Here is a 65,909-nt window from a genome sequence, read left to right as displayed (position 1 = left end):
AATGGGGTCACTTGTGGGGTTCCTATACTGCCCTGGCATTTTAGGGGCCCTAAACCGTGAGGAGTAGTCTAGAAAACAAATGCCTCAAAATGACCTGTGAATAGGACGTTGGGCCCCTTAGCGCACCTAGGCTGCAAAAAAGTGTCACACATGTGGTACCGCCGTACTCAGGAAAAGTAGTATAATGTGTTTTGGGGTGTATTTTTACACATACCCATGCTGGGTGGGAGAAATTTTTATGTAAATGGAAAATTGTGTGTAAAAAAATCAAACAATTGTCATTTACAGAGATATTTCTCCCACTTAGCATGGGTATGTGTAAAAATACACCCCAAAACGCATTATACTACTTCTCCTGAGTACGGCGGTACCACATGTGTGGCACTGTTTTACACCCTAAGTACGCTAAGGGGCCCAAAGTCCAATGAGTACCTTTAGGATTTCACAGGTCATTTTGCGACATTTGGTTTCAAGACTACTCCTCACGGTTTAGGGCCCCTAAAATGCCAGGGCAGCATAGGAACCCCACAAATGACCCCATTCTAGAAAGAAGACACCCAAAGGTATTCCGTACGGAGTATGGTGAGTTCATAGAAGATTTTATTTTTTGTCACAAGTTAGCGGAAAATGACACTTTGTGAAAAAAAACAATTAAAATCAATTTCCGCTAACTTGTGACAAAAAAAATAAAAACTTCTATGAACTCACCATACTCCTAACGGAATACCTTGGGGTGTCTTCTTTCTAAAATGGGGTCATTAGTGGGGTTCCTATACTGCCCTGGCATTTTAGGGGCCCTAAACCGTGAGGAGTAGTCTTGAAACAAAAATGACCTGTGAAATCCTAAAGGTACTCATTGGATTTTGGGCCCCTTAGTGCAGTTAGGGTGCAAAAAAGTGCCACACGTGGTATCGCCGTACTCGGGAGAAGTAGTATAATGTGTTTTGGGGTGTATTTTTACACATACCCATGCTGGGTGGGAGAAATACCTCTGTAAATGACAATCTTTTGATTTTTTTACACACAATTGTCCATTTACAGAGGTATGTCTCCCACCCAGCATGGGTATGTGTAAAAGTACACCCCAAAACACATTGTACTACTTCTCCCGAGTACGGCGATACCACATGTGTGGCACTTTTTTGCACCCTAACTGCGCTAAAGGGTCCAAAGTCCAATGAGTACCTTTAGGATTTCACAGGTCATTTTGAGAAATTTCGTTTCAAGACTACTCCTCACGGTTTAGGGCCCCTAAAATGCCAGGGCAGTATAGGAACCCCACAAATGACCCCATTTTAGAAAGAAGACACCCCAAGGTATTCCGTTAGTAGTATAGCGAGTTCATAGAAGATTTTATTTTTTGTCACAAGTTAGCGGAAATTGATTTTAATTCTGTTTTTTCACACAAGTGTCATTTTCCGCTAACTTGTGACAAAAAATAAAATCTTCTATGAACTCACCATACTCCTAACGGAATACCTTGGGGTGTCTTCTTTCTAAAATGGGGTCATTTGTGGGGTTCCTATACTGCCCTGGCATTTTAGGGGCCCTAAACCGTGAGGAGTAGTCTTGAAACGAAATTTCTCAAAATGACCTGTGAAATCCTAAAGGTACTCATTGGACTTTGGGCCCTTTAGTGCAGTTAGGGTGCAAAAAAGTGCCACACATGTGGTATCGCCGTACTCAGGAGAAGTAGTATAATGTGTTTTCGGGTGTATTTTTACACATACCCATGCTGAGTGGGAGAAAGATCTCTGTAAATGTTGTAAAAAAATTGTGTGTAAAAAAAATTAAAAAATTGTCATTTACAGAGATATTTCTCCCACCCAGCATGGGTATGTGTAAAAATACACCCCAAAACACATTATACTACTTCTCCTGAGTATGGCAATACCACATGTGTGGCACTTTTTTGCAGCCTAACTGCGCTAAGGGGTCCAAAGTCCAATGAGCACCTTTAGGCTTTACAGGGGTGCTTACAATTTAGCACCTCCCAAAATGTCAGGACAGTAAACACACCCCACAAATGACCCATTTTGGAAAGTAGACCCTTCAAGGTATTCAGAGAGGGGCATGGTGAGTCCGTGACAGATTTTTTTTTTTTTTTGTCGCAAGTTAGAAGAAATGGAAACTTTTTTTTTGTCACAAAGTGTAATTTTCCGCTTACTTGTGACAAAAAATAATATCTTCTATGAACTCATTATGCCTCTCAGTGAATACTTTGGGATGTCTTCTTTCCAAAATGGGGTCATTTGGGGGGTATTTATACTATCCTGGAATTCTAGCCCCTCATGAAACATGACAGGGGGTCAGAAAAGTCATAGATGCTTGAAAATGGGAAAATTCACTTTTTGCACCATAGTTTGTAAACGCTATAACTTTTACCCAAAGCAATAAATATACACTGAATGGGTTTTTTTTAATCAAAAACATGTTTGTCCACATTTTTCGCGCTGCATGTATACAGAAATTTTACTTTATTTGAAAAATGTCAGCACAGAAAGTTAAAAAAATCATTTTTTTGCCAAAATTCATGTCTTTTTTGATGAATATAATAAAAAGTAAAAATCGCAGGAGCAATCAAATAGAACCAAAAGAAAGCTTTATTAGTGACAAGAAAAGGAGCCAAAATTCATTTAGGTGGTAGGTTGTATGAGCGAGCAATAAACCGTGAAAGCTGCAGTGGTCTGAATGGAAAAAAAGTGGCCGGTCCTTAAGGGGTAGAAAGCCCTAGGTCCTCAAGTGGTTAAATAGGTTAGGCTGCTAATTTCACTATCTGCTATTACACTGCCACTATTACACTACTGTCTCCTGACTCCTCCCCCCCCCCCCAATTTAGTGCTTCTTGTAACAGTATCACCTATTATAGTGTGCTCTATTATACTTCCCCCACGATGGGGTAAAATGCCAAGGAACCCCTGCAGAGTCCTCAAGGAACCCTGGGGTTCTAGGGAACCCTGGTTGAGAAAGCCTGGTCTATTGTAACCCCGGCTGCACTCAAATCTCCTGCGCTGTTATTACAGCGCTAGTCGTGGGCTGCAAGTAACTGCATTCTAAAAAGATGCTTTGGGGCTATTTAAAACGGTGTGCTGTAAGTTTGGGATCGCAGCTTTTGCCCCTCCATCTCCCCCCCCCCTCCCCCCCCCCCAGTGCAACACTAGTGCTGCAGTACATTCACACACAAAATTTATGACATCTAGTAAAGATCAAATGGCCACTAGATTTCACCATCAAATTCCTCTCTGATCAGAGAGGGATCTATTACTGCCACAAACTGAAAGTGCCAGAATATTTTAATAGATTTAACCTTGAACTCTATTCAAAAGTTTATGGAGCAGCTGTGCAGGGCTGACTGCCAGGCTCCCAGATCGCCTCCCCTAGGCCTGGGCAGAGTGTTGGTGGCAGAGTTCACACTAACCTGTCTGCCAGCATGCTAATTCTGTAACCTCTCGCCAACCCTGCCATTGCACTGAACCTGTCACTAAACCGTTTGTATGTTGCATGACTGTGTACATTCCGTTGGGTCTTGAGTGTACTGGTGCACCAGCCGGGATGGAGAGAGGACACAGGAGGAACACTGCAGATGATAGGTGATATGCTGCCAATACTCTGCACGGGGACAGAGCTGGGACAAGGTTCTCCAGCACCCAAGGCTGAGCTACCAAAGTGCGCTCCTCCATCCATCCCACCCCAGTCGTCACACACTTGCTATTAGACTAAGGCGTCCCAGGGCCCCCAGTTATCTGGCTTGCAGTCACTGCCACCTATCCCATTTTCTTATTTCTCTCTGCTTCAAACACAATAGGGGAATGATAGCTGAGTGAGTTGTGTGCCCCCTCCTACACTGCGCCCTGAGGCTGGAGCCTCTCTTGCCTCTGCCATGCCAGGGGAAGCACACTTTAGTTTGTGTGTAGAGGGTTGGTTCTGTCAGTTGTCCAAAAATCTACTGTCCTGCACTCTACTGCCCCCTTTTGAGCGAGATTTTTTTGTCTGGAGTGAGCTATAGCTTTGATCAATTTCGGACACAAAATTGTTCAAAATTTACTATCGAGTGGTTATGTTTTCTCTGGCAGATTTGATCATGATTGAATATGCCAGGGAAAATCACAAAGTATTTGCACACCTTAACTTTCATTGCTACAACCAAGTCACTTTGGCAGTAGGGATGGAAATGCTTATTAGAACTTATGGAGAAGCGTGTGATCATTTTGATCAGCTAATAGATTTGTTTTGTAAGGCTCTGATTTGCTGGTCGTGATCAGATGTTAAACCAGGAAGTCATCCCAGCAAATCAGTACCTTACAAATCTATCAGCTGATCAAACTGGTCACAGTTCTCCTAAGCACTGCAAGGAGTTATCACTTGCGTTAAGGGGACAGGAACAGCTAGCATCAATGTTGTCAAATGTAAAGTCATGCATTTTGGACGTACTAATGGTCTGGCACCATACAAAATAAATGGGATACAGTTGGGGACATCAAACTTGGAGAAGGACTTAGGAGTACTCATTGACAACAAGTTAAATAATCGTACTCAATGCCAAGCCGCTGTAGCTAAAGCTAACAAAATTTTGGGATGCATTAAAAGGGAAATAAAAACTCGAGATGCTAGCATAATATTGCCCCTGTTTAACTCTCTAGTATGGCCACATCTGGAATATGGAATTCAGTTCTGGGCACCACATTACAAAAAAGATATTGCAGTTTTAGAGCAGGTGCAGAGACGAGCAACAAAATTGATATGTGGGATGGAAGGTCTCACTTACCAAGAAAGGTTAGATAAACTGGGTTTATTTAGTCTAGAGAAAAGACGCCTTAGAGGGGATCTAATTAACATGTATAAATACATCAGAGGGCAATATAATAGCTTGGCGGATGAGCTTTTTGTCCCTAGGCCTTCTCTAAGGACTAGAGGACATGATCTGCGCATGGAGGAAAAACGTTTTATCCATTTATTTAGGAAAGGGTTCTTTACAGTATGAGTGATTAAGATGTGAAATGCATTGCCACAGGAAGTCGTTATGGCAAACTCTATACCTGCATTTAAAGGGGGCTTAGATGCTTTCCTTGCGTTGAAAGACATCCATGGCTACAATTACTAGGTAATGCCTAATGATGTTGATCCAGGGATTTTATCTGATTGCCATCTGGAGTCGGGAAGGAATTTTTCCCTTTAGGGGCTAATTGGACCATGCCTTGTAAGGGTTTTTTCGCCTTCCTCTGGATCAACAGGGATATGTGAGGGAGCAGGCTGGTGTTGTACTTCATACTGGTTGAACTCGATGGACGTATGTCTTTTTTCAACCAAAATAACTATGCTGCTGCATAAACACAACTGTTTGCAGACTTCTAGCTTCACATGTAGCAATCGGGTAATATGTGCTGCCTGGTTTAGCAAGGCAGACAACAAAGGTACCTGTTACTTAAATGCCAACCATAATATGTTAAGACTTTGCTGAAGTGTGAGCATACACTCCAGAGCTCTCATCTCTGATCTCTCCGTGCCCATCGCCTTGTGCTGTGCGCAACTGCGCATACACACGCTGCTTCCTGTGCTATAGAGCGGCACAGATTGCCTTTGTGACGTCACGGCCCGCCGTGCAGCCATGGTGACAGAACAGTTGTATGGCGCTGTCACTGTGACTGATCCGAGTGAGAAGCCGAGGAGGACGAGCAGGTATACAGCATGGCCTCGGAGCGGCTCCAGCTGGAGGTAGTTGGTCTCCTAAGCGAACCCCCTTTTCATATCGCCAAATGCGCTGCTGAGGTAAAACAACGAAACTGTCTATCAGGAACTAGTTCAACGTGAATATTTTATAAAGCGTACGTCTGGATGTGAGACCTTAGTTATTAGTGTGCTCAGATCTGAGTGTTAAAAGTATGTAAGGAGTCCCATACATATTGTATTATAGAATTTAATGCATATGCATTGCTGTTTGCGTTTGTTAAGTGAGATCATCTATAGTTACAAGTTACAAAATGTTTCTGTATAGGGCTTCTAAATCTAATAGTTTAAAAGTGTCCTTTACAATATTCCCCTAATTAATCATCAGGAGTTCTGGACCATTGGGTACCCCAGCAAATGCACCTGAGTGCTGCATATATATGAGTGTGTATTCTCCTTTATAAATACTGTTCTCCAGTACAAAAAAAAAATACATAAGAAGAGGTAGCTTCTTGATCCTATAGAGCCATCCTCCGGTCCCTGAAGAATTCCAACAAGGGCTTGTTGAGATGAATATCAGGGGCGTTGCTAGGATCCTAAAGAGATCCAGGGCACTTTTGGGCACTCTAGCCAGAGAATGGATGTGGCCATGCAGCAAAATGTGGGTGTGACCAAGGGTGGAGCCAAATATACATACCACAGTTCCCTGCATGCCCCCATAAAGGCATCACAGAACCCAGCATGGCACCATAGCATCCAGTATGCCCACATAGAGGCACCACAGCACCCAGCATATCCCAGATTAATGCACCACAGCTCCCGGCATGCCAGCCATTGAGGCACCACAGCTGACTGCTATAGGAACATCCGGGGCAGCGGTGCGGCTCGGTGGCTGCACCGCCAAAAACAGGTGGTACTCCCTTTCTGGCTGACAACCAAACAGGAAGGGACGTTTGCTTGCGCTCACTTCCTGTTTCAAAAATACAGAAGTGCACAGAAGCGTTTTGTAAAAAATACACTTCTGCACAGCCGCCACCATCATGTTTAACATCCCTGCGTTGCCATAGACTTACATGACTTAAGGTCCACCACAGCTTGACGCATAACTGCGTGGTAATGTTGGTCTATCCGAGAATTGGGGATGCGGCGAAAATGTCACTTCCATTGCATCTCGCCGTACCGCAGCAGTATGGAAATCACTAACAGACTTTCATTGCCCTGCGGTGGGTTGCGGTAAAATTACCGCACCGCCCCAGTGTGAAAGGGCACATAGGCTTGCAGAGGTGGTTCCACAAACCGCATTTTGAGAGCAATCGCATCATTGGCTGCAGAGTCAAATCACAATCGCTTGGGGAATCACTGTCATTCGGAAATCACGGGAGCTTTGCAATCCGTCGCAATGCATCACAAATGAGTCCCAGGCCTTATGCCTTTTATCCTTCTCTCATCTTTTGAGGTTCGCGCTGTTCATGCTTAAGCCTGCCATACACTGGCAAACTCTCCTGAGGTGCCTACAAACTGCCACACACTTCACATTAATTTATAACAGCATGAAAATCTATTAGGTGGGGTCATACATAAGCCTGCAGAAAACCTACAGTGTTTTTCCATGGACGGATCTGCATTCGTGGACCTCAGCCAGTTGAAAGCAGCTGACTGTTGACAATGGGGAATCGCACGCGATGTGCGAAAAAGGCAGCAGTGCCGCCTTATTTTGTTGCTGCGGGAAACTGCTTATTGCTTCCACTGCACCACGATAGTGTATTGAGAAGCTTTATGTGTGAAAACACATGCGATTTTAAGGCAGTGACCCCTGCCTTACAAATCACTACCAACTGCCTAGGTGTCCCTCCTGCTAATACTTCTCCCTCAGGGCCCCTGCAGAGTATAAGTGCAGTGGAGCACACACACTCACTCACCTGTTCAGCCATTTGGCTCCCTTCTGTGTGCTTCCATCATGTCATAATGCCCATACCACATGACCTGGTGGTACATATATACTCTATATATGCTGGGTCACGGATTACAGGCACTGGGAGATGACAGAAGCACACAGGAGGGGCCATGCCGGCCGGATAGGTGAGTGTAGTCTACATGGCTGTGCTTATACTCTGCGGGGGCCCAAGGTAGCAGTACCCCCCCCCCCCCCCCGTGCTTTCGACCCCCCAAAAAAGTCTTGTCCGATCTGTAATGTCAAAATGGATTGAAATTATGATAAGGCGGCATGTTGGGGCATTAATCCTTTGCAGATTCTATCACAGTGATTGGATCTGTAGGGAATATGGGCATCTTTAGTCTCCTTACCACTTTCAGATTGCAGTTAGCTCACAATCACCCCCATCATCTTGGCCCAGCCTCTTCTTTTATAGACCACTTCTCTATATGGCTCCTCCAGTTGTTTCCCACTGACAGCTCTCTTCTACCATTACTGGTAATTTCAGTATCCTCATAAACACTAAAAGCCCTACTACCACTAAACATTGTTCCCTCCTTTGACCTCTCTCAATGGTCCTTTACCTCCACCAACAAAGACATATTGGACCTCATATTTACTATGATCTGTTGATCTGTCTGAAAACTTTCCATTTGCTGAATTAACTTTTTAAACAACTGGGGCTCAATCCCTAGGGCAATAAGTCTGACTATGAGCTCATAAAGATGCATCCCTTGGCTTCAGCTGAGCAGTGTATACTGTTACTATGGGTTGGGGAGGAGGGATAATGGCACAGTGGATGATGGAGCAGCTTGTACTGGGTGGGGTATGAAGAGAACGATGCACTCGACTGTTGCCATTGATTTAAGATTGGATGTGCTTGGTTTTTAAGTGAGCTTGGGGAAAACCTGTACACAAGCTAGATTCTCAGCCAAGTTTTTCTAGGTCAACAAGGCTTTAGATCTCTTATCCAAGCATTCTTTCACTGTCTTTTACTCCAGTACTAACTAACCTTCCCATTCAAGCTGTCATAGTCTGGAAGAAGTAATATGATTTTTTGGACTTCATTATCACTGATACACTGATAACACTCAGGTTTATAGCCCTGTATACTCCTCAGATTACAGTCAGCTGAGGTGGGCGATAACCACCGCCTCCGTTGATAATCCAGTATGTGTACAGCAGCCCCTGACCGCCACCCAGCTGGCAATCCGCCAGGCAGATCTACTCGGCCTAGTGATGGCTGACACTCCCACTAGAAAACTCTTGTACCTATTTCTAGGTAGAATAATAATAGATTAAAATAGGTCCCCCTCCATCCCAAAATATTATTACCTGATTTATCCTGCTGTTATTGCCAGGAAAGAGGAAACCTCCGGGCAGTTGGTAACTCGCTGCCAGGCAAGTTACACTGCTCTAATTTGCTGCTTTTTTGTCATTTTCAGTCATATCATGTGACTCGAGCAGTGATCTTGACAGCTGAACAGCACAGAAGTCCCCCACCCCCCTCTTCCTTCATGGACACAGTTAATTATGTGTGGATGTGAGGTTCATCCATAATAAACTCTGTTTAGGGGTGAGGACTGCTTAGTGAAGCATTTTATGAGAGAAAGATGGGGGTTGGGGGAAGCCCCAAAACAACCACTGTTAGAAGGGGCAAGCTTATGGGCCACAGTTTGAAAACCACGGATATAGTTTGTGACTACAGAACAATTACCAGTCCACAAGAGGCATCAGCTTTCATATTTTGTATTAATAAGACTGGTGAGAACATGGGATGGATCAAAGACTTATTGCTGGGAAATGATTCAACATTTTCTATAGTAAGACTTTATAAAAAGTTAAAATGTAGTTTGATGTTACTAACATGATCTAGTGATTCAAGTGAAGTGTAACTTTAAAGGGGAACTCCTGCCACTGCTATTTGGCATGGTGGGTGGAGGTGATTGCAGGTACTTGTTTTACACTTCCTTGTCCAGTGGCTACCACTGAAACAACTTGCTTTAAAGGGCAACTGAAGCAAGAAAGATATGGAGGCTTCCATATTTATTTCCTTTTAAACAATATCAGTTGCCTGGCAGCCCTGCTGATCTATTTGGCTGCAATAGTATCTGAATCACACCAGAAACAAGCATGCAGCTAATTTTGTCAGATCTGACAATGGGCTTGATTTACTAAGACAAATAGCATGCCTTATCAAAGTTAACACGCCTTATCAAAGTTAACACACCTTATCAGAGTAGCATAGCAAACGTATGCCTGCTAATTGGCAACGACGAGAGCTCCACTCGTCCTGCGCTGAGCCCCTGCGGGTTCATAGCACTCGCTATGCTACTCTGATAAGGCGATTTTACTTTGATAAGGCGTGCTATTTGTCTTAGTGAATCAAGCCCAATAATGTCAGAAACACCTGATCTGCTGCATGCTTGTTCAGGGTCTATGGCTAAAAGTATTAGGCAGAGGATCAGCAGGGCTGCCAGGCATCTATTTCTGAAAAAGAAATAAATATGGTAGCCTCCATGTTCTTCTGACTTCATCAGAGGCTGCATTTACTTGTGCTGAACTTTCTGTTTATGGCATCATTTGACTAAGAACTCCCACAGGAGTTAGTTGTCTAAATGTATCTGCCAGAAGCAATGGAGAATTGTGTCCGTATATTAAATTACGTGTGGTCCGGTACTAGTCATGGAGAGTATCCGAAGACATAACAACAAAAGTTGTTTAGGTGATACCTTTAAAGGACACATCCAAGCTTAATAAAAACAATAAATCCACTTATTTGGGGCTTCCTACAGCCCCTGCCTGCCAATCTGTGCCCACGCTGCAGTTTCGATCCACGCTGGGGGTCCTGGGTTCCCTCAGCGCAGGATTCCTACTGCGCCTGTGCGAGCGGCTCTCAGAGTCGCGCTGATGTCATTTGGACTGTACAGCGCAGGCGCAGAACTTCTGCTCCTGCGCTGTACAGTCCAGATGATGTCAGCGTGACCAGTGAACTGCACGCTGGAGCGCTTCGCCACCGGAGGGGACCGGGAGCCACCAGAGTAAGTGGATTTTTTATTTTTATTATTCTTGGACCACTCCTTTAATGACTAACTGTACAAGATTTCTTTGCAAGCTTTCAAAACTTTGTTTCTTCTTCAGGCATAATACAGAACTGGATCACATCCAGTTCTGAAACATGCCTGAAGAAGAAACTTCAAGTTACAAAAGCTTGCAAAGGAATTTTGTACAGTTAGTCATTAAAGGTATCACCTAAACAACGTTTGTTGTTATGTCTTAGTATATTCAATAACAACACCCCATTCTTCATTTTCCCCTTTCTGAACAGTGGTGGGAGCCGGGAGGAGAATATATTTTTTATTAATTCCTCTTTTATTTAAATAAGATAATTCAAAAACATTGGTCAAAAATGTTTTTGTAAGTTGATATTATTAAAAATGTACTCACCAGTTCAAATTACTATGCACACAAAAAAAATAGATACATGAGATGAAATAATGTTGTTCATTATCCCTAGCAATGTGTGGACCTGGATGAAAGTATGTGTGTGATTGCAGTCAATCATGAAGTGACATTAGTGCTACATGATCACACGACTAATCTGCTCTACACATCTGCTGCTAGGTGTTGAAAAATTCATTTGATGCTGAATTTGAAGATCCAGTCATAAAACCGCTGCTGGAGTGTGATTGGCAAGAATATCTAATCAAGAAAAAAAAGGTAGTGCTTCCTTAAATCTTTTGAATACTTTACCTCTGAATACAATTGTGTATACATGAATATGATTGATTTATGTTAATTGATAAGTTGAGATTTTTCAAATCAGAGAAAATGTGTTTACACAAGCTTCATTGTTTACATTTTTCATTCTTTATTCACTGGCAGTGTTGCTTTCCTTCGGCCACTAACACCATTAGGTGACAGCTAAGGCACACACTAATTGTTCTTCCAGTTCTCTCATATTCAAACCTGTGACTTTATCAAATAAAAAACTTTGATACCTACCTCAGTAGAGGGAAGCCTCAGAGGCTCCTCCAATCCTTTTTGAGCCCACTGCTAGTTGCCAAGCCCCTCTTCTTCTTCACTGCTGTGCTCTCCCATCAATGAACAAGCGCAGTCTCACTTTGCAGGTGCACTGACAGCCCGTGCTTGCCCAGTAGCATGGAGTCAGTTACCCATGGAGGAAAATGTTGTCTACGAGCAGCTCTTTGCTACTGCGCAGATGCAGGCCATCATGCACCTGAACAGTACAGACGCGCTCATTCATGGACGGGAGCGCAGCTGTGCGAACCTATTCGACAAGCCCTTGTCAAATAGGTTCAGAGGGTCCCAGCACTGGAGCTGCAAGCTGGAGGGGGACAGGAAGGCCTCAAGACTATCCAGAGGCTTCACTCTTCTAAGGTGAGAATCTAACGTTTTGTCAATGTTTGCCTTCAGGTACAGTTTAAAGGGAAGCTAATTATACATACCTATGTAAAGATAAGGCTCTGGATACCATAAAGCCTTTTTTGTTCCTCTGTCCGTCCCTTCGTTCCCACGCTATCTTCAGTGAAAGCCAAGTGGATCCGAGATTAACTTTTACTCATTGCATAATTGTATTCCTTTCATATAGTTTATAGGGCATTCCTCAAGCCAAATACATTTTTGTTTTTGTTTTAATACTCTAATTCCCTATAAACTAAACAAGCCTCACCCACAGGTTTTCAGAGAGCCTTGGCAGTAGCAAGGGCTCATGGGAGCTCGGTCTGGGCAGGAGGAGGGGGAGGTATTACTAGCCAGAGATTTCAGAGGCAGAGGGGAGGAGAGAGGAGGAGGGGGGGGGGATTAGGTTTTTTTTTCACAGAAGATGCAGATAAGCTTGCCTGTTTGTAATGTTTACAAACAACATGGCTGCCGTCATTGTATCACAGGAAGAAATAATCATATTCTATTGAAGCTGTTTGCAGCTAGATTTGCTGTGTAAACTATCTAAACTTTAGATAAGATATATAGACAAGTTACTTGTTATAGTTAGTTTTTCATCTCGGATACGCTTTAACCAAGCTAGGTCAAATAGCTCTTTCCTTCAGAACTACTCGAGTAGTTCCAAAGATGAGTCTGAGCTCGCACATGCACAGTACAGATGCCCTCCTTTTCTGAACTGTTCATTGCTGCCCACTCTCCCTGCTGCCGCAAAACTACCCGGCGGCATTAAATACTATTCCCCTCCCGAGTTGTCGCAACTCAGAGGGAGATGTAATTTCGGGATCAGGCAACCACCAGAGCACCGAATTACTGTTATGCGCCCTGCGCAGCACAACATTTCTGCTATGGGGCGCCTGGTTTTGGTGCCTGGTGCTCAGCCACCTGCTTCGATCCAGAGCCTTCCCTTTACATAGGTATGTATAAAAACTGACTTTTATTTTTCACTTCAGATTTGTTTTAAGGTTTCCAGCAACTTAATCTACCATAACCTCCAGTGCAATAGCAATAGGAATTGCAAAGGCTGGGACCACACCAGGACCCCTGGACCTAAGAGGTCCACATGGGGCCCTCCTCCACTCACTGTATTAGTGCTTTATTAAGGCTGTAGTGGTGATGATCACCTCCAAATATGCTTTGAATAGTGGTCAAACCATTCCTTTCTCTCTGCCTACACCTCTCTCACACAGTGACTGTCCTTGGAAAGCCGGTTTTGATGGTTTGTGCAATGTGAGTATTATACATACAGTGCTGGAAGGGAAAAAGGGGGCTTGAGTAAAATTTATATTGGGACCCAAAGCTCTGTACATATGCTACTGATGACCTCTGTTCTCATATGACCGTATTTGCATCCAGTTGTAGATCTTGGATCCAGAAGAGCCTGGTTATGAGCAAAGACTTAGGCTGGTTTCAGACTGGCAACTGGTGTTATGGGAGCGCTGCTATGCGACGATCGCATCGTACCACAACGCTAAAAATAGCCTTTGGAGACTACCACGGTAATCTCCCTCCTGGCTGCAGGCTCACTTCCTGTGACCGAAATTAGAATTATGCGGAAAAATACGTGGAAAAAAATATCTGCATTGCCACAGGCTTACACGACTTCCGGTCGCTGCACATGTTGCCTCACAATGCACTGCTGCTTTTGCATTAAATTGGGCACTTCGGGCAGATCACACCGTGCCAGGTATGAAATGCCCCATAGACTTTCATTGGTGTAGCGTTACTCTGCGGCAAAACAGGGTAATGCAACGCACCAGTATGAAGGGGGCTGCAGGGCCTGTTTCCACTACACGCAGATTAGATGCAGAATGGATGCAGAAAAACCTGTTTCCACTAAACGCGATTTTTTTGATGCAGATTTTCCCATAGGCATTCATTGGAGTCCGTTTTTCTGCATCCATTCTGCATCCAATCTGCATGTAGTGGAAATAGGCCCTAAGAGATTGCTGGAACAGGTTATCAGGAGCGGGTTGAGGTGGGGAGGTGATGTCAGTACTTCTAATTTTTTTCATTGAGTTTCACTATAAGATACACAAAACACTAGAACACTGCTCTCTGAATTAAACACAAGACTTAATACTGAGGTGTACAGGTTAGGATTCCTGAAAACCCAGTATATGCTTCCAGTATAGGTAGGCAGGTATTAGTGTAGCCACATATAGGTGCCCCTAGTATAGGTAGCCAGGTATAGGAGCCCCCAGTATAGGTAGCCAGGTATAGGTGCCCCCACTATAGGTATCCAGGTATAAGTGCCCCAGTATAGGTAGTCAGGTATAGGTGCACCAAGTACAGGTAGCCAGGTATAGGTGCACCAAGTATAGGTAGCCAGGTATAGGTGCCCCCACTATAGGTATCCAGGTATAGGTGCACCAAGTACAGGTAGCCAGGTATAGGTGCCCCCACTATAGGTATCCAGGTATAGGTGCACCAAGTACAGTTAGTCAGGTATAGGTGCACTAAGTACAGGTAGCCAGGTATAGGTGCACCAAGTATAGGTAGCCAGGTATAGGTGCACCAAGTACGGGTAGCCAGGTATAGGTGCCCTAGTATAGGTTGCCAGGTATAAGTTTCCCCAGTATAGGTATCCAAGTATAAGTGCCCCAGTATAGATAGCTTGGTATAGTTGCCCCCAGTAACCAGGTATAGGTAGCCAGGTAGGGGTGCCCCCAGTATCCAGGTATAGGTGCCCCAGTATAAGTAGCCTCTTATAAGTGCCCCCAGTATAGATAGCCAGAAAGAGGTGCCCCCCTATAGGTAGCCAGGTATAAGTGCCCCCAGAGCATTGTACTCGTTAATACCACATGCGCTTGTCCTGACAGTGGTTAAGTATCATGTTTCTAGATACTCACGGCTTCCTTCCACAACTCAAGTCTTTGTTTGGATGTATATGGAGTTCCTTCTGAAACACAACTACTTCCTGTTTGATGGGGGTTTCTTTCTTCAGAGGTGCAGAGCTTCGATGGGGGTGAAATGTACTCCCTCACTCGCCAACCTCTACATGGGTTGGTGGGAGTGGGTCTGCATCTTTGGAGATGGGAACTCCTTTTATAAATATTTGGCCTGGTACGGCAGATGTATTGAGGTTATACTTGTGGTTTGCTCAGGTACATCTGAATTACTGCAGGATTTCCTAACATACGTGAACGACAGCAGGGCCCCCAACCGCCCCGTTTTCGTCGGGACGGTCCCGATTTTGGGGGGCCGTCCCGCGCTGCTCCCCCCCCCCCCTTAGTCCCGGCCGCTGGGGAGAGAGGGGGGGAAAAACTATCGAGGCACCAGCCCGGGATGCGTATGCGGCATCGATGGCCGCCGCCATTAGACTTCTCCCTCCCTCCCTCCTAATATGCCCCCCCAGTGTCCCCTTCCCCCCCCCCCCGCAGAGTAAACAAATGTGCAGCGGAGCGGGCTGTAACTCTTACCAGTGCCTCTACGCACCGCCCGGGATCACATCTTGTCTTCTCGGCTTCCGGCTTCCTGTGACGTCACAGGAAGCCGGAAGCCGAGAAGACAAGATAAGATCCCGGACGGTGCGGAGAGGCACTGGTAAGAGTTACAGCCCGCTCCGCTGCACATTTGTTTACTCTGCGGGGGGGAAGGGGACACTGGGGGGCATATTAGGAGGGAGGGAGAAGTCTAATGGCGGTGGCCATTGATGCCGCATACGCATCCCGGGTTGGTGCCTCGATCGTTTTTTTCCCCCTCACTGCCCACCCACTCTCACCCTCCTCCCCACCCACTGGCACCCTAAAGGGAGGAATTAATATAGTTATTAATTAAAAATATTTGAAAAACTTTTTGGTGGGCGTGTCTAGGGGGTTGGGGGTGTGGCCATGGGTGTGGCCTAAGTGTCCCATTTTCTAAAAGTTAAACGTTGGGAGGTATGCGACAATACTATAAATTTGTCCTTTACCCATGACATTTAATGTGAGATACATTTCTTAGATCTCACCTTGATAGGACATGTGGAATACTTGCGAGTGCATACAAAAACTTACCACAAACCGTGCTCTGGTAATTCAGTATTGGAGGCCATTAGCTGCCATCCATGTCACGCTGTGAAGCAGTGGCGTACGTAGGGAACTTGACACCTGGTGCTTATTTACAGATAAACATTCTCCACCCCCCCCCAAAAAAAACCAACAACCCACATTTTTTTGGATGGGAGGGTTGACGGGTTGGGGAGACGAGCGTGTAGCTGCAAGGAGTCGTCAGGATGTGGACGGAGCTAACCATTATGAAACTTTGTACTCTATACAGTGCTGAAGATGTCAGTGCTATATAAATACACAATATTAATATGGTAGGGTATTAGACTATGACTATGGTACGATTAGATTGTGAGCTCCTCTGAGGACAGTCAGAAAAGGGGGGCATACAAAAGAGGAGGAGGCATAGGAGGGGGAATAAAGAGGTAGAGGCACAAGACAGAGAGCCTGGTGGGAAAGGAGAAATGACAGGAAGGACTCTTCTCAGGACTGCAGACATCACCAGTGCTGTTTGACAAGGACATTCTGCTAATGAAGCCACTGAAATCTGAAAAGAGGAAAGTGTCATGGGGAAGACAACATGGTGGAAGGGGGAGTCGGGAAAAGAAATGAGATTACCTGCATTCAAACTAATCTAAATTGGCTGGAGCTTGTTTCTCTGATCACTATACAAGTCGGCTATAACCACCTGTATCACTGGCTTCTGCAACAGCAGACTGCCCTGCATTATTAATTAATTACTCTGATCAGGATAAATAATCAAGAGTCCAGGGCACTCTGGTATTACAGCAGCTAGTGCACATGGCTACTAATGACAGGGAACATCTGAAGCACTAAACACATCCTGCTACCTCTCCCTGCTAATGTCCCAGCTGCAGTACAGCAATCCGTTCTCTCTACTCACCCTGCTGTGTGTAGAGAGCCAGGAAACACATTGCCCACGGGACAGGAAGGGAGAGTGATGCTACATCTAATGCAGGAAGAAGTACAGTCCCATGCACTGCCTGCTGCTTTTTTTTTGCAAATGTTGCTCGAACTATGAAAAAAGGTCCCAGGTGGAAGAACACAGTGGCTGAGCACCACAGTGGCACCCCTAGCTATGGCTACACCCAGGGCTGTGAGCACCTGTGGGTTTGTGTGTGGTAGGTACGCCACTGCTGTGCAGGCCATCCTGGTAGGTAAATTTGTTAGGGTGTGGAGGAATTGTTCTACTGAAGAGTCCCTGAAGCAGGAATTTGTACTTTTAGAGGCCAGATTTGTGGAGAGGAGTTACCCTGCTTGGGCCCTGAAGCGCAATAAACATATAGCCCTGTCTAGGGATAGGTCTCTAATGTTAAAGAGACTCTGAAGTGAGAATAAATCTCGCTTCAGAGCTCATAGTTAGCAGGGGCATGTGTGCCCCTGCTAAAACGCTGCTATCCTGCGGCTAAACGGGGGTCCCTTCACCCCCAAACCCACCCCCGCAAACCTTGGTCGTAGAGTTGGTCGTAAACTTGTCTTCCTGGAGGCAGGGCTAACGGCTGCAGCCCTGCCTCTCAGCGCGTCTATCAGATGCGCATCGCCGCCTCTCCCCTGCCCCTCTCAGTGAAGGAAGACTGAGAGGGGCGGAGGAGAGGCGGAGATACGCGTCTGACAGACGCGTGTGGGGCAGGGCTGCGACGGTTAGCCCTGACCCAATGCGGAAGCGCTCCCCCGCTGTACGGAGGGGATTTGGGGGTGAAGGGACCCCCGTTAAGCCGCGGGATAGCAGCGTTTTAGCAGAGGCACACATGCCCCTGCTAACTATGAGGTCTGAAGCGAGATTTATTCTCGCTTCAGACTCTCTTTAAGGAATCAGTGCACATGTAGAAATTCCTCAAACGGCACAGGTAACTTACATCAGATTTTCATGCACAGTCTAGTCATCTAAAAATTCCAGGCCTGTACCAATAGAAGAGGTAAAACATTTCCTTTTGTTTACTAGGAAGTAGTGTTCTATGCAATCTCCTAAATGTATCCTGTACCATATAGAAATAGCATTGCAGCTACTGCTGATTTCTAATAACCCATGCAATAAGTTAGCGATGGCTGTACCAACAGGGCCGGGCCGAGGCATAGGCTAGAGAGGCTCCAGCCTCAGGGCGCAGTGTAGGAGGGGGCGCACAATTCATTCAGCTGTCATTCCTAATTGTGTATGAAGCAGAAAGAAATAAGAAAAGGGGATACATAGCAGTGACTGCAAGCCAGATAACTAGATATTAAGGTGTTGGGGAGGTTGTGGGCCCTGTGGCGCCTCTTAGTCTAATAGCAATCAGTGTGTGACAGCTGGGGTGGTCGGGATGGAGGGGCGCACTTTGGTGTCTCAGCCTTGGGTGCTGGAGGACCTTGTCCCGGCTCTGTGTACCAATGTTCTATTGTGGTATGTCTGCTTAAAATGTGAATTTTAATTATTCCTCTCTTTCCAATTTGTTGCAGGAAATTAAAGGAGAAACATGGGAGTTTTCCTCTCTGGTCATGTGCTTTGTCAGTGGACAATTTGTGGGTGATGAAAAAGGCTTGAAGTCATGGGCTAATGATATGTGGGGTTTCAGGGATTATAGACCTCTGCCCTTATACAAGGCACTGGCTGAAGATTTTTATACCAAGTACATCAGAGGTACTAAAGTAAGTGAAAGGCAAACAATCACAAGGTTACACTGTACCTGATCTTGGGAACCCTATTTCAAGTAAAAAAAATATGGGTGAGCTCCCGTCACAAATATGTTACACAACTCACACATTTTATTTTCATAGCTAAAGTTCCTTCCAGGAGAAATTCATTTCTTTCACTATTAGTCCTCCCATTAAGTCAACAATACTTCCTGACCCTACTGTGCTCTTCTAATGTAAACAAACATCTATCATGGGAGCAGCAGAGGCGAGGATAACCTTTTGATGTCTCGCACAGCTGTCAGCTATCACACAGTAATGTCAGCTGCACAGATGATTTCCTGAATTTCTGAAAAGCAAAATGGCACAAAACAGAGACAGCAGATTTTGCAGCTTTGGTTAGCAATGATAAATGACATTGTGCGCTAGTAAACAACTTAGGCTACTTACACACCAAGACGTTGCGTTTTAGGGTATGTTATGGTCGCATAACGTGCCCCTAACGCAACGTATGGTGGTGTTGAAGTTGGACGTCAGATTGAGCTGCGTTATGCAGCTCTCAAAGCAGCCGCTCCAGGTTAGTGATAGGAAGTCCAGATCTTTTTAAGGATTCAGATCATTTGAATCGGATCATTGAAAAGATCCGGATTTTCGAACTAAATTATTTGAATCATTTTCATTTTACTAGGGAAGCAGACTGGGTGAAATGACTAGCAGGACAGGACTTTCCTTGCACTGTACATTCTGTATGTTCCTGTTTCTTCCAGACAGACATCCACTGTGAACCAATCTTTCATGGTGATGATCCGGATGATTCGACTCACAAAAAAGATCTGTTCAAATGAATGATTCGTTCATGATCCGGACAACACTACAGTCCTACCACGAGTCTCTGCAGTGCAGTGAATATTAATTAGATATGTGGCTGGCTGCGGAGGAGGAGGGGAGACCTCCTCCTCCAACATTACTGAGCATGTGCAAGCAGTCTAACGCTGCTTAGCCCAGTATAACGTACAGCATGCAGCACTTTGTTTAAACGTGCTGCGTTACAATGTAACGCAACGTGGGCACTGTGAACAGCACAATTGATTTTACAGTGCTGTGAGTTAGGCTGCGTTACTGGCTGCTGTAACGTGGGACTTTAACGTCCCACTGTGAAACCAGCCTTATGGTACCCATACACGGTACAATAAAAACGTTCAATTTTTAAATGTTTTCATCCAAAACGATCGAATCAAAATGGAACTTGAAAATAATCTTTTTATTCGATCAAGAAAAATGAACGATTATCCCGTTTTTTTTCTATAAAAATCTGATCAGACATGTCGGAAAAATCTTTATATTAGATCTTATGGAATAATCGAACTAAATGATCTAATCGAAAAAAATTGAAAAATGTTGCTATTTATGGGCACCTTTAGGCAGATTTATTAAATTTATCCAAACCAGTCCATGGCGAATTGTTGCAAAACTGGTGCAAAGATGAAGAAATTGCTCAGAGCAGACCATCAGATTCCTTAATCTAAACATCTGTTTTTGCACCATATTCAAGGTTGAATGTATACTTCTTACAATCCCTTGGCCAGCTTTCTTCCTGCTCCCTGTATGTGTAACAGCGCCCCTCAAATTCCAGCGGCAGCCCCCTCTTCTATGTTTATCATCTATGTACAGCAGTCTCTGTCTGTCATGTACAGCTCCTTTAAGCAGCTTCTTTCCTCATCCATATACTGCTCCCCATTTGCAGCCTCTCTTCTCTATTTGCAAGCTTCTGTTCTATACTCAGCAACCCCTTTTCCATGTGCAGCCGCCTAAGGCCTGGGCCTTTGTGGCCTTTTTAGAAATCCGGCCCTGACCATATTTGCCATAGTCTTCCTGTCACTGGGTAGAATAAATCTGCACTACTGCTATTTAGATACGCAGAACATGCCAGGAATAGCCTTGTGTGGAGGTATTGCTCAGGTTCACATTAATATAATGATGTGGCAAGAACAGCAAACATACTTATTATGAAGCAACAAGTCACAGAAACCAGCTTTCACTTTTCTACAGTGGCAGTGATTTCACTGTAGCTATGGAAGCTTATATAATGCCTAGTTTACTTGACTGAAATTACTACATAAAAACTCTTTAAATACACTTATAAAGCTTACATATTTATTTATATATGTTACGGCCAGAACCCAAAGTTTGGCCACTTCGCTTTGTGACTGGCCACTTCGGGTTCTGGCCGGTCAATGTGCGAAGTGACCGCTGCGCCGGGGCTAATGTCCGAAATGAGACGAAACCTGGCGGCTCCGATCATATTCCCCCGGCGCTGTTTCCGCCCCCCGCCTCCCTGCTATCGGCTTTCAGTCAGCCAAAGACACACGAGTCCCCCCCCCCTCCCCCGAGTCGTTTGTGGCTGCAGGATAGCAGAGCGGGGAGCGCTGCAGACATTGCTTCTGTCAGCACCCGCTCTGCAGGGACGAACGTATTGAAGGAGAAAATGTGTGCAGTGCTTCACTGCTGCCTGTTTTTATCTGCATGGGGAAAACACGTTCAAGTGTGCACTAACCAATTGAATAACATTGGTTCTCAGTTTACCTGTGCAGAAGGTGGTGAGGGGGGGAGAGTCCAAGGTTTTGCAGGGGGGCCCAGTGATTTCTAGTTATGCCTCTGAGAGGATGACTAAGGCCCTGTTTCCACTTTTAACTGAATGGTTCCTGGTGTGTCTCTTCGTAAACCTCTTCATGGACATCGTGTGTTTGTATACAAGAAACTGCTCATGTTTTCCACAACTGCAGCAACCTGCTGTCAGTTTTTTTGTGCACAAAAAATCTGATTGAATAGAAATGGCCCACTGATTTTACACGGGCTGTCAGTTTTAAAGCGTTTTTCACATATGGTAAAACAATGACTAGATAGAAATTAACTTACACACAAGTACACACACACCTACGTCAGCTCAATCCCAGTGTCCTAGCCGACCCCCACCATGCCCTCTTCTCTCTCCCCACCCAAACCTGTCCTAATCTTGCTGCAGCTCAGTATAGTCAAACCCTTTCATCAGCCCTAGAGGAAGCTGCTTCCCCCAAATTCTTATACTCGCAACATCAAGAGGGTAACACAGGGGTCCCCAACCTTTTCCGGCCCGGGGACCGCTATCCGACCAAACTTTTTTCAGGGGGGGGGGGGGGGGGGATGGACAGTGTCGTGTGCATAAGGGTAATCGGGTGCGGCTGCATAGCTAGCATAGTTGCCCCAGTATAGGGAGTTTAGTTTAGTTGCCCCAGTATAGCTAGTATAGTTACCCCAGTATCGCTAGTATAGTGCACCAGTATAGCTAGTATAGTGCCCCAGTATAGCTAGTATGAAAGTGCCCCAGTATAGTTACCCCAGTATAGCTAGTATAGTGCCCCAGTATGGGTAGTATAGTGCCCAAGTATAGCTAGTATAGTGCCCCAGTATAGCTAGTATCAAAGTTCCCCAGTATAGCTAGTATCAAAGTGCCCCAGTATATTTGCCCCAGTATAGCTAGTATAGTTACCCCAGTATCGCTAGTATTGTGCCCCAGTATAGCTAGTGCCCCAGTATGGGTAGTATAGTGCCCCAGTATAGCTAGTATAGTGCCCCAGTATAGCTAGTATCAAAGTGCCCCAGTATAGTTGCCCCAGTATAGCTAGTATAGTGCCCCAGTATAGGTAGTAAAGTGCCCAAGTATAGCTAGTATAGTGCCCCAGTATAGCTAGCATCAAAGTGCCCCAGTATAGCTAGTATCAAAGTGCCCCAGTATAGTTTCCCTAGTATAGCTAGTATAGTGCCCCAGTATAGCTACTATAGTGCCCCAGTATAGTTGCCCCAGTATAGCTAGTATATTACCCCAGTATGGGTAGTGTAGTGCCCTAGTATGAGTATAATAGTGCCCAAGTATAGCTGCCCCAGCATACGCTCCCCCTCCACGGTCGCCGCTGCTGTTACCTTAGCTGGCGGCCGCTTTCTCTCTTATATTCTCCTCTCCTGCGTGTTATTTTGCTTCACAGCAGCGCGCCGCACGGCTGCTGTGATGAGGCAGGAAGCAGGAGAGCTGTTCCCTTGGTAACAGCGATACACATCGCCGCTACAGGAAGCCGCTCTCCTTCCTCTGCCTCATCACAGCAGCCATGCGGCATGCTGCTGTGAAGCAAAATAACACGCAGGAGAGGAGAATATAATGGAGGAAGCAGCCGCCAGCTAAGGTAACAGCAGCGGCGGCTGCTGGGGGGAGGTGGGGCAAGAGGCTAGACCCGCGGACCACCAACAAACGTCCCACTGACTGGCAGTGGGCCGCGGACCGGGGGTTGAGGAATTTTTTTTCTTATTCTGCCTGTTAAAATGCATTTACAGTAAAGTGGCTCTTACCAAAATGTACCCCACCAAAGAAAGCCTAATTGGTGGCAGAAAAAACAAAATATAGATTAGTTCTTTGTGATAAGTAGTGATAAAGTTATAGGCTAATGAATGGGAGGTGAACATTGCTCGGATGCATAAAGTGAAAACGACTGAAGGCTGAAGTAGTTAACCAGGATTTCCTACAGTACAAGTCTAACCTGCTGCATTTCCACACTGCCCTTGCTGATGCAAAGCAGGAATAAGCTCATTGGAACACAATCTTCTAACCCCTGGGGTCTCTTTGCCACTTTAAACTCCCTGCAGACTTCCCATACCACTACCTCCCACGTTGACCTGTCCCTTCTGACTTACTCTGTCCTAATTTCCTGGCTTTGGCCCCAGTCCTCACTGCCCTGTTTAACCTCTCCCTATCCACAGGCACCTTCCCCTCAGACTTCAAGCAGTCCACGGCCCCTCGCTACCCTCCAACTACAGCCCTATCTCCCTCCTTCACCTTTGCCTCAAAACTCCTTGAGCGTCTGGTTCACAAACGCCTGACCCAGAACCTCAATGCCAACTCCCTACTGGACCCGCTGCAATCTGGATTTCGGCTTGCCCACTCAACTGAAACAGCTCTCACCAAAATGGTTAATGACCTCACCTTAGCTGAAGATGAAGGCGAATACTCCATTCTCCTACTACTTGACCTTTTAGCAGCTTTTGACACAGTAGACCATCCCCTACTCCTCCAGTCCATGAGCATTCATGACCTCGCCCAGGCTCTCATCCTACCTCTCCAACCGCTCCTTCACGACCTCCTTCAATGAGTCCTCATCCACCCCCAACCACCTCTCGGTGGGAATCCCCCAAGGCTCATTTCTTGGCCCCCTACTGTTCTCCCTATACACATCCTCCATTGGCAAGGTTATCTCCTCCATGGGTTTTAACTAGGGCTGTGGAGTTGGTACAAAAATCCACCGACTCCAACTCCTCAGTTTAGGATTCCACCGACTCCTCTAATTTGCATATTACAATCTTGTTGATTGAAAGTATGTAACATGAAATTCGTCTCTTAACTGCCAACGCTTAGAAATTTTAAAAGACAACTGAAGTGAGGAGGACATGTAGACTGCCATATTTATTCCCTTTAGTCATAGACTAAAACTAGTCCTTGGTAAGTGTACTTTAAAAAGGTACAGACCCGAACAAAGAACATCTATCAGGCCCTAGACAATGTAACTGTGGGTACATGTAAGAATGATGTGCAGGTACTCTGCAGGGGAATGAGGAGATTCTTCCTCTATTACACATTCTTCATGCACAATCTGAACATGGATCAGGCCCTAGGCAATGTGACTGTGGGTACATGTAAGAGTGATGTGCAAGTACTCTGCAGGAGAATGAGGGGATTCTTCCTCCATTGCACATTCTTCATGTACAATCTGAACCAGGTTTATGGGTGATAGACAACACCTCTGTGTTCAATGTGCACAACATTCTCAGTGGATTCCCTGCAGCTCTGTGGGGAGTACATATGTAGAGTATAGTACTACTGTGTAACAAAGTAAACCTGAGACAGATGAAAGTAGTTTTATATATACCTGGGGCTTCCTCCAGCCCCCTTCAGGCTAATCAGTCCCTCGCTGTCCTCCTCCACCATCTGGATCTTCTGCTATGAGTCCAGGTACTTGAGCCAGTCTGGCGTAGTGCGCATTTACACACTCCACCGCCGGGAGCATACTTCACCTGCGCAACACTGTTGCGCAGGTGCAGAATGCTCCTGGCTGTAGGAGCAGCATGTGGCCAGACTGCGCTGACTGGCTGAATTATTGGGACTCATAGCAGAACATCCAGGTGGTGGAGGAGGAAAGCGAGGGACTGATTGGCCTGAAGAGGGCTGGAGGAAGCACCAGGTATGTATAAAACTTTTCATCCATCTCAGGTACCCTTTAATTCGTAGTCACCAAACCAAATTTTAACAACATATCAAATTATTTGATTTCATGAGCAAAGGGAGTGCATAAATTTGCATAAATCAGCATCAACGCAGAATTATTTTCATCTCGCTGACCATCTCTATTAGTGACACGGCTACACATCAGACTTTATTCTCACAGCATAGATGTTATTTAGTATATATAAGAGATTCCTGTGTACACATCATATATAGTGTACAGTCTCAATCAGATATGTATATCTGACTTTAAAAATACGGGGACTGCTTTATTGAAGCAGCTCAAGTAATTAATTTTGATTGGTTTATTTCATTTTTGTGGACTGAGCACAGCTATTACTGTATATATAAATTATTTATGATGACTATTATCTGAGAAATAGAAAATTTTATCATATTTTCTATTTTAATTACAGTTTAAATTCATTCGGAGTCAGTGCATTTTTTCCCGACTCCGACTCCAGGCACCCAAAATTGCTCCGACTCCACGACTCCGACTCCACAGCACTGGACTTTTATCTATCATCTGTATGCAGATGACCCCCAGATCTACCTCTACACCCCTGACCTATCCACCACTACCATGGACAAGGTCTCCTCCTGCCTATCAGCCATCTCCTCCTGGATGTCCGCTAGGTACCTGAAACTAAACCTGGACAAAACGGAATTTATGATCTTCCCACCCTGGCCATCCCTGACCCTCCCAGATGTGCATGTCACTGTTAACCGTTCGTGTCCTTACCTCTCCCTGTAGATTGTAAGCCTTGGGCAGGGTCCTCCTCCTTTTGTGTCCTACCTGATCATGCACCTTCATTACTGTGAACCCATGCTATGCATCTGAGTGAACCTAACTTGCCTAATCTCCATGCTCCATCCAGTGACTGACTAAGCATTACCTGGTACTCATACTGTGCTGTGTGATCTGGTTTTCTTGTATTCCTGTATTGTCATATTGCTGTTTGTCACCCCTAAATATGGTCTGTAACCTAAATTAATGTTCAGCGCTGAGTAATATGTTGGCGCTTTATAAATACAATAAATAAATAAATAACCACACTACCATTTGCAATACCTCTCAAGCCTGCTGTCTGGGTGTTAGCCTGGACTCCGCACTCTCCTTCACCCCCACATCCAAAACCTCACAAAGTTCTGCAACTTCCACCTCCACAACATCTGCAAGATCCGCCCTTTCCTGACCTCTGTCACCACCAAACTCCTCATCCATGCCCTCATAATTTTCCGCCTTGACTACTGCAATGCCCTTCTGTCTGGTCTCCCTATGACCTGAATTGCCTCGCTGCAGTCCGTCATTAATGCGGAAGCTAGAATTATCCACTCCTCCCATTGCTCCACCATGGCGGCTCCCCTCTGTAAATCCCTCCACTGGCTTCCCATCCAGCCCAGAATCAAATTCAAGATACTGTGTCTGGCCTACAAATCTGTCCACAAAACCTGCTCAACCTACATTTCCGATCTTACTTAGGGGGTACACACCTAGCCACTCACTCCTCTCCTACAATGAACTTCGACTTGATCGCCCCCCTCATCACACAGTCCCATGCATGCCTCCAGGACTTCTCAAGAGCTGCTTTAAAGAGACTCCGTAACAAAAATTACATCCTGTTTTTTATCATCCTACAAGTTCCAAAAGATATTCTAATGTGTTCTGGCTTACTGCAGCACGTTCTACTATCACCATCTCTGTAATAAATCAACTTATCTCTCTCTTGTCAGACTTGTCAGCCTGTGTCTGGAAGGCTGCCAAGTTCTTCAGTGTTGTGGTTCTGTGATGCATCTCCCCCCTCCTGGCCCCTCTATGCACACTGCCTGTGTATAATGATCTCTTGAGATACAAAAGGAAGGATGTATACAGCCTGCTTGTGTATGAATGTATTTTCTATGTATGGACATACTGTACATCAACCTACTTCCTGTTTTGGTGGCCATTTTGTTTGTTTATAAACAAACTTTTTAAAACTGTTTTTAACCACTTTTAATGCGGCGAGGAGCGGCGAAATTGTGACAGAGGGTAATAGGAGATGTCCCCTAACGCACTGGTATGTTTACTTTTCTGCGATTTTAACAATACAGATTCTCTTTAACACTATGGAACTCCTACCTCCCCCCATTAGGGTTGCCCCTTCCTTCAACATCTTCAAGAAGGCTCTCAAAATGCACCTTTTCACTCTGGCCTACCCTCCCTCACCGGTGCTCTAAACCTGCAGCGGAACTCTGGTCCTCTACCTTTCATGTCCTACCTCTCAATCTAGATTGTAAGCCTTTGGCAGGGTCCTCCTCCTTGTGTCTCCTACCTGTTAACGCACCTCCATTACCGTACACCCATCCTATGGATCTGAGTGAACTCGACTGGCCTAATCTCCCCATCCATTGACTGACTAAGCATTACCTAGTACTTATACTGTACTGCATGATCTGGTTTGCATGTATTCCTGTATTGTCTTATCGCTGTATGTCACCTCTAAATATTGTCTGTAACTTCAACAAAATGTCCAGCCCTGCGTAATATGTTGGCACTTTATAAATAAAATAAATAAAGTACACCGACTTTATGCTCCCTACTTAATGTCTAAAACTATCGTCCCTCCCAATACCTAACACTAGCACCCCCCCCCCCCACCACCACCACCACCACGGCACCCAAATAGACTACAAGCTGAAGTACTAGTCCTTCTGCTAGTAATAGCCTGCTAATGTAACGTAAAAGCTCTAGCTGAAATACTAAATGATCAGTAGCTGAACTAATAGCCAGTCAATTAGTGGTAGCTGAACTACTGCTATCAGGCACCCAACTCACCACCTCAGCGCTGTGGAACTGCAATTAAACATTGCAGGCTATTACACAGCTGCCGAACCCGGCATCCAATTCATCTGTCCTGCTTTCACAGGGCCTCACATTAGGACCGCAGGCAGCACCAACTACTAAGTAGCTCTATCTTTTTAGATAGGGAATGCCATGCTTCCTTGTGATAATAACACCACTTTGGATTGCTCCCACAATTCTGGAGCAAGATAACGGAAAATTGTATACTTACCTACCGGTAATTTTCCTTTCCTGGTGCATCTCCATGGCAACATACTAATGGGTTAATTCCTGTTCCAATTAACCCTGACAGGATGATTAATATAAAAGTTTTCAGCTGACTGCTCGCAGTATTCTTTTGTATATTACCTCTCCTCATGGGAGGGTTCGTATGTTGCCATGGAGATGCACCAGGAAAGGAAAATTACCGGTAGGTAAGTATACAATTTTCCGTTTTCCCTGGTGCCTCCATGGCAACATACTAATGGGATGTATATAGCCAAGAAGAAGACAAAACATCACACAAGGGTGGGTAATGCTGAAAACTTTATAAGTAAATTTATCAAACAATAGTTTTCTCTTTTTTTTTTATATATATATATATATATATATATATATTTTTTTTTTTTTTTTTTTTTTTCAAGTAGCAGATAGTACAACTGTTCCAAATTCTGCTGTAGTCAAGGCCTTTGGATCAACCTGATAGTGGTTTACAAAAGTGTGCACTGTTGCCCAACTTGCAGCTTTGCAAATGGTCTCTGCTGACACTCTGGCATGTGCAGCCCAAGAGGCTGCTATACCTCTGGTTGAATGTGCTGACACTTGTTTAGGCGGTTCTAGGCCGTTTGCTATGTAAGCTCTATTTATGACTTTAGTAATCCAGGTTGCTCTTGTCCGTTTTGATGCTTGTTGTCCCTTCTTGTATCCAGAAGGGATAATGAACAATTGTTCTGTTTTCCTGAACTCTTTGGTCTTTGTCAAATAGTTTTGAAGGACATCAGAAATATCCAGTGGATGCTTCTTTTTAACTGTTGATTCTGTATTTTGTGTCTCCTCGTGTTCATCTAGAAACAACACTGGTAGTGAAATTTCTCGATTAATATGGAATTCTGATACCACTTTAGGCCGGAACTGTGGACATGGCCTAAGAACTACTCTGTCACTGAAAAATTACGTATACGGTTCAATAATACTGAAAGATTGTATTTCGGAGACCCTGCTTGAGGAGGCTATCGCCACTAAAAATGCTGCTTTCTGGGTCAGATTCTGTAGAGAACAATGTTCTGTGGGAATAAAAGGTTCTTGTTCCAGATACCTTAAAACTAAGGGTAGATCCCACTTTGGGTATATATTTTTTCTAGGTGGTCTCAATTTTAATACTGCTCGGATGAACTGTTGAATTAACACGTTCTTTGACCATTGGACTCCTGAAAAAGCCGACAAGGCTGACACCTGGACTTTAATGGAACTGAGACTTAGGCCGAGATTCACTCCCTTTTGTAGAAAGGTAAGTATGTGAGCCACTGTTGGTGCTTGTGGATCTATTTGATTCTGCACCGAATAATCCACAAACTTTTTCCATATACTACAATATACTTTTTAGTGGATACCTTTCTTGCGCTCTGTAAGGTCATAACAACGTCTTCTGGACAACCTAGACTTCTCAACTTCCTCCTCTCAGTTTCCATGCCGTCAGTTGTAATCTCTGAGGACAAGGATGCAGAATATTGTTCTGGGATAGCAAGTCCTGGAGTGGAGGTAGATGAACTGGCTCCTCTGTGGCCATCTGTAGAATGAGTGGAAACCAGGGTCTCCTGGGCCAATATGGTAGAATTACAATTGCTGTTATCCTCTGTGATATCAACCGCTGCAGAAACTTGGGTATTAATGGTGTCGGTGGGTAAGCATACACAAACTCCGGCCATGGTTGGCTCATCGCATCTATTCCCCTCGACATCTGATATGGGTATCTGGAGTAAAAGTTTGGCAACTTGTTGTTGTATTTTGTTGCAAACAAGTCGATCATCGGACTCCCCCAACGAGTAACTAACTGATTGAAAATCTCCTGATTCAGGGACCATTCCAGGTTGTTCGGTGAAGCTCTCGACAGGAAGTCTGCCAGTATATTCTCCTTCCCTGGAATGTAGAAGGCTTTCAGATTGTTCAAATTGTTCTGTGACCATGCCATTATCTCCTCCATGATGTTCATCAGAACTCGGCTCCGGGTACCCCCTTGTCTTTGTAGGTATGCCACTACTGTCTTGTTGTCTGAATGGATACATAAGGATGTTTGTGCAATTTGTCTTTCGAAAGCTTTCAAGGCTAACAGGACAGCTGTAAGCTCTAACTCGTTTGAAACCACCGGTGTCTGCCAAGACCACTGATTCTGCACTGCTCGATCTCCACAGACTGCACCCCAACCTCTTAGGCTTGCATCGGTTGTCAAAATCGTCCATGATTCTGGCTTCAGGGAAGTGCAATTCTGAAGATTCTGAATATTCTTCCACCACAGCAATGATGTTTTCATTTCTTGTGTTATCCATATCATCTGCTGGTAATCTCTCTTCTCCCACTGGTGGAGAAAACCTAGCTGAAAAGGTCTTATGTGCCACCTGCTCCACTTGACCATCGGTATTGTGGATGTAAGAAGTCCCAACACTTTTAGACACTGTCTTGCTGACACCTTGGATGTGACCTCTATTTCCTCTATAACTTCTGTTAGATGAAGTATCTTGTCCTGTGGGAGAGAAACAGTGTTGTCCTCTGTATTGAATAGGGCTCCTAAGTAAAGGAGATGTCTTGTTGGAGTAAGATGACTTTTTTGTATATTTATTAACCATCCGAACTCGTTCAGAGTGGTTAGAACCATGTCTCGATTTTGTACTAACTCTTCTTCTGTCTGAGCCAACAACAGTAGGTCGTCTAGATAATTGAAAAGTCTTATTCTCTTTATCCTGAGGAACGCCACCAGTGCTTGAAGGATTTTTGAGAACGTACGAGGTGAGGTTGAGAGGCCGAATGGAAGTGATGTGAACTGGAGGTGAACACTTTGTATTGTAAACCTGAGGAACTGTTGAAAGTTGTGATGGATGGGTATATGAAAATAGGCATCCTTGAGGTCGATAGATATCATATAATCCCCTGGTTGGACCGCTCCTATAATTGTGTGGATTGACTCCATCTTGAATTTTTCTACAACAATGAATCTGTTTAAGTGTCTTAGATCGATAATTGGCCTCCATCCGCCTGACTTCTTTGGCACTAGAAACACGGGTGAGTATATTCCCCTGTATTTTTCTTGATCGGGTACCCTTTGCACTACTTCTTGTGCTAATAAATCTTTTCTGAATTGTAGAAGAACTTGTCTTTTCTCCTGTGACATAGGCATTCTTGTTGCTCTGAATCTTAACTTTGGGGTCTTTTTGAAGGACCAGGTGTGACCTCTGGCTATCGTAGTGGTCACCCAAGGGTCTGCTATGTTTGCTTCCCACACCCCTCGAAACGTTCTTAGACGTGAACCTACTGAATGAGTGTGGGAAGTCGGACTGTCAAAAGGACTTAGTTGTCGTCTGGGAAGTAGACGCTGAAGCCTTATTAGATCTTTGACTGGTATTTCCTTTTATGTTCCATGTTCTGCGAAATTCACGTCCAGGTCTATATGTTTTCGCATCTCTGAATCTTGTCTGAACTTGATTTCTTTGGAAGAAACGTTGTCTCTTTACTCTTCTTTCCTGGGGTATAAAGGTAGATCTACCTCCCGTGACTCTTTTTATTGCTTCATCCAGTTTAGACCCAAATAGATTTGTGCCATCGAATGGGATCTTCACCCAGACCTGTTTCGACATTGGATCCGCCATCCAAGGTTTTAGCCAGAAGGCCCTCCTTGCAGTTATTGATGAGAGCATAGTTCTGGAAGACGCTCTTATGGTATCTATGGATGCTTCACTCACAAAATCTGCTGCGATTTTAATATCTTGAACTGCGGCTAGAATATCCTGCTTCTTTGCTCCTGCGTTGACTAAGTCTTCAACATTTTTGGACCACGCTTTAATGGCTTTTGCCACTGAAGTTAAAGCGATCGCCGGTTTTGCTGATGAAACTGAAGAAAAATAAATCTTCTTAAGATCACTGTCGACCCGGCGATCAAGTCCTTCCTTAAATGTTACAGAATCTTCCATGGGAAGTGTGAGGTGTTTTACAAGGTTGGAAATAGAAGCATCAACTAGTGGTGAGGAGGATAGAAACGGTGCTTTCTCATCTGCAATAGGATATAATTTTGACCATCTGTTGTGAAGGGAAGGCTTTTTATCCAATCTTTCCCAATCGTCAGTAAAGAGTTCTTTTATTTCCTCCATCAAAGGAAAGGAAGTAGTTTTCTTCTTCAAATGCGGATAGTATTTACTTGGATTTTTTAATTCTGTCTCTGTATCTTCCCATCCTATTGCGGCTTTCACTGCCTGAATTAATGGCTGTATTAAGGTAAAATCAAAGTTTGATGATACTTCCTCTGGGTCCATATTATCTGCCCCATCCTCATGAGACTCCTGTATTTCCAGAACAGAGGAAGACGTATCTTCCGCCCTTGGCGTTGCCACTCTATCTTGTGTCATCGTACTTGCGGATGTAGCCGCCATCTGCTCCAATACAGTCTGTTTTATAATCGCTACCATACTTTCTGGGCTAAATGGTTGATTTGAGGGGTTTTGCTGATAAGCTGTAGATCGTTGTGGTGATCTTATCCTTTGTGCTGATCTAGACCTAGATCTTTCTCTATCATCTCTTCTAGATTTTGATCTCGCTTGTCGATAGTCAAATCGATCTCTGTGGTCCCTTGAAGGTGACCTTCTATAATATCCTGAGGATTTGCGAGGAGGCGAGTTTGATGGAGGTCTTGTCTGTCTGTCCCTTGATCTTGATCTCGGTCTTGGAGATCTGTGGGAAGCAGACAAATATACATAATCACTATTAGTGATTTTAATGTATAAGGGGAATCCCTTTAACCCCCTCCTTTTTTTTTTTATTTTTTTTTTTTTTAGAATATTACCCTTTAGACTTCTTTTTTTCCTTTGCTTTCCCCATCTCCAAGATTGATATGGGCACAGTACACACTCTAAAATAGTAATACAAGTATATATACATCAGTACTAAGTAGGAGAAAAAAACTAGCACAGTAGTGAAATACGCAGCAAGACTTATAGAACAAAACACCTACTTCTAACAGTATCTTGTGTGGACTCCCCACATAGGCTGCAGCGCTAGAGATGCTCATCAGACGCCGTCCGACCTGCAACTAGAGCAATCTCAGCCTTTCGCGCCGGCCTTTTAAATGGCAACCAATCAGATGCTTGCCACACCTGTGACCTAATCCAAAATGGCCGCCGCAACCTCCTGCCCTTACCCGCTTAGCCAATCGGCAAGCGGATAGCGTAGTGACGCACTTCCGGGTCAGACGCGTAGGCGGAAGTACCCGGCCGGACCATCTCTAAAACAAACTTTCCACACGAACCAAGCAAAGGTAATATTTATACATTGGTACTGTGCCCCTCAATCTTTGTCACCAATCGCCGCCAGGCTGCAGCGCATAGATGACAGGAAGGGGGAACGAACAAAATGTCTTCGTAATGTACTGCAGATATATATATTAGTACAGGGATATTAGTATGCGATGCCATTTAGACTATGCATGTGCGTAGTTATAGGTATTCCTAGCGGCTCATTTAGATGCCTGAATACGTATCAGGGGAAGGGTAACCCCTACTATAACCATAATCTGCGTACCTTTCTTTTTCCGATGATCAGATGATAGGTATACTTGCCTGTATTTGACATCTGAAGATCCAATCTATCTGTAACCTGTCAGGGAGAGGACAGAAAAAAGAATACTGCGAGCAGTCAGCTAAAAACTTTTATATTAATCATCCTGTCAGGGTTAATTGGAACAGGAATTAACCCATTAGTATGTTGCCATGGAGAGGCACCAGGGAAATTGCATTAATAAGACAACCAATGAACTATATTACAAGGAAGAACCAAAGCAAATTGTTATTTCACACAAAGAGTATAGCAACTGGAAATTAGCACAGAGAGTTTTAGCCTTGGTATGCAGGACACCACCGTGTTAATTGACTGATCATTTGATGTTAAATTAGTACCTACTCCATTTTCTTCCCTAGTTCATCGCTAGAGCTGGCCAATCGCTAGAGATGCTGCTAATTCTGACTTGCACCTCCTGACAACTTTTATTGGCCCAATTCCAAGCTGCATACAGTTTGCATTGGTAAATTTACAGTTATTAGTATCCTATTGACCATCTCTATTCATCACTAGCTGATAGCAATCATAAATTCAGTTAGATCTAATGGCCCATGCTCACGGGCTACAATTGTCGCCGCAACACGCGCCGCGCGCGTGTTGCGGCGACATGTCGCCCATGAGTATGCGCCGTTGCACGGGCGCGCACCCCGAACTGTCGCTCGTCGCTGATGTCGCCAGGCGATTGAACTGCTCAATCGCCTGGCGACAGTTGCCGCCGCAACTCCGCCGCAACTGTCGTTAGTCCGCGTGAGTATGCGGACTAGCGACAGCAACCTCCATTGAGGAATACGGAGCTTCCGGCGGGGGGAGGAGGAACGTCGGCGACAGCTTCCGTCGCGCCGCTGGTCCCTCTTCCGCGTGTGTACGTGGAGGGACCTGGCGAGGAGCTGTCGCCGGCCTGTCGCCCACACGCTCACGTGTGCTGGCGACAGGCCCAAAAAGTTGCCCGTGAGTATGGGCCATAACAGTAGAATCTCATTATAGTAAACTCTGATATAGTAAACCTCTGGCTATAGGAAACTCAGTCCCCAAGTTCCAACCATGCGCCTGTATGAATACAATATACAATGTATGACGAATCATGATATAGTAAATTTCTGATATAGTAAACTATTTGGCCAGGTCCCCTGGAGTTTACGATAAGGGAATTTTACTGTATTCATTATGTTTGTTATTACCCAAAAACATATTTATTCTGTGCATTAGAATGTTATTTACTGTAATCTGCTGATTTCATTTTTGTAGAACGCCTTTGTATACCTGGACATCGCTATTCAGGAAAAGCCAATTGGCAGATTACTGTTTGAGGTAAGTTTTCCGGTGTAAGGATCTGCACATGCAGATTCTTATCAAGACAATGCAAGAGCAAGAAATCACATATATGAAAATACTGAGGTCTGCACAGGTTGGATTTGAAGGCAAAAACGTGTTTTATTTACAAAGGTGCAGCAATTCAAGTATACAGTACATCCACCATACACATACATCATACAATCCAAGAAACAATGAATCACAATTCCAGAACCTCTCTAACTATACAATTATATACAACAAATATGCAATAACACAGATCACACAATTTATACAATGGCACAAACAAGAACACAGATCTCACAATATATACAGGAGTGAATAATCAAATCGTCATACAAGAGAATAGTGAGACAGGCAGTAATCAAAGCAGGCAATCAGAATACACGGTAATACAGATGGCAGGCAAAGAATATTCGGACTAGCAATGGTCAATACCGAGAGCTCAGAGTTCAGGACAAAGATCAAGGAGTACAGGGAAATTGGCCAGAATCACAACACTGCAAGGAAACAGAATGATCTAGCAATGTGCTTCTAGCAAGTCCACCCTTAAAGAGAAACTCCAACCAAGAATTTAACTTTATCCCAATCAGTAGCAGGTACCCCATTTTACATGAGAAATCTATTTCTTTTTACAAACAAACCATCAGGGGGCGATGTATGGCTGATATTGTGGTGAAACCCCTCCCACAATAAACTCTGAGTACGTACTCCTGGCAGTTTCCTGTCTGTGAACCTTGCTGCATTGTGGGAAATAGCTGTTTCCAGCTGTTTCCAACTGCCAAAAAAGCATGCAGCAGCTACATCTCCTGCCAACAGTAAAAATGTCACAATGTAATATATGTCAGAATGTAAATCAGGGATTTACAAGATTTTACATTGGGCAAACACTGACTAAATCATTTATACATAATTATTGTAAAAATGAAGCACTTTTTTTTTATTACATTATTTTCACTGGCGTTCCTCTTTAAGTATGCCGCACATTGATCAGGTGACTGGCCAGAATTTCCTCTCAGTTCCATCTGCTGGGGAACTGCACAGCTTCCAGCAAGATGAGAGCCATCTGCTGGTAGACAGCGGAAGTCCACACCAAAGTTCCCCAGTGCTGCCACCAGCAGGATAACAAGGCACAGATCCAGACATCCGGTTAGTAGGTTAATAGGCAATATTTATTTATTTTGCGTTTTCACATAGTCCTTAAACCACCTATTTCAGGGTGAAGTAGGTTATATTGTAGTATTGTTCCAACCACACAGCTACCTAAAGGAAACCCATATGCACTCATGTTATAGCTCCGGCCCGTGGGCCAAATCTGGCCCTCAGAGCCATTAAATTTGGCCCTCAAGTGGTTTCCCCACTTTGCATTATGTTTGGCCCACTCTAGACCAGCAGGGAAGCAATATTAGAGGTGAAGCCCTAGAACACCAGGGAAGCCATATGGGGGAGGTGGGGGGGGGGGGGGGAGTGCTAAACACTATGGAACAGTATAGGGGAGGGTGGGGGCCTCAAGACACCAGGGAACTGTGTAGGGGAGGGAATGCCACTAGACACCAAGGAACTGGATAGGGGTTGGAGGGGGACCATTAGACACCTGGAAACTTTGTAAGGGAGGAAGGTGGCCAGCAGACATTGAGATTGGCCCGCGACTAGGTAACAGTGTACAATTTCGGCCTACTTTGTATTTGAGTTTGACACCCTTGATCTAGATTAATGAACTGCAGAAATTGATGATGAATGATGGATATTCTAGCAGTAGAGGCTGAGTTTAGAGTACTTTGCGCTTCAATTGCGCTTGCGGCAATTCCGCCGGATGTAGATAATGGTGGATCACAAACTTGATGAACAGATCTTTTCCCCGATCAACGGGGGTACTCACGCTCCTGCAGCTATCCAGGTGTACAGCGGTTGGTGTCGTCCTGTGCGGGGCTCCGAATGTCCTTGTCCGCAATCCAGGTGCGTATCTTCCACTGGTTGCAGCGCTCCAGTTCCAGTGTAAGTGCTCCCTGACAGCGTGAGAGCTGTGCAGTGTGACAAGAGTCCTTCCGGGTCTGCCTAGACACCGGTGGTATGCTTCCGGGTATGGATGGTGACGTCACCCTTCTAGCGTGTTCGCAAGCGTTGGGTCTTCTGGTCTGCAGTACCTGATGGCCCTGCTCACACGCTATATCCCTCCAGCTGACGCGTTTCTGCGGTCCCGGCCGCCTTTATCAAAGCTTAATGGAAGTATACCAGTGTCTCAGCAAATCCTGGATATATTGTCTTTTCTGGTCACATGTCTTTCCCATAATGCACTCCAGTCTTAAAGAGACAGTAGTCCTTTCTCTTCCTTAATCCCTTTGTATTAGTTCCATAGTTCTTTGTTTATGGAGGTAACTTAAACACCACTCAAAACGTGGTTTTGACACCATGCATAGGGGCATGAGGCCAGGTTATCACACATGTTGTAAGTTCAATTCCCCCCCCGCTTGTACTTTGTCCCATCTTCGGTTTATATATTACACATGCTTCCTACCCTCCTCACTAACACTTGGAGCTGGTAGGGACACATGCATAAATCAGCATGTGTAATATATAAACCGAAGATGGGACAAAGTACAAGCGGGGGGGGGGGGGGGGGAATTGAACTTACAACATGTGTGATAACCTGGCCTCATGCCCCTATGCATGGTGTCAAAACCACGTTTTGAGTGGTGTTTAAGTTACCTCCATAAACAAAGAACTATGGAACTAATACAAAGGGATTGAGGAAGAGAAAGGACTACTGTCTCTTTAAGACTGGAGTGCATTATGGGAAAGACATGTGACCAGACCAGACATGTGACCAGAAAAGACAATATATCCAGGATTTGCTGAGACACTGGTATACTTCCATTAAGCTTTGATAAAGGCGGCCGGGACCGCAGAAACGCGTCAGCTGGAGGGATATAGCGTGTGAGCAGGGCCATCAGGTACTGCAGACCAGAAGACCCAACACTTGCGAACACGCTAGAAGGGTGACGTCACCATCCATATCCGGAAGCATACCACCGGTGTCTAGGCAGACCCGGAAGGACTCTTGTCACATTGCACAGCTCTCACGCTGTCAGGGAGCACTTACACTGGAACTGGAGCGCTGCAACCAGTGGAAGATACGCACCTGGATTGCGGACAAGGACATTCGGAGCCCCGCACAGGACGACACCAACCGCTGTACACCTGGATAGCTGCAGGAGCGTGAGTACCCCCGTTGATCGGGGAAAAGATCAGTTCATCAAGTTTGTGATCCACCATTATCTACATCCGGCGGAATTGCCGCAAGCGCAATTGAAGCACAACCACGAGAAGTACTCTAAACTCAGTCTCTACTGCTAGAATATCAATCATTCATCATCAAACTGCCCCCCCCCCCCCCCCCCCGCTGCTTTCGGACATTTTGGTCCCAGAATTTCCTGACCAATTTTTTTTTTCTTAGCACATTTTTGTGCATAAACAGCATCGGGTGGCTCAGGAGTGAATGGGGTTGATTGTTGAATGTAGACTGAATATTGCATTCTTTGTCACAGAATTTATGGTGAATACTCCCAATGCGGTGTGAACTTTTACAACTTTTATAACAACCGAGTTAGCTGTATGCAATATATGCATTTGAATTACGTACTATGCGATTTTAAATATTTTGAACTTTTGAATAGTGATCTTTTTTTGATTGAATATTAATCCTAAACATACGCAGGGTATGTGTATGCATTATATGCACTCTAGCTATATGCGGTGCAACCTTTTATCGATTTTAAATTCTGTATTTTTAGAATTTGACCTTGTGCCTTGAAATCTATCCTGAATATACACAAGCCATAACAATCTATTAAAGCTTATATTATCCAACTACTACTCTCAGAGTTGTTCATACCTATATAGACTCCATTTATAACACAACTGTATGCAATATATGGATTTGAATTACATGCTATGTAATTTTATATATTTTTTGTACCTTTGAATAGGGATTTTTTTGATTGAATATTAATCCTAAACACACACACAGGGTACGTGTATGCAATATATGCACTCTAGCTATATGCTGTGAGACTTTTTACAGATTTTAAATTCTCTATTTTTAACATTTGACCTTGTGCTTTGAAATCTATCCTGAATATATACAGACCATAACAATCTATTAAAGCTTATATTATCCAACTACTACTCTCAGCGCTGTTCATACCTATATAGACTACATTTATAACACAACCAGAGGTGGTTGGGAACCCCTGGCCAGTGAACAGCAGCGGGTGAAAAGAACCACACTATCCCCATCTGTACTCCCATACCACCTAAGCGCCTCTCCACCTTTTTAAAAATGTATTAGGAGAAGGGTGGGCCATACACACTAATCCGCCAAATCCAGGCAAGCGTTTAGGAGCAGCAGTTCTAATTGCCTGATCCAGGGGAGATGCACAAGTAGTTGCTTGTGGATCCGAGAGGGATCTGCATGGCAGAGTGCCATTAGGTCCATGCCACTGTGTCACAGTAGTGAGGCCATGGGGTGTCAAAGACTGGCAGACTTAGATTGCTAGCTAGTGACCCTGGAGATAACCCAAGGTGAGGGTGGGCACACATGCAGAGTGAACTGTTTCTCTTGTTACCCTGTTCTCCATTCAACAATAATTTATTAGATAACTACAGTAAAATACAATACATAATTGCCATAATACACAGTCAGAATACCAATACTAGCAATGTACAGAGGGAATAAAGTTTATCCAAAAAGGCCCCAGGGTAACAAAGGCAGGAACTCTGTATGCAAAGGCACAGCAATACTCATGGAAAAAAACAAACATCAAAGAGGCATTATATATGTCTAGTGGGTAAGGCGCCACATAGGCCAAGGGGACCAGACCTTGATAAAGTGGTCTTCAGGACTGGTGAGAGAAAAGGTGTTTTTTTTTTCCAACTGGTAGATTTCTTGCATTTTACTAATAGGAGCCCCAACACTAAAAGAGGAGGACTTCCACTCTTTGGCTATAATGGCTTTCGCCACATTGCAAGATTGTATAAGTAGCCAGGTTTGGAACTTATCCAGAGATGAGGCTTTTTTTTTTGTGGAACAGGGCCACCCAAGGATCAGGGGACAAGTGGACTTCAAGAATTTCAGAGGGCAGTTGGAAGCACTCCTCCCAAAAGCACTGGACTACCAAACAGCGCCCCCCTCAGTGGCCTGATCAGCTATCCGACAGCAACCCCTAAGGCAGGCATCCATGGGAAAGATACCCCTTCCATAAAGAAGAGAGGGGGTTCTAAACCAATAATAAAATAGCATAGTAGCAGACACTGTATAAAAATCCAGTACAGATTTGCTGGATAATGAATATTCTCCAGTGTTTTCCACTTCTCTCCTGTTTAATATATCTACCAAATTGTACACTGCAATAAGGACACAGCTTTCAATATAAACCAGTCTTTCCCATTCCTGTCCTCAAAAGCCCACCAATAGTACTCGTTTTGGAGGAAACTGCAAATGTTCACAAGTGGGGCCATTAGTACTTCAGCAGAGCTTAATTAATGTGAATTTACACAAAATGCACTGTTAGTGGGCCTTGAGGACTGGACTTGTAAACACTGTTATAAACTAACTATAGCATTGTTGTGCATTTTTTTAGGTAAATTATGCTTTCATTGTATTGTATGTTATTTACAGTATATATTTTTTCATGTCATCATTATTACAGCTGTTCTCTGATATGTGTCCTAAAACATGTAAAAACTTCCAGGATTTGTGCTCAGGGGAATCGGGGAACTCTCCAAGCGGTATCAAGTTGCATTATAAGGGTTCTCCATTCCACAGAATTGTAAAGAATGGTTGGATACAGGGTGGAGGTAATATGTGGTAATTATTTATCTGGAATTTTTACACATAATTGCATTTGAGATTTTAAAAGGAGCTTTTAAACACCTTTTAGTATTTGGTTTAGTATTTGAATGTTTGCGCAGGCTTAAAGTGTCATGTGTTTGAACTGTTTGATTTTAGTGTTTGCATATTTACAAAGGTATGCACATTTCTGTTTCAGTATTACGCTATGTATTTTTACCACACAAAACATAAGCTGGCATGCAGCAGCCTGTTGATTCAAGTGTAATAATAAAAACATCATTTTATAAAGAGTTTACAATGTATTTATTAGCTCAGAACAGATAATATTAGGTTGTCTGTAAACTGGGCACTCCTAGCTGACTGGCTGCATGACTTCACACATGACAGTACACAGAATAGGAGCTTTGTTTCCATGGAATACATCCTGACCTTATAATTTTCACTTCCCAGTCTCCAAATTTCCATAAATAATACAGGTAGATATTTTTTTCAGACATCTTAATAACACTTCCTGTAATTTTAATATTAAAGGACACTTGGAATGAGAAGTATATGCAGACTGCCATATTTATTTCATTGTAAACCATGCACATTACCTGGCTGTCCTGCTGATCCTCTGTCTTTTAGCCACAGACCCTGAACAAGCATACATACAGTATCAGATGTTTCTGACTGAAGTGTGACTGGATTAGCTACATGCTTGTTTTTCAGGTGTGTGATTCAGATACTACTTGTAGCCAAATAGATCACCAGGACTGCCAAGCAACTGGTATTGTTTAAAAGGAAAGAAATATGGCAGCGTCCACATCCATCTCAGTTCAGGTGGCTTTGATAGAAAAGAGTTGAACTTGCTTGCCGAATATTTTGTGCAACCTATTCAAGGAATGTAATATTAGATTGCCCTTGGATGTACACCATTAGGGCAGTACAGGAAATTCTACAGTATATTTCATCCAATGCAGAATTAACTGGGTTTTCTAAAGATGTAAAATTTTGTAATTGTTTTGTTTGTTTTAAAACAGATATAGTCTCAGGAAAAGGAAACGGAGGTGAATCTATCTTTGGCGGAACGTTTGAAGGTAAATATGTAAAGTTCATTAATGTGCATATCATTGATTATTGTAGCCATAGGACATGAACTACTATGACGTATTTTCTTTCTTTTTTTTCTACTCCTATGGGTATATGCAGTAGCAAAAACTCTACTTCACTAACCTTTATTTAGTATATTTTGATATGCACAAGGCAAGGGTTGTAAACCTTTGCCATCTACTAAGCAGATAGTGTTTAAAGATGAAGGCCAGGAATTACTCATGATCTCCAGTATTCTCCACTGTTTTCCAACTGCAGTGGAAACAAACAGGTGGTGTACTTTGCGACACATCACATTTAAATACCAAACTTATTAAATTGACTTATGTTACAGATGAAAATTTTGCTGTGCCTCACAATAAGCGTGGAATACTTGGAATGGCCAACAAGGGACACCATACAAATGGCTCCCAGTTCTACATCACTCTCCAAGCTACGCCATATATGGATAGAAAACAAGTGGCATTTGGGTGAGTAGAACCTGCTTCAGGTTGAAATAAATATATTTAGTCCACTTTACCAACTTTCCACAAAGTATGTTCAGGTCTGTATATGCATTTATCTAAAACAACATGGGGAAATTTGGACGCAGGGTGAAGCTGAAAGACCATGCTCTAGCTATTCTCCTTTTGTTTTGTTTTTTTAAACTATTCCTCTATTGACTAGCTCATTTTTTTGTCCCCCATGTAATTCAGGCTCCAGCCATTGCTGTCTCCCAAATTACACCATTATTCTCGTAATTTGTACTCTAGCTATTGCCGGTGCCCAAATTACTCAGTGAGCGCTGACATAGCTGTAATTCACATTACAGGCACTCGGTGCCCAAATTACTCAGTGAGCGCTGATATAGCTGTAATTCACATTACTGGCTATGCCGGTGCCCAAATTACTAAGGGCCGTTCACACTTATAATCTCAGAACGCCGGTTTGTGGGAGTGATTTTCCCGTGATTAGCGCGGAAAAATCACTGGACACTGCGGCGGTTTCGGAGCGATCGCGATTAGCGTGCTTTGCACGCTAATCACGATCGCTGATCGCGGAACGCTTGTCGACGGCAAACCGCTGCATGCAGCGCGGTTGCGGTTATCGCTAACCGCAACTGCGGCAGTGAGAACACTGCCACTCGCTACATTGTGTAGCGGTTTTTGCAGAACCGCCAGCGGTTTGCCGTGAGCGGAAATCGCGCGATTCCCGCTCAGGTAAGAACGGGCCCTCAGTAAGCGCTGATATAGCTGTAATTCACACTACTGGCTATGTCGGTGCCCAAATTACTCAGTGAGCGCTGATATAGGTGTAATTCACATTACTGGCTATGCCGGTGCCCAAATTACTCAGTGAGCACTGCTATAGCTGTAATTCACATTACAGGCTATGCCGGTGCCCAAATTACTCAGTGAGCACTGATATAGCTGTAATTCACATTACAGGCTATGCCGGTGCCCAAATTACTTAGTGAGCACTGATATAGCTGTAATTCACATTACAGGCTATGCCGGTGCCCAAATTACTCAGTGAGAGCTGATATAGCTGTAATTTACATTATGGGCTATAGCGATGCCCACATTTCAGGCACCATGCGGCACCCAACTTACCTGCCTCACTGTATATAGTACAAAGTTTAGCATACCTATGTACGTGATACTTACTGAAGGTTTGCTGAAATGTTTGAATCAGTATTTTTGGCTGACCACTTGCTGCAAGACAGACCTTGTGTTTGCTCAATTAAAAATCTAAATCAAATTGGTATGGCCTAGTCTTCAGATGGTAGGCCATAGTGCTTGCTAGTCTACTATGTGCAGCCGACAGTGTATAGCTTTACATTTAGTTTCCAGCATCAACGGTTAAGTATGCATATGAGAATTTCATCTTACATCTTACTAGACAGACATACTGAGAGCAGTACAGGTACCTCAGAATATTGGTGCATAAATAAAGGACTCTCACTGTGTTGGTAGCACCGAAATATAGGAAGTTCTTATGGTGCACATACACGATACAAAAAAAACGTTCGATTTTCCTGTTTATTCGATCTAAATGATCGAATTGAATGAAAGTTGAAAATATTTTTTTTCGATCAAGAAGTTCGAACGATTATCCCGTTTTTTTTTTAGAAAAATCTGATCGGACATGATGGAAAAATCTTTATATTCGATCTAACGGAATAATCGAACTAAATTATCTAATCGAAAAAAAAATGCAAAATTGTACCATGTATGGCCACCTTTATATGGAGATTTGAACGTTCCATTTTCTGTCCCTCGCTATTTGATTGCAAGGCAAAATATGCAGTAGCCCTGCAATGTGATTATCGCTTTACATTAGGGGTACTTTAATGGGTTACTTTGCGTTAAATGGTTACTTTAGTAGTGCTAAGGTAACTGATATTTGCTTCAAGATAATAATGCTGTGTTCTGTTTGCTTTTTCTATTCTAGACAATTGGTTGAAGGCAGCGATGTCCTTCAGAAAATGGAAGACATCCCAACATACAATGATAGGCCTAAGCTAAATTGCACAATTGTGGACAGTGGCATTTTTACTCTCTGAAAACCCAATTTATTCTCCCATTGGAAAATTAAACTGCATCACACTATAAGAAAGCCTGCACAACGTCAACAAGATCTCTATCTGCGTCACGCAAACTAAAACTATCAAATAATATTGCTGACATTATTTAACTTCAATTTTGTGATAGATCATTAGTTAATAAGATAACCAGTAAAGAAGAGACACTTAGAGGAATTACACAGTAAAGAGCAATAAAGTAAAAGCTATGTTCACATCATCCAGGGGCATTACTAAAATCCCAGAAGATGCGGGGGCATTTGTGGTCACTAATCAGGTGTCATTCCCACCATCACACGTACACAGACTCTCTGGGGAGGGGAAGGAGGAGGCCAAGCAGAATGTGCTGGAAATAAATGAGCATCAGCCATGAATTACACAGAAAGAGAGACTGGAATGCTGAAATACACTACAAATGGCCCTTGAAAACTGGATTACACCACAGGGGCACTAGGAAGTTATAATATACTGTGCTATAGTGCGCAGGACTGCATCCCAATATTTTACAGTTTGGTCATACTTTTTCATTCAATTGTGTTTTTTTATTCTTCTGTTTCAGTATTTCTATTGTTTTATAATGGTACAAACAAAGTTCAAATGCACTGCAAATAAATTGGGGTCTAAGCCCAAAGTACTCTTCTGACAGTAAATCTTCGAATGCTTCATCCTACAATATAAACATGATACATAAATACTGTACCTGGATGCAGTTCAGAGTTAACATTTAGGGCCCTTCCACACTAGGCATGATTTTGGCCGTTTTAACGCAACGTCAATCATGCACGATTTCCAAGATAAAATGAAAATCTATAGACCTTTCACATCAAGCAATGCATTAGTGATGTAACGCCTCCAGGTAAATTTTATCGCAAGACACGCAAGGTATTTACCATTGGGTTAATTAGCACCAGCACTGCTGATTCGTGCTGAAACGCAACTTCCCGCTGCGCATGCATCGTAACGTGTGTACAAATTTTGGTTCATGCATGCGTTCAGCTGGTGTGAAAGAGCCCAAACAGAAAAAAAGGAGAAAGGGAAAGGGGGGCAAGTGAAGTTTGATAGAGAGAGATTGTACAAAAGGAAAGTGAGTGTGGCACTCCTATAAAGGACAAGATGGATCCGTGGATAGGGGGAGAGTGAGACCAAGATCCCGCTGCATCACCTATTACACTGTTTCAACAGTCAGCCACTGACGTGTGCCTCGCTTTAGTGACAGGAAGGAAGCAAATCGTAACTGGTAACAGATAAGAAGCAGATTCGGGCACCATCCGTCATTCAGCTTGTTTATTTTCAAGACAACTTGTTCAGTTAATACATCAAATAGTTATCACCTGGTGTCCCGTGGCGGGGCTGTGCGGGATACGGTGGAGGTGGGTGCTCAGGGCTGTAGAAAGGTCGGCGACGGCCGTTTCGCGTCCACCAGGACGCTTGGTCACGCTGCGTTCCACAAAAATGGCAGCCGCCGCAAGGCCGGCATATGACGGGGATTAGCCCCGCCCCTTCCGGCTACGCAACGGCGCCAGTGCTTGGAGTTGATTGGTTGGCCATCGGGGGAGTCGGATCTCTGCGCGCATGCGAGGCTTGGTGACGCGCAATAGGTGCGACACACACGTCGCACAGCAGGCCAACAATAAATATTTACAATCTAGGTCCGCTGGTAAGGCGTAGCTAAAAAAACTCCACGCCATCCTATTATGCGCGCATGCGGAAGTTTTATAACCTCACGTATGCCCATACAGTACATATCACCTTGCCTCAATAATGCGTACCTAAGATCCGTGCGCCACCCTGTGGCCAAAAATAGTTAGTGCACTGTATATAGTGTAACCATAAACAAAAAACCCAACTAAAACCACTATAAGCCGGGGCTAGGTGAACAGGAGACCATACAATTATCACTGTCCCTGATACATTTTACCCCAAGTCACATAAACATTTGAGTACTATGTATTGGCCATGATAAGGGAATACGGGAAGCATAGGCACTATCTCCAGCACATCAAGGGGAGGAAAGAAATGGGAATGGAGCATTGCACCCCATGAACCTCACTCTACAGATTAAAATACTATTATCAGAAACTATAAGGGGGGGGGAGAGGGGAGAAAAGGGGGGTGGGGAAAGGAAACATCTCAAGGATCCAGCATACATGAAAGTTCTATTTTGTCATTTAAACCCAGGGGGCCCATAGCATTTGTTTGCAAAATCAACCACGTCTCCCTCCTCAACAATATTTTCTCTCTGTCACCCCCTCGTCTCTGTGGTTCAACTCTTTCTAACACGGCAAACTTTAGGCCCTTACCATTCCCACCATGCACTTCGTTCATATGTGTCACGAATCTAGTCCCACTTTTTCCGGATTTCACAGAGCTCAGATGCTCTCCTATTCTAACTTTCAATGGTCGGGTTGTTTGGCCTATATAATATCGACCACATGGGCAAAAAGCAACGTAAACAACATAATCGGTGGTACAAGAAAAGAAGGCCCTAGCCTGAAAGACTTCCTTCCCCACCTGTATGTTTCTTTGGAGTAACATGTGAGGGCAATGGACACAACGTCCACATTTGTAATTCCCCTTGGGAATGGTTCTATTTAGCCAAGTTGTCTTCCTAGGGGAGATAAATTCATTCCGAGTGAGCATATTCCTCAGAGTCGGTGCCCGTCTAAAAGCTACTCGTGGCGGTCCCCCCACTTTCCTTGACAGGTCAGTGTCCTTCATGATGACATCCCAATGCCTAAAGACAGTGGCCCTAATCTTTTCTGCCATGGGGGTGTAATCGAATGTAAAGGTCATTCTTTTTATGTCCGACCCCTTTCCTTTCTTGGGGGTTAACAAGTCCAATCTATCCTGTTCTTTAGCCCGTCGTCTGGCTACTCCTAATTGGACTGGGTCGTAACCTCTGCCAACAAACCTTTCCGTCATTTCATCTGCCTGTCGGTCAAAGTCTGACTCTTCCTTGTTGTTTCTCCTCAATCTTAAATATTGACCATATGGGATCGCTCTAATGACATGTTTCGGGTGGAAGCTTTTGGCATGTAAAATTGCATTCGTGGCAGTTGGTTTTCTATAGCCCTTACTGTGGATCCCTCCATCCTGGATCACTAGTTTCAGATCTAAAAATTTTACCTCTGTATGGCTTAATTCTGCCGTAAATTCCATGTTAATTTCATTTGTATTCAAGTAGCCCATAAATGACTCAAACTCTTGATCGGAGCCAGACCACACCACCAGGACGTCGTCCACATACCTCGACCATTGTCTGACGTGTCTCCGAAACGGATTGTTCTCAGAGAACACGGCAGATTCCTCCCACGCCCCTAAAAAGAGGTTTGCAAAGGAGCATGCCACAGGGGTCCCCATGGCCGTGCCAGCGGTCTGTTGGATGGCCAACCAATCCACACCACGCCCACTCATGAGTTTATCCATCCCTCCACCACACATTTTCAAATATCCACCTTTCCCTCCACCCCCCTTATTCCACCCACCTCCCATCAATTTAGTACCCACGACTCTCACACCTTCCACACTACCTGCACTACCAAATGCACCTAACACCAACATCACCCCTACCCCCAACGGTATACAACCCACAGCACCACCCAACATCACCCACTCCACTCCCAGGCCACTCCCAGCACTCAACTCCAATCAGCCCAATCCCAAGAAGAGACCTTTCATTGAAATCAGTAGCCCCGACAAATCTGCCGATCTACTGGAGACGACAGGCCAAGCTCCTAACAATACCTCACCCACCCACAACACTAAAGCAGCCAAATTACCACACATTGACCCGTCCATCACCAATCCCACAGCTCTTGCCCACAATATCATACACCAACACACCATCAGTACAGCACCTGAACTCACATCCCCAGCAGATTTCAGAATCTCCCAAATTAGTCTATATGACAGTGTATCCCCACCGCCAAAATCCCCACCCTCCCCCAGTTCACTCCCTCAGAGACCCCGTAAAGCCCTCCCCACACAGCGATACCGTCCTCTTACTTCCAAAACCATTCAAACTTCTATGAGATCATTTCTCAAACCCATCCAAATTCACTCACACCAAGCCCCATCCCTACAGCAAGAACCCAGCCTTTCTAATAATTCTTCTTTTTTAGACCTTCCCACATCCCTTTCCCAGAAGGGGACCATCACCTCACCCACTCATCTAACAAACCTCCAGGATACCAATTACAACCCCAACCAACCCCATACAGACATCTCCCAAAACAGGACCCACCACCCCGGTTAAACCCAACCAGCTCCACTCGTCCTGGTCATAGAAAGAGGGGCACCAGGGGGAGAGGAACAAACAAAAAGAATAAGAACCCACCACTAATACCTCCTGATCAACCCACCAAATGCATCTTTAATCTGTCGGATCATACACTAACTCAACATGAAATAACCCTACTAAATAAAGGCCTTTCGTTTTGCCCCCTGAACTCTACAAATATGTTTGAACTATTTACAGACCTTAATACATACATTAGAAAGTTGACCCTGAAAAGGCATTTCGCCATCAAAAAGAATTCCACCCTCCCTCCATCCGCCTCCATGATTATCACCAACAACAACCTTTTACCCATCATCACAACAGATGAGAACGAAATCCAAGTAGAGAAATACATCAACACTCAGTTGAGGGGTAAATCCCGGTTTTACCCCACAGCTTCCAAGGGCAACTTTATTTCCACTTTCTATTCCCTAGTCCTAGATGATCTGCAATCCCTACAACAATACCCCCCCACCATTAAACCCAACCTAACTCCCAAAGAGAACTCCGCCCTCAAATCACTCCTCAAAGACCGTCAATTGGTTATCAAACCAGCAGACAAAGGGGGAGGCATTGTCCTCCTCAACCGTTCAGATTACTTGGAAGAATCAGATAGACTTCTTAATGACCCTAAACACTATAATTCCCTTTCTTCTGACCCCACCGAGACAATAAACAAAGTTTTGAAAGATTTTATCAACCAGGCCTTACTACAAGACATCATTACAAAAAATGAACGCAATTTTATTCTTAATCACCACCCCAAAACCCCGTTCTTCTATTATCTCCCCAAGATTCATAAAAATCTCCAGAAACCACCCGGTAGACCCATTATCTCCGGCATCGACTCCATGACCAGCAACCTTTCCCGCTTCATTGACCGACACCTACAGCCTATAGTCACCAATCTACCCTCATATCTCAAAGATTCATATCACCTCATACAGCTGCTAACCCACACCTCTTGGTCCCTGGATTATCACTGGCTCACCTGCGATATTACATCACTATATACTAACATTCCCCACCAGTTTGGCCTAACAGCCATACAATTCTACCTTTCTACAGTTCCCTCTATGCCATACGACCAACAACAGTTCCTTTTACAATGTACAGAATTTATCTTGAACAATAATATTTTCTCATTTAATGATAAATATTACCACCAGATCAGCGGCACGGCAATGGGCAGTTCATTTGCCCCCTCGTATGCAAATCTTACAATGGGTTACATAGAATTACAACTATTCCTGAATGACCATCCGTTTAAAGATAACATTATACTCTATAAATGATATATTGATGACCTGTTTTTCATTTGGAAGGGCGACACCACACTTATCCCCTCCTTCATCACATTCCTCAACAGCAATAAAGCCGGCCTCCATTTCACTTCCCAACATCACCCCACCTCCATCGATTTTCTTGACTTAACCATCTTTATAGAACATGACAAAATCAAAACAAAAACCTTTTTTAAAACCGTAGATGCCAATAATTTCATACATTTTAACAGCTTTCACCATCGCCCCTGGACCCAGAATACTCCCTACAATCAGTTTCAACGTATCTTCAGGAATTGCACCGACCCACACGATTACAATATACAATCCGACATCCTAACTAAGAAATTTTCAGATAGAAAATATCCTAAAAAACTTATTCGCGATGCCAGACACAAAGCCAAAATACCGCCCCCCACCACCCAGAACATACCCAGCACCGATGTCTCCAATAACCCCCCACCTAGATTTATAACCAGATATTGCAAAGAACATCAAGGCATAAAATCTATATTACAAAAACGCTGGGAAATTCTCCTCCAGGATCCATACCTTAAACCAATATTACCCACACGTCCCCTCATCACATATAGACGAGCCCCAAACCTTCGTAAACTTTTAGCTCCCAGCAAACTACGTTGCAATAAAACTAACCATACACCTGTTTCCAATCCACCGATGCCAGGCTCATGGTCCTGCAGCCAGACCCGTTGCGCAGCATGTACATTTGTACTGAACACCTCCACTTTCATGTCCAATGCCACTGGTATCCAATATAGTATAAAAAGACGCATATCTTGCCAATCCAAATTCATCATTTATCTGATCTCTTGTGCCTGCCGTCTCCAGTACGTAGGCAGAACCACACAGGAGGCACGTAGCAGAATAGGCCAACACAAAAGAAATATTCTTAACAAATTCCCCCTGCATAGTGTTTCACGTCACTTCCACCAGATTCACCACGGGGACCCCAGCACCTTCACCATCACCCTAATAGATGAAATTAATGCAACAGAACCAGCGGCCTATGACAAACTGAAAAAATTGGAGATGTACTGGATCCAAACCCTCAGGACGCTAGTTCCTGAGGGTCTCAACAAAGTTTTAGAAAAAATCTATTAATTATTACTATCCACATTCCGTTAAGACTTTTTAACTAGTCCTCTCTCTTAATTCTTTCTATATTTTATATTTACATTTTTATAATTTTTATATGTTTTATGATATGCACTGTATATAATTTGTTCATATAATTGGCTTTATACTAAACCGTCAGTCCAAACAGCTGTTGACAGTCAACAACTCCCTTATTTCCCAAACCCCCCCTCTCCTCCCCCTTCTTGTTCCCCCCCTTCCCCCCTAAAATCCCCTTCCTTTTTCCCACCCCCCTCCCATTTGTATCTTCTTTTTAGGTATTCTTTCCTAATTTAAGTAACTATTTATTTTTATATATGTATCAATTAATTTTATATCTTTTTATATTTTTTATCTTATATATAATTTTTATTGGATATTTATTGGATGATCTATGCAAATGTTGTTGTTGTTGTGTCCATTTCTACATTAGGCAATGAAGCCCCGACCTTAGTATTATATTACTAGATCTAGTCATGCTTACCACTGAGGTTACCATTCCTCAGTTAAGAATTTTTCAAACACAATTCCCTTTTTTTTTTTTTTTTTTTTTTTTCCTTCCCCGCCCAGCATTACATCACTAGTTACATCACTGGCCTGTCCACACTGTCCACATGGCAGTCCCTGATTGGCCCATACTCACCCAACACCTATTTAAGCTGCTATGGCTTGCTCTTTCATTACAGAGGCGCTTAATTTGAATCCTTGTGCAGATTGGTAAGTCACTTTGCTACATCTTTTGGAATCTTGACTCCTAGTTTGTATAATTATGCTTTACACATCCTTAGAGTGATACCAGCAAAACCTTTATTACCTTTAGTTTAGTCACTCCTTATCCAGGACAAATACCTGATATTGAATACACTATTATTTACTATTAAACACCTACTACTTCAATCCATATGCAGCACATGGATGTTGTATTAGGTCAGTTAAAACAATCACTCATTTGCTGCAATTTCTCTGCATTGCCATGTTTGGCTATGGGTTGTTCCGAGATACATTTATTCTGAGAATTGTGTTATTAGTGACATACTGAATATACAAAATCCATAGTTTTGCATTTGAACTCAATTTATTGAGTTAATTGAGGGAACCATATGCATTACCATGTTGGGCTATGTATATGTGTTTTTCCAAGATACATTTATTCTGAAATTAATTAAATCATGGGCTTACCTTATATATTTAATCCATAGTTTTGCATTTGAACTCAGTTTATTATATTGAAATCACTATTTTTGAATATTATATAATAACACATTTGTGATTGTACGAGTGTATTCATACTTTGGTCTCTGGCATTTTCAGTTTGATACTCCTCCCTATATTGCCTGATGAAGCGGGGTTGAACCTGCGAAACGCGTTGCATTTCTTTTTGGAGTTCCTAATAAATGTGTTTGACTGTCTGAATCGCAGGCGTTGTCGTGTCTGCTTGAGGGAGGTAAAACCACCACTTCCTCCTTCAATTTTGCCATTTAAGTTGGTTTTTAAGCTCATTTAATCTAATCTTATACTTTTGGCGCCTCTGTTCATTGTATACAACCAATCAACTCCAAGCACTGGCGCCGTTGCGTAGCCGGAAGGGGCGGGGCTAATCCCTGTCATATGCCGGCCTTGCGGCGGCTGCCATTTTTGTGGAACGCAGCGTGACCAAGCGTCCTGGTGGACGCGAAACGGCCGTCGCCGACCTTTCTACAGCCCTGAGCACCCACCTCCACCGTATCCCGCACAGCCCCGCCACGGGACACCAGGTGATAACTATTTGATGTATTAACTGCACAAGTTGTCTTGAAAATAAACAAGCTGAATGACGGATGGTGCCCGAATCTGCTTCTTATCTGTTACCAGTTTGATAGAGAGAGGCCAGAGATAACTCAACAACACATTGGGTTTTTGCCATATCTGAGCAGTGTTTATTTATTTATTGTATTTATAAAGTGCCAACATAAGCGCTGAATATTTAGGGGTGACATACAACAAAATGACAATACAGGAATACAAGAAAGACCAGAGCATGCAGCACAGTATGAGTACAAGGTAATGCTTAGTCAGTCACTGGAGGGGAGCATGGAGATAAGGCAAGTTAGGTTCACTCAGATGCATAGCATGGGTTCACAGTAATGGAGGTGCATGATCAGGTAGGACACAAAAGGAGGAAGACCCTGCCCAAAGGCTTAAAATCTAGAGGGAGAGGTAGGGACACGAGAGTTAGGGGACCAGAGTTCAGCTGTGGGTTAGAGCACTTGTGAGGGGTAGTAGGCTAGAGTGAAAAGGTGAGTTTTGAGGGCCTTCTTGAAGATGTTGAAGGAGGGGGCTTCCCTAATGGGTGGAGGTAGGGAGTTCCATAGTGTTGGAGCAGCTCTTGAGAAGTCCTGGAGGCGTGCATGGGACTGGGTGATGCAGGGGGCGGTTAGGCGAAGTTCATTGGAAGAGCGGAGTGAGCGGCTAGGTGTGTACCTCTGAGTAAGATCGGAAATGTAGGTTGGACAGGTTTTGTGGACAGATTTGTAGGTCAGACACAGTATCTTGAATCTGATTCTGGACTGGATAGGAAGCCAGTGGAGGGATTCAAGGAGGGGATCCGCCGTGGTGGAGCGATGGGAGCAGTGGATAATTCTGGCTGCCGCATTCATGATGGACTGCAGTGGGGCTGTTCGGGTCATAGGGAGACCAGACAGCAGGGCATTGCAGTAGTCAAGGCGGGAAATTATGAGGGCATAGATGAGGAGTTTGGTGGTGGCAGAGGTCAGGAAAGGGCGAATCTTACAGATGTTATGAAGGTGGAAGTTGCAGGACTTTGTGAGGTTTTGGATGTGGGGAGTGAAGGAGAGTGCGGAGTCTAGGGTGACACCCAGACAGCGGGCTTTAGAGGTAGGGCGATTGGCAGTGTGGTTAAAGGGAAGGTTAAGGGAGGGTGGGTAAAAAATAAAAATCAATTTCCACGTACCTGGGGCTTCCTCCAGCCCATGGCAGGCAGGAGGTGCCCTCGCCGCCGCTCCGCAGGCTCCCGGTGGCCGACCCGACCTGGCCAGGCCGGCTGCCAGGTCGGGCTCTTCTGCTCTCCAAGGCCCGGAACTTATGCGTCTCACGCCGGCGCTCTGACGTCATCGGACGTCCTCTGGGCTCTACTGCGCAGGCGCAGAACTACTGCGCGTGCGCAGTAGAGCCCGGAGGACGTCCGATGACGTCAGCGCGCCGGCGTGGGACGCAGATTGAATCAGGGCTACGGGAAGATGGCCACCCGAAGCCCTGTACTGGAGGCATAGTCTCCAGAGCAGGGCTTCGGCGGCGGCCATCTTCCCGTAGCCCTGCCCTACTCTGCTCTGCCAGCCCTGCGGGGCTGCGGGAAAACAGTGACGTCACGCCGACGTCACTGAGCCGCCGAGGCCCCTACGATCTTGAGGCCCCAAGCGACCGCTTGGTTCACTTTATGCCTCGTGGCGCCCCTGTGCCTATCCTACTTAGACTTGCTTGTGTTCTCTTTTCAATCATTTATTTATTTCTCATTTCAAGAATTAATTAACCAGTGCTTTATTTATGCAGTCGGGGACATCGAACAGTAACAGCAGCTCTCCTTAAAGAGACACTGAAGCGAGACTAAATCTCGCTTCAGGTCTTATATATAGCAGGGGCACGTGTGCCCCTGCTAAAACGCCGCTATCCCGCGGCTTAACGGGGGTCCCTTCACCCCCAACCCACCCCCCGCAAACCTGTGTCGGAAAAAGGTCGCTGGAGCTGATCTTCCTGGAGGCAGGGCTAACGGCTGCAGCCCTGCCTCCAGTCGCGTCTATCAGACGCGCATCGCCGCCTCTCCCCCGCCCCTCTCAGTGAAGGAAGACTGAGAGGGGCGGGGGAGAGGCGGAGGTACGCGTCTGACAGACGCGCATGGGGCAGGGCTGCGGCGGTTAGCCCTGCCCCAACCAGGAAGCGCTCCCCCGCTGCTCGGAGGGGGTTTGGGGGGACAGGGACCCCCGTTAAGCCGCGCTATAGCGGCGTTTTAGCAGGGGCACACATGCCCCTGCTAGCTATGAGGTCTGAAGCGAGATCTATTCTCGCTTCAGACTCTCTTTAAAACTAATTAGAGGACAAAACATTTGTATCTGCCGAGGTGGAATTGGATTAGTCTATTTTCAAGCTGTATAAATTTGTGTAGACAATGTAGATAGCTCAACACTACAACCCTATATTTGCGGCACCAGGGAGTCAGTCAACCAGTTACAACCCTCATCCACCACAGGGCAACTTCGTCCTACAAATAGAAAAAACTGGGTCTCCACCTGGATTTTAGGCAGATTGGCCTGTTTATTGAGGAACCACAGTGCAGAGCGCTCTGCACTGTGGTTCCTCAATAAACAGGCCAATCTGCCTAAAATCCAGGTGGAGACCCAGTTTTTTCTATTTGTAGGATAAATTTGTGTAGACAGCAGTGACTCAAAATGATTTGTTTCTCATTGGCCATTTCTATTCAGATATTCTCACTTCGTAGCTGGAAATATCTGATGAATATGACTTCACAGAGACAAATTAAATCCAAGTAGCTAATCATGCTTCAGAGGAGAATACACAATACCTTATATTTTAACCACTTAACATCTCAGTCGTTTTCAGCTTATGCATCCGAGCAATGTTCACCTCCCATTCATTAGCCTATAACTTTATCACTACTAATCACAATGAACTGATCTATATCTTGTTTTTTCCGCCACCAATTAGGCTTTCTTTGGGGGGTACATTTTGCTAAGAGCCAATTTACTGTAAATGCATTTTAACAGGAAGAATAAGAAAAAAAATGAAAAAATTCATTATTTGTCAGTTTTTGGCCATTATAGTTTTAAAATAATACATGCCTCCATAATTAAAACCCACGTATTGTTATTGCCCATTTGTCACGGTTATTTCACCATTTAAATTATGTCCCTATCACAATGTATCGCGACAATATTTTATTTGGAAATAAAAGAGCATTTTTTCCGTTTTGCATACATCACTATTTACAAGCTTATAAAAAAAAAATAAAGAGAAATATTTCATCTTTACATAGATATTTAAAAAGTTTAGACCCTTAGGTAAATATTTATGTTTTTTTTTTTTTTTATAGTAATGGTTTTTTTTGTTTTTTTTTATTAAACATTTTATGTGGGCATTTTTGGGAGGGTGGGATATAAAAGTGTTTTATTTGGGGAAATATTGGTGTTGTGTAATGTTTTTGGGTATTTGCTTGTAGTTTTACTTTTTGGCCACAAGATGGCAATCTCGATTTTTTTTACATGACGTCACTCTAAGCGTACAATGTACGCTTAGAGGGACACAGCTTCAGAAAGAGCGAAGCTTCCGAGAGAAGCTGTCGCTTTTTCAGCGGGGGAGAGGAATCAATGATCAGGCTCCCCAGCCCGATACATTGATTCCGTGGCTACCGACTCCGCGGCCGGGAGTGCGCGTGCACGCGCGCGATCGGCCGCGGGAGCGCGCAGGAGCGCGCCTGTCCTCCTTGACGTTTTTATACGTCAAGGAGGACAAAGTGGTTAAAGGTACATTCAGAATTTTGGTACCCTTTAAAGTGGATCTAAACTTAGAACACTGCAGCATTTTGCCACATACCAAAAAACGCATGATGAAATGCATGTAACAATAGTCTACTGTGCCGCATCTGCGATTCTGCATAATGTTAAAAAAAAGATACAACTTGCACTACTTTTCTGCACAACACATGCATTTGAATGCACCCCAGAATTACAGCATTTATACACAGAATGAAAACTTTTCATTGTCTGCTGTGCAAGCGTTGGGGTCAGTTTTAAGCCTCAGCTTAAGGAGGCAGATTCTCTCTGATTCACAGCTGCTCACAAGAACTAATTGGACACTGATGTAGCTAAGCAAACAGAGCACAGTACAGTGGCTTTCTACAGCAGCGGTACAGTATGTAGAATATAGACTTTTCATTGTGTGCTATGCAAGAGTTCGGTATGCTTTGAATAAACTTTAAACTTATCAGTTGATCCACATGGGATCTACACCTGCAATATATTATGAGTAGAAAATGTGTCTAAGACTGCCAATACACTACACAAGTTTGATTCTACAATCCCTATTACAACATTGTAGAATAAGGTTAAACAGATTGAGACATATATATTTTGAATACCTGGTTTCGATACACCCTCATTGGTTCATACTAGAAAATGTGGTAAAGCTGAACATAATTGTATGGAGTACAGCCTGCTTAAAATTCAAAACTTTTGAAAATGAGGTACCAGTTAGCAAACTGAGGGAAGTAGATGATGGCAGTAACATCTATGATTTGCTATTGGGACTTTTCCTGTCCTCAAAAAAATTTGACATCAATGGGGTTGGTGTTCAAATTCGGCTTCAGGTTCTGAACCAAATTCAAACACCAACACTACTCATCACTGTTGGAAAGCCACAGAGACCATTTTGCAAGCTTTGCTCAAGGGTTTGTGATAGCAGTTCAGACAGAAACAGGTGCATTTTTTTTCGGTATTGCCTCAATGGATACAAAAAAGGGTAAGGCCTCTTGCACACTACACATTTTGACGTGATTTTACATGCGATTCCGATTTGCGATTTTTAATCTTTATTGCATGCTGCGTTTTTTCTTTTGATAGCATTCAGGGAAAATCGGAATCACAAATCGGGCTTGAAGTGTGCAGGGGGCCTAAACCTGAGTGTTCAAACTTGTGAAGAGGACAGTGTTAGTAAATGGCAATTCATAAAGACTACAACATGCAGTAAAAGCCTAAAATTTTATCGGCACCTCTGGTGTGGTGTAATCACTGCGAAGCCAGCCGCGACCCACACAAGCAGAAGCAGAGAGCTAAGACTGGCAGGAACAGAACCAATAGAAACAGCCCCTATCTCCTGCAAGTCCCTGTGATCAGATGTGATAGGACCCGCATGCTTCTCAAGAGGGTCTAGCTTTTCTACCCCCCAGGAAGTGAGCAGAGAGATGGAACAGAAGAGGCTTCTACTTTGGCCGTTTAACCCCTTAGGTTCCAGTTTGAAGATGTGGAGAAACTAGTGAGGAAATCACCTAAGATTTTAGCTACGTTTGCAATGTCTCATTTGCAAAGGTAAGAATCTCTGCAGTCTGACATGCTAAGTACAGTGTAATATTGAAGCAGAGTTATATAAAAACAAAAGCCTGTCAGGTATCAGTTTTCACGCACACTTTTACAAATATTTATGCTGCACATAAGATACATTTCCTCTGCTCTCTGTGAGAGAAAGCTCTTCCTGTCTCTGACTGAGCTCTCTGCACACAGGGTTAAGAAATGCACTGTGAGGGAATCCCCCCTCCCTTCATGGCTCATTCTGCCATAAGATTAGAGAAGACTGCCATCAGAAACGTGTGAAAGGAATTAGATAACAGTAAACAAAGAGATGAGGATTCAAATGTATACACCAGGACTTAGCAGCACTTCCCAAACATTTCCTATCTCAATTGAAAAAAAAAACATGTTCATCGATAGTATTCCTTTAACAAACAAGTTTTTGTCTATTGAAGCCAGTAAATTACCTAACTTCTAATGCACATGTGAACATTTTTATGAATTAGCACACAAAAGTCTAAAATACTCAGAATGTGGTGATTTACAGAGCATTTTACATTTACCGAACTGTGCTCTATGAATCGAGGCCATTGTCTTCTAACAAGTACCACTAAAAAGTTACATTTGAAAATACAAGGGGAAGAGACCTGATGAATAGAGATGGCTCGAACCTCCGATTTTCGGTTCACGAACGCAAACCTCCGCAAAAAGTTCGGTTCACACAAACTTTCACGAACCGCAATAGACTTCAATGGGGAAAACTTTGAAAATTAGAAACATTTATGCTGGCCACAAAAGTGATGGAAAACATGTTTCAAGGGGTCTAACATCTGAGTTTTTGCATGGGGGAGTGGGATACACGCCAAAAGTCCCGGGGGAAAAATCTGGATTTGACGCACAGCAGCGCTTTAAGGGCAGAAATCACATTGCATGCTAAATTGGAGGCCTAAAGTGCTTTAAAACATCTTGCATGTGTATACATCAATCAGGAAGTGTAATTAGTGTACTGCTTCACACTGACAGACCAAACTCACTGTGTAACGCACCGCAAACAGCTGTTTGTGTAGTAACGGCCGTGCTGGACTGGTGCACACCATGGCCAGAGTGCAGGCGATAGCGGTTTTCAAGCCCATATGGTCGCCGGGCTGAGGTAGCTCAATGACAGAACAGTGATTGTCCAAATTTGGTCTGTCCACAATGAAGCAACGACCTTATTATCCCCCCCCCCCCCCCGAGACACTCATATAGCCGGCAGTCATTGCTTCATTGTGATACGCAAGCCCCTTTAACGCGGCAAGGTAACGATCACGAAGGGGAATGGACACATGTACATGCCTTTTGTTTTGTTGTTGCAGCTGCAGTGCAGCCAGAAAAATTAGGCAGGCATGTACACGCACCAGAAAAATTATAGCAGCTGCGGCCTTAAAAATTCAGGAATCCGCCCGGAGTGCTGGACCCTGTTGGTGGTGGCGGAGAAGGCAGACAAGCGGCCTGCAGGCAGAGATGCTGTGTGGGGACCAACTTAGTCAGGGGCAGGCAGTCACACGGCGTGCAGGCAGAGATGCTCTGTGTCGGGACTGACGAGAGTCTTCGGGCAGGCAGTATGAAATGACTAGTATTACAAATGTGCAGCTGTCACACACACAGGTACCGTGAACAGGTGCAGTGACACTGCGTGCACTCACGTAGGTAGGTAGGTGCACTGAACAGGTGGGTATGCAGTGATGGGTATTACAAATGTGCAGCTGTCACACACACAGGTACTGTCAACAGGTGCAGTGACACTGCGTGCGCTCACATAGGTAGGTGTACTGAACAGGTGGGTATGCAGTGATTGGTATTACAAATGTGCAGCTGTCACACACACAGGTACTGTGAACAGGTGCAGTGACGCTGCGTGCACTCACATAGGTAGGTAGGTGCTCTGAACAGGTGGGTATGCAGTGATTGGTATTACAAATGAGCAGCTGTCACACAAACAGATACCGTGAACAGGTGCAGTGACACTGCGTGCACTCACGTAGGTAGGTAGGTGCACTGAACAGGTGGGTATGCAGTGATTGGTATTACACACAGGTTAGCACTGAATGCGCTGGGCCTGGCAGTGGCACAGTAGGAATTACCAAGGGGCCAAGGTCCCACCAGCAGCTGCGACTGACTGACAGGGCTGTATATGCAACACAAGTGTCTGAGGTGCACACACACACACACACACACACACACACACACACACACACACACACACACACACACACACACAAAATAGATCACAAGAACAACATTAGCTCTCAAAAGAGCTGTTGAGGATGAGCAGTGCTTTTTAGCAATAAGATCAGCAAGAAGGAGCAGCCTAACACAAGAGCCTAACTAAGCTTTCCCTATGCCAGCAGCCAGGTTCTCTCCCTTTTCTAATTACTGCAGCCCATAGCCTGCCTTTGATATGAGCGACTGGAGCGGTTGCTCAGGGCGCCGGCTTCCAAGGGGGCGCCTATAGCTGGTTACCTATACTGAGGGCGCCTACACCTGATTTCTTATACTGGGGGCACCTATAGCTGGCTACCTTTACTGAGAGCACCAACACCTGGCTACCTATACTGGAGGCACCTACGACTGGCTACCTATGGGGGGGGGGGGATGGAGACCTTCAACTGACTTCCTATACTAGGGGCACCTATGCTTGGCAACCTATATTGAGGGCACCTACACATGAGATCCTATACTATGGCACCTATACCTGGCTACCTACCTATACTGAGTCTGAGGGCATTTATTTCTTTTTGGGGGGGGGGGGGAGGGGGGGCACTGCGGCTTTAACGTGTGGTGCAAATTGTCTTTCTTTGTCATTCTAAATGGGGGGGGGGCGGCTAACTGTCCCACTGATTGTTTTTATTAATATTCCTGAAAGGTTCTAGCCTTCATTTCTAAGTATATTTAAAATAATGCACTCTTTGCATCCATTTGTAGTTATTAATAGTATTTTTTCTATTATACATATGAGACGTGTCAGAGATCTGAGCATTTGGCGTGATGTGTAACAACCTCAAAAAAGGTTGAGAGCCACTGTCCTAGGAGATATCTCGGGAGAAAAGGAATTGCATATGGGCGTGTGTGTGTGTGTACGCATGCGCGAATAGGATGAAGGGGGGGCACAAAAATCAGGTTCCGCTCATGGCGCTGTGAAACCTAAGGCCGGCCCTGCTGCAGCCACACGAGTGAGTGAAATGGCTGACGCTGCCTGTGTTTTATAAGGGGGGCTCCAGGAGGGAGTGTAGCCTGATTGGCTACCCTGTGTCTGCTGACTGTGATGTAAAGGGTCAATGTTGACCCTAATGATGTAGTAAAGTTTGCATATAGTTTGCGGTTCACCGCGAACGCGAACCACCAAAGTTTGCGCAAATAAGTTTGCGGACTTACCGTTCGGGCCATCTCTACTGATGAAGCAGCTTATGCTTTGAAGCATGATGTCCAGCGTGCAGAATAAAGATGATTTTTTTTTTTACTTATATATACCTGTACCTCCTAGAAGATTGGACTATCTTACCCTTATTTACAAAGACATATAGAAACACTGTTTACCTCAGTCTTTTAGTGTTGATACATCTGCCAGTCTATGGCATTAAAGGCAGAGAATAAGCAGGGCAGCCAGGAAATTTGTATTTAATTGTATGTAATTTTAAATTAAATAAATTATGTCAGCCTCTCCAACCCTCTCACTTCAGGTTTACTGAGTTTTTTACTTGCTGATGTAAGTATACGAGTCAGCAATACCGCTAGGCACACTCCAGATGGCACTGTCTCCCCAGGAAGAAACAGAATGCAAAGTTGATTTGCTACGAGGTGAGCACTTTCTAGTGCCACGTGCGCAGTGACGTCAGGACAGGAGGTGCGAGGGACTCGCCGGACGAGGTACCGCACTCAGTGGAGGGAAGGAAGGTTCTGTGTTGTATTCCTGATTCTGACGATATTGCACCTCGCTGACTGACCCCACCCAGCCACCGGCGGTTGGTTGTAGCGGTGATCACGTGAGGTTCTGGAAGAGTTGCGGTGACAGTTGAGAAAGGTACAGTGCCGTCACAAGGCAGAACCATGACGAGGGGCGACTCGCGACACCTGCTGCTTCCTGGGATGCTGCTCATGCTGCTCGGGGCTAGCATCGTCACCGTCATCGCCACTGATGGTAAGAAGAAGCATCCCCCAGTCCTCAGCATTCCCACCATCACAGTGCCAGTGTCCCGGGTCTGTGTGCCAAGAGACCTGCAGGGTGACAGGTGGAGCGCTGCCGCAGGGCGGGGCTCAGTGCAGGGTGGGACAGGCTGCGTGTATATTGAAAGTGTCACCTGACAATATTATATATACAGTATCTATACCTGCAGAGTTCTCTCGACAACAGTACATCTGTTTCATCATGGAGATGTTATCTTTTTTCACCAAATTGTGTTCATTTACCAGTATTTTAATCGAACAGGTCAGCAGATGTAATGAAAATCCACTAACTGAGATGGTGGCTTTTTTTTCCTTGGGTGTAAAAAAATAAAATAAAAAATCCTTGTTTAATGTCAGAATTAATAGTTCACAATCATTTTGTGTTAGAAATCTGATCAGACTTTTTTAGTGCTGTATTTCACTACCAGGGAATCATGATTAGGAATGACAGTGTGCCAATCCCCTGTGTGTACTCCCCTGGAACTGCTGGAAAGTGAAACTACAGTGCGGCATAACATATAATTAACTCCTAACTTGCTATTGCCTATACAATTATCCAGTCTGCCTATGACCCAAATGTAATGCCTGGAAAAAAAAAAAAAATCTTCCTTCCTACTTGCCCTTTAAGTAATTTGTTACTGCGTGGATCGGGTTCTCTGCAGTCAGAAAGTTGGACTGCAGTGTGAATCTGCCCCTACATGGCTAAACTATGACCTGATCTGCCAAGCCTGATCGTTCCCTATCCAACTGGAATTAACTCAGATAGTGATCTGTTCCTACCCTACATGGAAAAGCATTGGTCAAACCGCAAGCATTGTACTGCTCGATCCAGTGCCATGCTACAGGCTATTGATCCCTCACTGCTCCTGACATGCCCCCCACGCACAGAGTATCTTCCAACATATGCAGTCACACTTTCAATTGATAAACTGGCCAAAGGTGGTTGAAAGTGAATTTCTTAGCTGGGCTGTGGAGTTGGTACAAAAATCGTTCGCTTCTCAGTTTATCATACCACCGACTCTAATTTACATATAGCAGCCTTGTCGATTGAAAGTATGTGACATAAAAGGCATTTCATCAATGCCAAAGCTAGCCCTTGGTAGGAGTACATGTAGAGGGTGTAGATAGGAACAAAGAGCATCAAACAGGCCCTAGGCAATCTAACTGTGGGTACGTTATGATACCCATACATGGTACAATAAAAAACGTTTTGATTTTCCTGTTTATTCGACCAAAATGATCAAATCAAATGAAAATAGAAAATAATCTCTCTTTTTTGATCAAGAAAAACAAACGATTATCCTGTTTTTTTCTATAAAAATCTGATCAAGCAAGTTAGAAAAATTGATCCAACGGAGTAATCGAATGAAATTGTACCATGTATGGGCACCTTTAGAGTGACTGCATGAAAATGAGGGGATTCTTCCTGTATCGCACATTCTTCATGCATGGTCTGAGCCAGGTTTACTTGTGATAAATAAAACACTTCTGCATTCAATGTGCATACCTTTCTCAGTGGATTCACAACAGCTATTCAGGGAATGCATATGTAGAGTACTACTTTATTATTTAATTTGTAGCCGTTCTGTACGGCTTACGTACGTTAATATTAAATGCACTTGTTTAAACAAATTACAGCTTATAAAATTGTTACTCTTTTGTAAAGTACTAAAATACTTATTAAAATGATATTTGAATGTCAGTTTGCATAATAGCTCAATTGGAGGTTGCAGTAGTGACTAGGGAAAGTCAATGTGATGCAAATAATTGTGTTAGGCCTTGTTTACATTGCGTTGCGCTCTCGCCCATGCTGAGCGATTGTTTTTTTTTTTTTTTCCTTCAAACCGTTCTGCTCTACGTGTTATAAGTGCTTTTGTAAGCGCTTTAGCAGAGCAAATATTTAAATCACTTCCTGACATCAGTCAGGAAGTGATTACTTTTCCCATGGGAATGAATAAATACAATGGGCTCTATTCACTAAGAGGCAAAAACATCGCAAAATTTTACCGCTATATTTCCGCCAGCGGTAAACTCCGCATTTTTTCCACATTCACTAATATTTTCCGCATGCGGGAAAAAAGATGCGGAAACAGGCATTATTCATGCGGGAATCATGCAGTAAAAAGGTCGCATGAAAAAGTGTTTAAAAAAAAAATATTAAAGTCCACCAAGCACAGCCCTTAAGCCTCCACACTTCATTAAAGTAAATGTGATGCGGAATATATCACCTACTATTTGTAGGTGATAAAAAATCGGTAAATAACGACGAAATGATGCGCCTGAACATTTTTGAGAATTGATTTTTTTTTTATTGCGGAAAATACCGACTTTTGCGGAAATTATTCCGCATGAATCCCGCACTTTTACCGCACTTTTTCTGCATGCGGAAATAACATGCGGAACATTTTGAGAATGTCAACTTGACGGTATTTTGGTCGCAAACTTCCCACATGTACTTTACCGCATGCGGGAAGTCTTTGAGAATAGAGCCCACTGTATTTATTACTTAAAGCGCTGGGGAAATTTTTCAAGCTCTTCGCGATTTCCCTATACCTTCCATTCGGGCCAATTCACTTTGTAAATGGTACATGCATCGCTTTTGTCAGTGGCAAGCAAACGGAATGCTGCAATGAGAAGTATCTCATTGGAAAGCATAGTGTAAGTGCTATTAGGGCGCTTAAAAAACAAAACAAAAAAAAAAACATGCCTCTAGTGTGAATGAGCCCTCTTTCCACAGATGTGTCTCTGGCTCAGGCTCTCAGATTATCATGGCAAATCTATTTCCAGGAGTTACTTTGCATTCAAAATGTTTTTCAAGGAGTTTTTTTTGCCAGTTTGACTCTTTTGGATGTTTAGCTGCATGTATCAATTTATGCAGGGTGTTACAAGATTAGCCATAAAAAAACTAGAATAATACTATCAGACTAACCAGTCAAGCTAAAATGCACTAAACCAACGCATATGCTTAGAATTGCCTCTTGCTAACTCGTAAACGAGCTCAGTGAATGAGCTAAAGGGACCCTGAAATACCTTCTTTTTTTTATATACTTACCTGGGGCTTCTACCAGCCCCCTGCAGCTGTCCTGTGCCCGTGTTGGTACTCAACGATTCTCCGGTCCCCCCGCCGTGGCTCACTTTAGTTTCTGACAGTCGATGGCCACGGCGCCTGCGCATCCCTGGCCGCACATCTCCTCATTCGCGCTCCCGTTGAGATTTTCTCGCACTGCATCGTAGACTTGTAAGTCAACAGTAACGAAAGTGAGCTGTGGTGGGGACTGGGGGATCTTTGAGTGACGGCACAGGGCGGCTGCAGGGGGCTGGCAGAAGCCCCAGGTACGTAACTTTTTTTTTTTTTTCAAAGATATTTCAGGTTTCCTTTAAAGTACATATAGTGGAAATCTGGACAGTTTATGGTTATATATTTGAGGGGGAGGGGGGGGTGAGACACCCCCCCCCCAGAGCTACTTAAGTTATTTTATAGAAATCCTTTTATACCAATACTATAATCCAGC

At 44.2% G+C, this 65,909-nt stretch overlaps 2 protein-coding genes across 3 annotated transcripts in view; both read left to right on the top strand.

Annotated features, from left to right (window-relative positions):
* The first annotated feature begins 5,617 nt into the window (after window positions 1–5,617).
* PPIL6 (peptidylprolyl isomerase like 6) lies at window positions 5,618–44,463 on the top strand. Its single transcript, XM_068279446.1, has 8 exons — window positions 5,618–5,766; window positions 11,222–11,317; window positions 18,502–18,690; window positions 34,857–34,919; window positions 40,631–40,778; window positions 41,796–41,852; window positions 42,200–42,335; window positions 44,299–44,463. The coding sequence occupies exons 1-8, from the start codon at window positions 5,686–5,688 to the stop codon at window positions 44,408–44,410; spliced, it is 882 nt and encodes a 293-aa protein (XP_068135547.1). The 5' UTR covers window positions 5,618–5,685; the 3' UTR covers window positions 44,411–44,463.
* A 17,586-nt stretch (window positions 44,464–62,049) lies between these two features.
* The window catches only part of CD164 (CD164 molecule), a 104,688-nt gene continuing 100,828 nt past the window's right edge, over window positions 62,050–65,909 (top strand). The window contains exon 1 of one of the 2 annotated variants that reach the window (XM_068279445.1): window positions 62,050–62,371. In XM_068279445.1, coding sequence (XP_068135546.1) covers window positions 62,281–62,371 — 91 coding nt within the window. In that variant the 5' untranslated portion in view covers window positions 62,050–62,280. The remainder of the gene's footprint in view (window positions 62,372–65,909) is intronic. The other variant, XM_068279444.1, reaches the window with a different exon arrangement.

Source organism: Hyperolius riggenbachi, chromosome 4, assembly GCF_040937935.1.
Source record: "Hyperolius riggenbachi isolate aHypRig1 chromosome 4, aHypRig1.pri, whole genome shotgun sequence".
Classification (NCBI taxonomy): domain Eukaryota; kingdom Metazoa; phylum Chordata; class Amphibia; order Anura; family Hyperoliidae; genus Hyperolius; species Hyperolius riggenbachi.
The sequence above is the reverse complement of the archived record's forward strand: the minus strand, read 5'-3'. Positions and strand labels throughout refer to the sequence as shown.

What these genes read in the sequence shown, in the direction of transcription:
- PPIL6 (XM_068279446.1), top strand. Translation starts at nt 5,686, where the DNA reads ATGGCCTCGGAGCGGCTCCAGCTGGAGGTAGTTGGTCTCCTAAGCGAA. An exon ending in ATCTAATCAAGAAAAAAAAG is followed by an intron (nt 11,318 to 18,501) that starts GTAGTGCTTCCT and finishes AATTTGTTGCAG; the next exon opens with GAAATTAAAGGAGAAACATG. An exon ending in AGTACATCAGAGGTACTAAA is followed by an intron (nt 18,691 to 34,856) that starts GTAAGTGAAAGG and finishes TCATTTTTGTAG; the next exon opens with AACGCCTTTGTATACCTGGA.